Source organism: Elaeis guineensis, chromosome 4, assembly GCF_000442705.2.
Source record: "Elaeis guineensis isolate ETL-2024a chromosome 4, EG11, whole genome shotgun sequence".
In the NCBI taxonomy this organism is placed as follows: Eukaryota; Viridiplantae; Streptophyta; class Magnoliopsida; order Arecales; family Arecaceae; genus Elaeis; species Elaeis guineensis.
The window spans coordinates 117,547,666-117,619,754 of NC_025996.2; the positions used below are offsets into that span (position 1 = coordinate 117,547,666).

Below are 72,089 nucleotides of genomic sequence, written 5' to 3' on the forward strand. Positions count from 1 at the left end.
TTTTCTTTGAATACATTTTCTCTTTTTCTTTCTTTTGATGGAAATAATTTCACTGATATTACTTTTGTTTACTCCCCCTGAATACAACAAACATAAAAGATATACCATTGGATATCATAGATAGCATATATAAGCATGCACATAATTGAAAGCAACTAAATTTGAAGGTCATACATTAAAAGTCAAAGAGTAGATATGTAATCAAAAAGTGACTGATACCACATAGTGGTTCCAATACATATACCAAAACATAAAAGTCATCAGTCAACATCATTACATGGCCCAAAAGATAGATCCTAGAAAGAGACAAAAGACAAGACAAACTACAAGGATCTAGTAGAGCTCATGACTGGATGGATCGGAGTTAGATGTATCTGAGATGGGGTGGGGAGATGAAGGATCACGACCAAGAACTCGTCCTCAACCCCGTCTGCCTCTGCCACGAGTGGAGGTGCTGCACGAGTAGGTGAGCGAGATGATCCTGAAGGCTGAGAAGCAATAGACTGAAGTGCAAGAGAGAGCCTGATGGTGTCAAGAAGGTTCAGAGCTCTCGAAACAGACTGAAGCAGTGCAGTGAACTGTGTGGATGCATGCTCACTAGAGCCTCTGATCTCTCTCCTCAGGAAATCAAATCCACTCTCCAATACTTCTCTAAGTCTGGCTGCCTCCATAGATAGGCCTGAGACCTCAGTAGTGCACTCCTGTGGTTGTGGATGGGCTAGAGCTAACACTTGCCCCTGTAGGTCAAGTACCCTCCCAGTCAGTCTCAAAATATAACCCTCGAGCTGCTGAATCCGAACTAACTGATCTGAGATCATCTGAAATACAGTGGAGATGTGGGGGATCAAAATCTGATCAGATGCATCTAATGATGTGGATCCCGATGTAAAAGCTGAAGTGCTCCACTGTCGAGAAAGTAAGGAAGCCACACGCTGAGAAATCATCTCAATCTGATCATCAGCCAGTCTGATCTCTGAGGGAGGTGCTCTGCTGTCTGGCTGCTGAACTGGGGTGTGCCTCCTAGTGGATGTCTGGAGATGCTGCCCTGATGTCATGGAGAGGTGATGAAGGACCTTCATCCTCAGCTCTGTCCTCAGCTCTTCCTCAACTCTCTCTTCTGCACCCTTAATCCAACCACCATCAGTCCTAGTGAATCCTATGCGGTGCAAAGTATGTTGGTTGATGGTGTCAGAGTGAGAGAGCCTAGCTGATGCCTCTCCTTCAAAACTAACTCCAAACCTCCTGAATACCAGTGTGAGGGCCATACCAAAAGGCAGATTGCCTTGGATCTATTCAGGGTTTCCCTCATGGCTTCTATCATTAAAGCAGGGAGGTTTAAGGGGGTTTGGGTGATCACATGAAACATGATGCATATGTCTCATCCTGAAAGGAGGTCATGTCTACCACTTCTTGGAAGAAAAGCTTTGTAACCAATTGATGTAGAATTCTCATTTCAATGGACAGATCTTGGCTTCTAATTTATTTAGGCTTCCCAAGTAGGTTCCTCCTAAAATCACATTAATCCCTTCTTCCTTCACTGGGAGTTTCATGTTTGAATATCCCTCACAGGGCAAATGAAGAATCTCTCCCAAAATAATAGGATCTAAGCAGACATCAATTCCCTTAACAGTAGATGTTACTGTTCCATTGCCATAGTGCAGATTCAGATAAAACTCTCTAACCAAATCTACATATGTAACTTCTTTAAGTGAACAGTAAAATCCCCAACTTTGATTTTTGATCTTTGAACCAATGGAGAAACCCTCTTTTTCAAAAAATCTGAAGTCAACATTTTTCCCGGATTCTACTTTTCTGACAGAGAGAGAAATTTTACTAGGGCTAAGAGGAGACTGAGAGGAACCTGGAGCAGATGCCGAAGCAGGAATGGAAGCAGAAGAGGTCTGAGAAGCTTGTCTTTTCCTGCGCACGCCCTCTTCCAACTCACGGACTGATTTTCTTCTTTGAGGAAGTTTCATTTTTGGAGCCATACTCACCACCAGAACAAGCAAGGAGACTTGGAAGATCAAATGTGTGAGGAGATAGAGGGTTATTAGGGGATGGAAAGGGATTTTTGGAGGAGAGAAATCTTGATTTGGAGGAGAATGGTGGAAGCTAGGGCACACTCCAACCGCTCCAATCAGGGGAGAAGAATGGGAAAAGCTCCTTTCTCAAGGGGCGATTTGAGGTGGAGAGGTAATGGGAGAAAGATCTTGGGCTTAGACCTTGATTTTGGAGAGAAGGAGGATGAGGACTATGGGTTTTGGAGGGAGGACGACGAAGATGGGGAGGGTCGGCTCATGAACGGGGTTTTAACCAAAAAGAGAGGAATCCGTGGGGTTTTGGCTGAAAATTACAAGTATGCCATTGGGTCGACCCTAGGGGGTCGACTCATGATTCACAAAATTTCAAGAAAAATATAAATAAATTTCGAAAAAATTTAGAGTTCTGGGAGAAGAATTTTTGCTCTATGAAAAGTTGTGAGAATGATAATCTTAAGCTTTTAGGTCCAAGAGAGATGATGGAAATTGAGCTCAAAGAAATTTTGACATTGATTCCTTGAAATTAGAGAGATATTTAAGCAAATGGATCAAGAATTCCTAGATCTCTCCTAATTTCACAGAATCTATCTTCACTTAGGGCCTTTGTAAAGATATCGACTAATTGATTTTCAGTGCAAACATAGTAAGAATTATATCTTTGTTTTGAACATGTTCTCTTATAAAATGATGTCTGATTTCAATATGTTTAGACCTAGAGTGCTAATTAGATTTTTAGTAAGATTTATGGCACTAGTGTTATACATCTTATGGGTGTTTCATTAAGTTTGATATCAAAGTCTTCGAGTTGTTGCTTAATCCACAAGATTTGAGCACAACAACTTTCGGCTGCAATGTATTCGGCCTCAGCCGTAGACAGTGCTATCGAATTTTGTTTCTTGCTAAATCAGGAGATTAGGTTAACTCCAAGAAATTGGCAAGTTCACTAGTGCTTTTTCTATCTAATCTACATCCAGCAAAATCAGCATCTGAATATCCTATTAAATAATTAATGAGTCCTTAGAGTATCGTAATCCTAGAGTTTGAGTACCATTTAAATATCTAAGGATTCTTTTAACAGCATTCAAGTAAGATTCTTTAGGATTAGATTGAAATCTAGCACACAGACAAACACTAAACATGATATCAGGCCTACTTGCAGTCAAATATAATAGAGAGCCAATCATACCTCTATAATATTTTAAGTCTACACATTTACCTTCTTCATCCTTGTCAAGCTTACATGAAGGGCTCATGGGTGTGCCAATTGCTTTGGAGTTCTCCATTCCAAATCTTTTGAGTAATTCCTTGGTGTACTTGCTTTGGATGATGGAGATTCCTTCCTTTGTTTGTTAGATTTGGAGTCCGAGGAAGAATGTAAGTTCTCCCATCATGCTCATCTCGAACTCCCCCTGCATGAGCTTAGCAAAGTCTTGACAAAGAGATTCATTAGTAGACCCAAAAATAATGTCATCAACATATATTTGTATAATTAACATATCATTTTGATTTCTTTTAATGAAGAGGGTTGTGTCTACATTACCTCTTGAAAAATCATTATTTAGTAAAAATTTGCTTAGCCTATCATACCAAGCCCTAGGTGCTTGTTTCAAACCATATAGAGCTTTATTTAATTTAAAAATATGATTAGGAAAAGTATGATTTTCAAAACCTGGGGGTTGTTCTATATAGACTTCTTCAGCAATATATCCATTCAAAAATATATTTTTTACATCCATTTGAAATAATTTAAATTTTATAAAGCAAGCATATGCAAGTAGAAGTCTGATGGCCTCTAATCTAGCAACAGGTGCAAAGGTCTCATCAAAATCAATTTCTTCTTCTTGATTATAGCCTTTAGCAACCAATCTTGCTTTATTTCTTATTACATTTTCATGTTCATCTAATTTGTTCCTAAAGACCCATTTTGTGCCAATTATTGAATAATTTTTAGGTCTTGATACTAAAGTCCATACATTATTTCTTTCAAATTGATTAAGTTCCTCTTGCATTGCATTAATCCAATTATAATCATTTTCAGCTTCTTCAATAGTTTTTGGTTCAAGATGAGAGACAAAAGCACAATGATTAAATACATCTTTAAGTGAAGAACGAGTTTTTACCCCATGCATAGGATCACCAATAATTAGCTCCTTAGGGTGATTGTGAACATACCTCCATTCTTTGGGTAGGTCATTTGTACCTTGAGGTTGTTCTTGATGTTCTTCACCTCCCTCATCCTGTTTGTCTTCATGTTCCTCATCATCTTGAATTGTTGAATCTTTCAGAGTGATCTCCTTCATTCCTTCTATAAGAGGATCTGCATCATCAACACCTTCATTCTTCCTTGAAGGAAGATTATTAGATTCATCAAAGACAACATGTATCGACTCCTCTACTACTAAGGTTCTTTTGTTAAAAACTCTAAAAGCTTTACTAGTGGAGGAGTAACCAAGAAAAATTACTTCATCTGATTTTGCATCAAATTTTCCAAGTCTTTCTTTACCATTATTTAATACAAAACATCGACAATCAAAAATATGAAAATAAACAATATTAGGTTTTCTTTCTTTCCAAAGCTCATAGGGGGTTTTCTTTAAAATTTGTCTAATCAAAGCACGATTTAAAATGTAACATGCTGTGTTAATAGCTTCCGTCCAAAAGTATCTTGGAAGGTTGCTTTCACATAGCATGGTACGGGCTATTTCTTCTAGGGTTCTATTTTTCCTTTCTACTACCCCATTTTGTTGGGGTGTCCTAGGTGCAGAAAAATTATGGCCTATTCCTTTTTCATCACAAAATTTTTCAAAGTCTTGATTTTCAAATTCAGTTCCATGATCACTTCGAATATTTTGAATTGAAAATCCTTTCTCATTAGTGACTTTTCGGTAAAATTTAGTGAAAACTTGAAAAGTTTCATCTTTGTGTGCCAAAAAGAAAACCCAAGTAAAACGAGAGTAATCATCTATAATTACAAAACCATATCATTTTCCTCCTAGACTAGTAGTTCTAGTAGGTCCAAATAAGTCCATATGCAAAAGCTCTAAAGGTCTAGAGGTTGAAACAATATTTTTGGATTTAAATGAAACTCTTGTTTGTTTACCTAGTTGGCATGCATCACAAATTCTATCCTTTTCAAAATTAATTTTGGCAAACCAAGAACTAATTCTTTCTTAATTAATTTTGAAAGTGAATGCATGCTAATATGTGCAAGCCTACGATGCCAAAGCCAACTAGTCTCATTAATTTTAGCATTCAAGGATACTAGGCATTGCATGTTTATTTTGGATAGATCATTTAAATCTACCATATAAACATTACCATGTCTATGTCCAATAAATTTAATGCCATCATTAATAGGACTAGTTACAATGCAAACAGAAGATTCAAAAATAACTTTATATCCTTTATCACAAAATTGACTAATGCTTAGTAAATTATACTTTAAACCATCTGCTAACAAAATATTTTCAATGTATTTGGAGGGAGTGATACCAATGTTATCTATACCGATGATCTTTCCTTTGCCATTGTCTCCAAAGGTGACCATCCCTCCATTCTTAGCATCAAGAGTGATGAATTGGGATTCATCACCAGTCATGTATCTCGAGCATCCACTGTCAAGATACCATTTCCTGTTTCCTCCTTGGGATGCTAGAAACACCTGCAAGCAAAAGTCAAGTTTTTGTTTTAGGTACCCAAGCTTTCTTGGGTCCTTTTTGGTTAGTCATAATGGTTCCTTTTGGAACCCATATTTTCTTTACATTTGAGTTTACAGATTTGTTAGAGAAGCAAGTGTATGACTTGTGTCTTATTCTACCACATTTGAAGCAAGTACTATTAGAGAACTTGTTATTTGAAGAGTTTACATAGATATTTTTTAGATACTTTTGTTTCTTCAAAGGGTTATAGCCAAGTCCAGCCTTATCATACACGGCTTTTTGATTATCAAGAATCATATCAAGTTTATTTGAACTCAAGGTGAATTTTTCTACTATTGATTTTAGCTTGATAATTTATTCTTTAAACTTTGATTTTCTTGAAGCAGGGTGGATTTTTTAATTAAAATACTTTCATTTTATTTCAATAAAGATTGATTTTTTGATTTTAGATCTTTGTTCTTCATCTCTAGTTTCTTTAATTCATCAACTAAATCACAAAATGCTTCATGCAGTTCTTCAAATGTAAAGTCACTAGGAGTTTCGGAAATTACCTCATTTTCATGTGCCATAAGGCACAGGTTGGCTTGTTCAGTCAAGTTTTCCTCTTCAGAGCTTGAGTCATCACTAGCACTCCAAGTGGCCATCATGGTCTTCTTCTTGTACTTCTTGAGACCCTTCTTCAGTTGTGGGCATTCAGATTTGAAGTGTCCCAGTTTCTTGCATTCGTAGCAGATAAGGGGTTGGTCTTTCTCCTTTTCTTTGCTCTGTTCCCCTTTTGTGAATGGCCTCTTCCTCATCCCTTGTTTTCTTTTTTTCAAAAATTTCTTGAATCTTCGGGTAATGAGTGCCATCTCTTCATCCTGTTCTTCATCTTCAGTGTCATCTGTTTCTTCATCTGGTGGAGCTGTGGATTTGAGGACAATTGTTCTCTTCTTTTTGACTTCTTCCTCTTGATGTTGCTTCATGCTTAGCTCATGAGTCATCAATGATCCAAGAAGCTCTTTCAAGGGTAGAATGTTCAAGTCCTTGGCTTCTTGGATGGCGGTCACTTTGGCTTCCCAAGTTCTTGATAAGGATCTGAGAATCTTTCTTACAAGCTCACTGTTAGTATAGGACTTACCAAGACTCTTTAAATCATTTATAATATCAGTAAAGTGAGTAAACATTTTAGTTATGGACTCATCATGCTCCATTTTAAACAATTCATATTTATGCACAAGCATGTTGATTTTGGACTCCTTTACTTGATTGGTTCCTTCATGGGTTACTTCTAACCTATCCCATATTTCTTTCGCAGACGAGCAAGTAGAAATGCGATTAAATTCGTTAGCATCAAGAGCACAGTAAAGAACATTCATAGCTTTAGCATTAAATTGGGCCATTTTCTTATCAACCTCATCCCATTCTTTCTCGGATTTGGTTGATTCCACACCATCTATAATTTTAGTGGGTGTGTGAGGACCGTTCACTATGATACTCCACATATCATAGTCGAGTGTTTGAATGAATATTTTCATCCGAGCTTTCCAATAGGTGTAATTAGACCCATTGAAAAGTGGAGGTCGGTTAGTGGATTACCCCTCGGCTAGAGAAGTGCCGACTTGAGTTGCCATAGATCTTTGGCTCTTTGATTGATTAGATCAAAGTAGGGTTAGAGCACCGGGCTCTGATACCACTTGTTGCCCAGCTATGCAACCCAAGAGGGGGGGTGAATTGGGTTTCTAAAAATTTTAAGCTTAACTTATGACTTATGAAAAATGTTTGACAAAAGCTAAATAAATAAGGAGAGTAAAATTAATTCGAGGCTAATGGCTAAAAGCAAGAATGCAAGAGAATAATGAAGAGTTAAAGAAGAGCAATTAGGCACACCACAAACAAAAGGATTTATAGTGGTTCGGTGCCAACCTTGCACCTACATCCACTCCCCAAGCTCCTACTTGGAAATTTCAATCCACTAATCTTGTATTCAACCCGAATACAAACGTCGGAAACTCTGACTCTAGCTATGCCAAGCTAGTCCACTTATTTTTCGGGTACAAGCCAACCCAATACACTCCGATTCAAGGTTCGGATCAACCTTCCCTTATTTTGGAACCCTTCCAAAACAAAAATAATAACTCAAACAAGGTATAACAATGAATAGCACAAGTAAGTACAAAGAAAGCTCCTTTAATGAGCGAATAAGACTTTAAATATACTTTACTCAAAAAGAAGAAGACCCTTTTTGATTTTCTTAAGATGGTTGGAGACTTGAATGTGCACTTGAGGAGTTGGTGAGCTTGGATTAAAGGCTTCTTGAATGCTTTGAGTGAGCTCTTTCTTAGGGCTGAAAAGTTTGCTTGAAATTCCTTTTTCAAAAAACTCTCTTCTTGATTGTCCTCTTTGATTCCCACCTTTTTGTCTCTTTTATAGCTTTAAGAAATGGTGAAAAATATTTTGGACTAAAATAGAGCCGTTAGACCATATTAAATGAGCATTAAAAGCACTTAAAATGGGTTAAAAACTAGCCATTGCGGAATAATCCCGTCACAGGGGTCGACTCATGGGTTGACTCATGCCTGGGGGTCGACTCATAGGTCGAGCTCTGTGGAAGAACACCAGAAAGCCACCAGAAAATAAGGTTCTGTGATTTTTGGCCTAAAAACAGCAGGGATCGACTCATGGGTCGACTCATGTCTTGGGGGTCGACTCATGGGTCGACTCACAGGTTGTGCCAAGCCAAAAAATCTGCGTGCCATACAGCTCATTGTGCCATGAGTTGACTCATGGGTCGACTCATGATTTTCAAACATGAATATCTTTCAAAATACAAGTCCAAAAATAATAAAATTTTCACCAATGAATCATAAATCTTTTGTTCTATCACTTGATATTTTCAAATCAGAGTTTTGATAAAATTACGATTTTGCCTCTGAAAAGCAATGTCTTTTTCAAGCGAAAATCATTAGTATCCCTTCAAATGCTTTGTAATCATCAAAATCAATCCAAGGAGCAACACCTGAGCAAGTATTTGAATACAGTTTAAACTCAATTTCTTGTAGGATCGACCCGTACTCATCAGACGTGCTACATTGCACACCGTGTGCTTGCGGTAAATGTAAGACACATCAAGTTTTTGACGCTGTTGTCAGAAAATTTGGCATGTTTAAATTGTATTTTAGATTCTTGTTCTTCATGCTTTTAGTTTTAGTTTTAGTATTTTTTTTATTTTTTAGTTATTTTAGTCAAATCAAAATCTGTCCTGACATAAGGTTGCCCTGGCATAACAGAAAGTTACGTTGTATGGTTGTCCTAAGATAGATTTTGATTTGCATAAAAGAAATGCTACCTTTAATTCTTAGATTTCTTTTTTAATTACTACTTTATTTGCTTAGTTAATTTTTTATTTTTAATATAGAGTAGAATTCTCACATTTTATTTAGATTACATATGTTTTCTTTTATTATTAGCTGATTTAATTTTTTTTAGTTAAATCTTTTTATTTTTTTTCATAACTCACTAATCCAAAACTCAATATTTATTTTAGTTTCTGTAATTAGATTAACATAAAAAAATACTAATCGCATAAGATTTAATTAATATAAAAAATAACTAAACTTTAAAAATCTTCTACTTTATTTGGTCACCTTGCTTTCTTTGCATTATATTTTCATAATATATCTTAAGAGCATCACCTATTAATTAGATAAGGTGGAGACTTGATCACCCTTCCTTAGCCCACAAATCACCTCCTTGCATCTACATAACCAAATCCTTAAATAAAATTAATTAGACGCCAGCCTTAGGGATATTCGAGCTCATTAGGATAAGAAAATCCAAGAGTTGAATCAGGTTCAAGTGGGTTAGCCTATCGGTGTCTAGAAAAGTGGTTTAATAACTACGTTCTGAAGAAAGATGGTTATCTAATTAGGTCCATTATGAAAGCACGGAGAACCTCCCACCAATCTTACACTTACTTGGTTGATTCGGTTAGTCGATTTCGAACTTAGAGTGCTCGAAGGCAACCTTGGCAGTTAGGAGCTATCTAGAATTAGAAAAACCTTAGTCAGGACTCCTCTTCTTTTCTTTTCTCTTCTTTTGATTGAAAACTTATTGAAAAAATAAATTAAAATCAAAAAATAAAAAAAAAATAGAAGAAAAAGTACCTTCTTCACTTTTTTCATGGAAAAAGGTGTCGGATTGACTAGTAAGAATTAATTGAATTTCTGTTTCAAACCCAACAACTTCTATAATGGGAGAACCCAATCAACCCCAAACCCTTAAGGATTTATATTATCTAGTCGATTCCGTCCAACCTTCTTGCATCAGGTTGCCCCAACCCACTGCAAACAACTTTGAAATTAAACCTCAGATTATCAACATGCTTCCAAAATTCATGGAAATAGAGGATGCATACATATTTATTAGAGAATTTGAAGAGGTTTGTGCAACATGAGGCTACAATAACTGTCAGAAGACGAGGTTAAGCTAAGACTGATAAATTTTGCCATAAAGGATAATGCTAAAAAGTGGCTCTATAGTCTTCCAAACCAATTTGTCACAACTTGGGAAGGCTTTGTAAGAGTGTTCCTAAAGAAGTTCTTTCCCCATCAAAAAATAGCTAGAATTAAAAATGAGATAAATCAGTTTTACCAACTAGCTGGAGAATCATTCTGAAAATACTTTGATCGCTTTAAGAACCTCTTAACCCAATGCCCACACCATGGAATAGAAACTTGGAGACTTTGCCAGATAATTTATGAAGGGTTAGATTTAAATTCTAAAACCATACTAGAGTCCATGTGCCAGGGTCAATTCATGTACAAGGAACCCACTGAAGCCTGGTAATTTTTAGAAGACCTAGCTGAGAAAAATTTATAATGAAAATAACTAGAGAACCTGAGAGACCAACACCTTCAAGAGGAAGAATACATCAAATTCAAACTTCTCTAGCTGTAGAGGCTAAAATTGCAGCTTTAACACGTAGGTTAGAGGCCTTAGAGCTACAGAGACTAGCCAATGTGAACCAAGTTTCTATACCCATGTGCAATGCATGTAGTGCACCCGATCATGTCCTCGAGGAATGTCCCTTCCTGATGAACCCAACAAAGAATGGATGTGCACAGGTAAACGCCACATATCAGAGACCAGTGAATAACCCCTATGCACCCACATATAACCCAGGATGGAGGAATCATCCAAACTTTTCATGGTTACAAAATCCAAATGTAGTTGGTCCTAGCTTCAACCAGTAAAATCCAAGGCCTAACCCTGTGACAAACAACCCACCAGGCTTCAATAATAATGAGAAGAAACTTAGTTTTTCAGAAAAAAATCTAGAAGTCCTGGCCAAATCCAGTGCTGACACCAATGCGATACTGAGCAATTTTATGCAAACCACGGATCAACTCATAAACACTAACACCCAAGCCATTGCTTGTTTGAAAATGCAAGTGGGTCAGCTAGCCTCTGCTATGAGCGAGCGAGAATGAGGTAAGCTACCAAGCCAACCTGAACCTAATCCGAGAAACCAAAATGGTCCACAACCCCAACAAGAAAATCAAGTCAATCATGTGAATGCTATTCACACCTTAAGACCTAAAAAATAAGTGGACAATAAGGTAGGTACATCCGATGATAGAGAAAACTTATTTGTTGAGTCACCTTATGAACAATCTACCTTACAAACTCAAGCTCCTAATCCTGATAGTATACCAAGCCCAAAATTCATAATTCCTAGAGCTCCTTTTCCAAATAGACTAAGGTCCAATAAAAAATTGAAATATGTGAATAAAATTTTAGAGGTGTTTAAGCAAGTCCAAGTAAATATCCCTCTTCTGGACATGATTAAATAAGTTTCGACCTATGCTAAATTTTTAAAAGATCTTTATACCAAGAAAAGAACCACCAATGTATCCAAGAGAGTACTTTTTGCAGCAAGTGTGAGCTCATACTTATCTAGTCATGTGCCAATAAAATATAAGGATCCAGGATCTTTGATAATTTCATGTGATATTAGAGAAACCCATATTGAGAAGGCCTTGCTAGATTTAGGAGCTAGTGTAAATATTCTTTCATTTTTAGTTTATAAGCAACTAGGGTTAGGAGAACTTCTACCGACAAAAATTACATTATAATTAGCAGATAGATCTCCTAGGATCCCTAAAGGAATGGTAGAAGATGTTTTAATCAAGATTGATAATTTATTTTTTTTGTAAACTTTATCATTTTAGAGATCGAACCAGTTGCGAACCCCAAGGGTCATATCCTAGTTATTTTAGGAAGACCATTCTTAGCTACTACAAATACTGAAATTAATTATCGGAATAGACTTATGAAGCTATCTTTCGAGAACATGACCATTGAGCTGAATATATTCAATCTAGAATAGAAATCTACCCAGCATGCTGATGTAAATATAATTCAAGAGGAAATTTATGAATCTATTGACATTAGCGATGAGGAAGTCGATTTCGAGTCTACTTTTTGGCCAATCAATGAATCTGAAGAAATCAAAAAAAATTTTATAGTTAATAGGAATAGACAGAGACAAGAGCCTCCCATTGAACCAATCATAAAAATGATTAATCCATCATCCAAACCATCACTAGAGGGGGCACCCAAATTAGAATTGAAACCCCTCCCCGAGCATCTTAAGTATGCATATTTAGGTTCAGAGAAAATCTTGCCTATAATTATTGCATCTAACCTAAATCTTAAACAAGAGGAGTTGTTAGCAATTCTGAAAAAGAATCGTGAAGCAATAGGCTGGACCAGGGCTGATATTAAGAGAATAAATTCTTCCATAGTTCAACACAGGATACACCTAGAGGAAGAGACCAAACCAACTAGAGATGCTCAAAGAAGACTTAATCCAGCCATGAAGGATGTAGTCAAAAAAGTAAGAAATGATCACTTTTTATTGTCGTTTATTGATTAAATGGTAGAAAAATTAGTCGGACAAGAGTTCTACTATTTTCTCGATGGATATTTTGACTATAATCAAATCTGTATAGCCCCTGAAGATCAGGAAAAGACTACATTCACTTGTCCATTTGGAACCTTTGCATATAGGCATATGTCCTTTGAATTATGTAATGCGTCAGCAATTTTTCAGAGATACATGATCAGCATTTTTTCAGATATGGTTGAATGATTTTTGAAAATTTTCATAGATGACTTTTCTGTCTTTGGTCCGACCTTCTCTGAATGCTTAGATCATCTGAGATTAGTTCTAGAAAGATGTAAAAAGAAGCACTTAGTTCTTAACTGAGAAAAGTGCCAATTCATGGTTAGAGAAGGGATAGTTCTTGACCATGTAGTTTCAAAAAAAAGAATTGAAGTGGACAAAGCCAAAGTAGATCTTATTGCAAGTCTTCCACCACCCAAATCTGTCAAAGAAATCTGTTCATTTCTAGAACATATTGAATTTTATAGAAGATTCATTGTCAATTTTAGCAAAGTGGCTCGCCCATTAACAAATCTCTTAGCAAAAGAAATCAAATTTGATTTCACTCTTGAATGCCTAGAGTCTTTTGAATTTCTTAAAAAGACACTCATTTTAGCTCCCATCATTCACCCTCCTGTCTAGTCTGAACCTTTTGAACTGATGTGTGATGCATCTGATCATACTGTGGGCACAGTTTTAGATCAAAGAATTAATAAGCTGTCTAGAGTTATTTACTATGTGAACAAAATCTTAAATGATGCGCAGCTTAATTACACTACCATTGAAAAGGAGTTCATGACTATTGTCTTTGCCCTAAAAAAATTTAGATCCTATTTGATTGGGTCACACACCATTGTCTATACTGATTACTCAGCTATTAGACATCTCTTAGCAAAGAAAGACACCAAGGCGTGCTTGATACGATGGATCTTACTCCTTCAATAATTTGACCTAGAAATCAGGGACAAAAAAAGAACAGAGAATGCAGTAGTGGATCACTTGTCCCGAATCATAGTCGCATCATCTAGTGAACCACCCATCAATAATTTTTTTTCTGATGAGCAGCTCATGTCTGTGTCCACTGAACCATGGTATGCCGATATTGTCAACTATTTAGCTATTGATAAAGTTCCTTCTCACTGGACCATTCAAGATAGATACAAATTTTTTGTCCAAGTGAAGTATTTCATTTGGGATGAACCGTACCTCTTTAAGCAGTATCCTGACCAAATCACTAGAAGGTGTGTCCCGGACAATGAAGTTAGAAGTATTTTATCTTTCTGTCATGATCAAACATGTGGTGGTTACTTTGCATCCAAGAAAATAGCTGCCAAAGTCCTCCAATGTGGATTTTAATGGCCCAATCTATTTAAGGATGCATACGAATACTGTAGAAGTTGTACTCGATGCCAACAAATGGGGCAAATCACCAAGAGAAACATGATGCCTCTCAACCCAATCTTGGTGGTTGAAATTTTTGATGTACAGGGGATTGATTTTATGGGTCCATTTTCAAACTCATTTGGCAATGAATACATCTTAGTAGCTGTCGACTATGTCTCAAAGTGGGTGAAAGCTATTCTCTATAGATCTACTGATAGCAAAGTGGTCATAAAATTTTTGAAAAAAATATTTTCTCCCATTTCGGCACTCTTAGAGCAATTAGTAGTGATCGGAGGACACATTTTTGCATCTGACCTTTCGCCACATTAATGAAGAAATATAATGTCACCCACAAGTTGGCTACATCTTATCACCCTCAGACTAATAGATAAGTAGAAGTGTCCAACAAACAGATCAAATAAATTCTAGAGAAAATTGTTAATGCTAATAGAAAGGATTGGTCTTTGAAATTAGTTGATGCACTATGGGCATATCAAACTGCTTTCAAGACTAACCTAGGAATGTCTCCCTATAGGATTGTATTTGAAAAACCTTGTCACTTGCCTGTTGAGCTAGAGCACAAAGACATATGGGCCATTAAAAATTTAAATATGGACTTGAACGTAGTCGAAAATCATAAGAAGCTTTAAATTAATGAATTAGAATAAACTCCAATAGCCTATCGGTGTTGCACTTTCAACACAAACCGAGCAACTTCAAGAGACCAAACAGGCCCTTAGTTCAAAATACTTGAGGTCCCCGGAATCATACGTGGTTTTGCTTCAATGGTAGATTAGATGCTGATAATTTGTAAAGAGAAACCGGCAGTTCCCCGAAAACATGTACTTCATGCTAAGGGTAGTGTCTCTATCATCATTCTAGGGCTCACGGAGGACTAAAAGAACAAAAAGAAATAAAAAGCAGGTTGAGGCATGCTTATGACTGCTATTTAGTGAAAGATTAGGAAAGGGAGATGCAGGAATGTTCATACGTGCTGCCTAGTCTCATTGTTTGAGAGAGCGGGTCTAAGATATCTACTTTCATTTGTCAACATTTGTTTATACTGAAATTAGAGCTGAATAAAAATCACTTTTTTAGTGATTATTCCTGAGAACGCGTCCCTGTTGTCAAGATTTCGTGATGTTGAAGGGCCTTAAGATTTTTTTTCTCAAAAAACAAGTCTCCAAAATCCATCTATAAAACTAGGCTCACTGAACCCAGCGCAGAGGAAAAGTATATATGAAATGAGAATGTGTAAAACATCCAGAGAATCTCCTAGGTTCTCAGCATGTTAAAAAGCAAAGAGGATCCCCACAAACAATGTAAAAATACGACTCTATCTACAACTCTTTCATGGCAATCTAGATGACTGATCATTCTGAGAGTCCCTGGGAACAAAAACAGGAAGTTGGCGAGACCCCCTTGACCTGTCAATCCAACCCTGCCTCGGATTCGAAGCACCAATGTTTCTGAAGCTCCTTGATGTGGTTTCATTTATGAGAGGACCACCAAAGAATATAGACTGCTCAGTACACAGAAGCTCAGTGCGAGCATCCTGAGAAGCCAACCCTGGAGTACCCTGAGAGGACACAAAACGACCAGCTTCAGGATCCCAGTAAATTGAACTTCCCACTAAGGTACTTGTGCTGCTTTTCCTGGGAGGCCCTTGCTCTGAAATATTACCAGCCACATTTTCATTCCCATCATTGGATTTCAGTGATAAAGGAGATCGATTTGCTGATGACTGGTATATCGGGTTGAAGTGTTTTGTGTTGGAAGGTTGCTGCTCCAATGATGGAGTAAGACACAATGAGTTGGTGTGGTGAGGACTGCTGAAGCTACTTGGAGTTTGAGGATAGATTTCAGGGTCCTCCCTGCTTGCCCTGCTCGGTGGGTAAGACGTCTTCAGAGGTGAAGACTTCACAGTACCCAACCGGTTTTCTCTATGAAAGCCAACATCAGCACTTACAGTGCTGCTTCTGCTGCTTACATTCCCGCTTGAGCATCGATCAGCATCATTTTGGATGCGGGAACTGATGGGCTTCAAAACTGATGACGAGGCTCTGGCTTTGGCTGCAGCTCGCATGGCCTCATTAGAATCCAACTTTGCAAGCTTCCAAGCACTTATCCGAACTGGACGTTTAGTTGGTCTTTTTCCTATTTCTGATGAATCAATGGCATCAGGATCAACAGTCGATGGAACTCGGCCCGGTTCTAAATGTGGGATTATCTCATCCTGTCATTAGAGAGATAAAATCAGTAGGGGACAGAGAAAAGAGTCGCACATCAAAAGATTAATTTCATGATTTATGAAAGAAATACCTGCTGATCCACAAAGATTCGTGGAGGCGTACACCATGCACCTCTGTACTGCAAGCCAAGAGAGCTTCCACTTATTGCCGTGGCAGCTGAACTCATTGGTGAAGATGGTAGGCTTTGCTGATCCTCATGTACAGATGGCCCAGGAGGCTCACTCTGTGTTCTCATTGCGACTACATACTCATATGTCGTGATACCCTATACAAGGATTAAAATACCTAAGGGATCATGTTGTCTTTAGAATAAATTACAAGAATAACAGCAATAAGAGAAAAATAGCAGTGATCCGTAAAATAAATACAAAGCTTAACAAGAAACAGAGGGAAATAGAAGTTATTCAAGTACCAACCTTCCTGATCAATATCATGTGGAAAAAGAAAAGTTCCCCCAAAGGCACAGAAGCTAGCAACGAAAGAGCTGTACATAAGGCCTGAAACAAAACAACGAAATTGTCAGTAGATTGCGCACCAACCATTATCCAAGCTAAAAAACTGTGTAAGATTTGCATGATTATGTGTAACTCCCTATAGTGGATTCTAAGATTCTTATCATTGAGTAGTATGGCATTATCATTTTGCTTGATGTTAGTGATGAGAAACACTAATGCTGAGACTACAGTGAGTATAGTTGATATTCCAACCATGCGATCAAGTTAAGCTTGAAGCATTTGGCAAAGATTCTTCAATATTATCTGAAGTGACTCCAGAGTTCAACATCTTTGATACCCTTAACTTCCGACTTCTCAATCATTTCTCTTGGATCTTCAGTATTACAATGTGAAATGATGGTTCTATTTTACCAAGATTTTCCTTGATGATTCCCACAATAACAACAGGACACTTCATCAAAATTCCTGCTACACAAAGAAGCCCACTGCTCTCTACAATATTAATTCCTCCCTTGAAAGGATGATAAACATTTACACACTGCTCTCATTACCATTCTTGTGGAGCTCATATTTTGAATAACGATCATCACCATACGCCAAAAATCTTAGATCATCAAACCTCTCATCAGTAGGTTCAATTAAAAGTCATCTCCAACACAAGTCATATATTTCTTCTCTAAAACAGTAGCAGGTTTGAAATCTTTAGCAAATATAAGCAAGCAAAAACTCCACAAGACACTTAGTTCAGCATTTGGTCTACCTATTCCACCCAGATATTTCTAACTTTTCCGAATAACAACCATCTCTACCACAAAAGTCTTACCACTGAAAATTGTTCCTTACTTGAACACAACGGTTATTACCAAACAACGTGAGAATCCTAACTCTGACCAGGCATCATCATAAGGAGTTGCTACATTCATCTAACCTTCAATTGTTATTCGACAACCAAAATCCCTCTCAGCCCTTTCCATTTATCAAAAGAAGAAACAACTCTGCAGCATCTGGCAAGAATAAAAGTAAGCAATCCCAAGTATCTTGGTTCCCTGAAATGAATCAAAGGCATCTCTTCGACATGCTACATTTTGCTCTCTCCTTTCATGTATTGTAGTCTACTCAGTAAAAAAAAATAGTATGTCAAAATACTAATATCACTACCACATTGTGATATCACCTTGTTTCCTATCATTGCAATATTACTCAAACATCCCAAGGGATAAATGTTCCAATTTCTATTGCAACATGAACAGAAGCTATGCTGCCAAAGTAACTATAAAGCAAGCTCCAAAGTATGGGTGTTGTGAAAGCTTGTCGAACAACCTACCGAAAGAAATAAATAGAGTCCCATATACTTTACAAGAAGTGCATCAAATAACACAATATTGATCAACCATATGGTCCATCAGCTACATAGGATATGCAATAATGAAATCTTTAATTTAAGCACTTAAATTAAAGCTTCTTAGATACATGACACCTTCAAGCATCAATTAGTATCTAAGGAACACGTTACAAATGGGCTCAACTTCTTTCTCTTGAAGTGAATACTTTTTGTTTCAAGAGAGAATTAGTTTAAATTTAATGCCTCAAACAAATCAAGGGAAAAGACACCAGCCACAACTAAGGCAGCCCCTGTGATGCAAGGTGCCAACCTAGGCACTTGGGCAGCCGCCTCGCACAAAGCCCTAGAAAGTGAGAGAAGTGTATGATGTCTGCTTGTCTATGCACCTAGGCAGGAAGCCTTAGGGGGTTAGGCAGCTGCCTGTAACAACCTTATGTCCTGCATGTCACAAACATTAACAACTTAACGTGCCAAAAGTTCAATATGTAACATACGTCTCATCCTATAATGGAACCTAAACTTTTCCAAATCCATGAATGAAATCAAATTCTTCCACATAATCACATTTAGTGAATAATTGATTTCATTTGTGACACAGGCAATCACAAAAATAAGCAATTATTCGAGGTACCAGTATTCAAGAGGAATTATATGAAGAAATACTAATCCTAGTAATAACAAAATATATTATGATCTTTTAGACTTAAAAAAAAGATGCAACTTTTGTTATAATATGTTGCTAGAATTTTATTAAGCGTGTACAGAAAGCAACAGTGTCCTATATTATCCCAACATACTTGAAAAATTGCATAAGATGCAACTTTTTCACATGGAACTGATCCTAGAGAGATCTGAGCTTTTATAAACTTTTCTTTTTAGTCACATGGAAAGGAACATTTAAAAGTTCACAGCATACAATATAAATACCACTAAAAAATCATTGTTTTAAGGACAATACAAAGTTATGTTAAAAGATGTCATTACCATATTCTCCAAAAATTCCTAGTTCTAACTTTATAAAATGGAATTGTTCATTTAAGCATCCACATACAATCATCGGAGTGCAATTTGGTAGAAAAAAGGATCAAATATTCTAGATGCATACCACGATTGTAGCAAAAGGAGCACGGGAGAAACTCTCTCCTAGCCTATCAGCTATCTGAAGTTCAGTCGCTCTTTTATCAGTGAAGCACCGGACAAGGACAGCAATACCAACCCCACATTCAACCGCAAGCTTATATAAAACAGCAAAAGAAATTACCATCATTAATGACGACCTATCATGGGAAAACTCAAGTCCCAAGAATGCAGATTTCACATGTAGAAATAAGAACTATTATTGGACACTCCACCACCTACCCATGCAAGGCTTGTGGCCATGAGAAACAAAAAGTAATATAGTTCTTCCTTCCAACACAATTGTTCAACCACTACACCAAAAGGACAAGAATCTTGAAGCATCAAAATTGATTTAGTAAATAGAGAGACAAAAAGGAAAGCAAGATGAACTCTGGAAATATACCCGGCAATGATGATCAAATCCATCTACACATTTATCACAACTTCTGCAATGTTTGCTCAATTTACGCACCTAAGAACCATCATAAATGTAAAATTGGGCATACATATCAAACTTTACCAAAATTGATTGAGTATTAGCAGACCTCAATAGCTCATCCAGCTGAAAATGTGTGTGTGAACAATAAATGTCAACAATTACTATGCACATTATATCCCAATCCAAACAATTAAAAAATATCTTCCAGAAAATAAAAAACAAGTTGACATTTCTGTAGGATATAAGATGAAGCTAACTGAAATGAATTCACGAAGCACAGAAGTAAAATTATGGTTATTGTTGTTGTTACTGTTCCTAGTAGGAGCAGCAGCAGCATTAGTATAAAAGCCTGACACGTGCATATCTTTCTCTGACAAGTAAAGTCAACTGCAAACTTGATCACTCTTTGCTTAGATAATCGGGCGCATGCGGAGTGTGGAGTTGATATAAATATCATGTAGATGGCACAAAGATACTACCTGACATTTATTCTCCTGTCATCCAAACCATGTTTTTCTATGCATGGGATTGACTTAATGGGCTATGACGTAGGATTTTGCACCGCCCCACCCCCTCCCCCCCAAGTTGGCTGTTCTCTAGTCTCAATAAGCAGAACAAAAGTTTGTGGATGATTTTGTCAATTTAAGGAAAGAGGAAGGTTTCTAGGTCTGCTCTACAACTTAAAGAATGAGCGTGGATACTAGGGAAAGAGATTTGATGCATTTTAGGTGCTCTGAGAGGCCCTAGTCTTGTCATGAAGTTTAATTCAGGCAACAGATGGAACTCTGCCCACTCTGAAATTATAAGTGAAGGCTTTTATAAATATGAGCAAATAAATAATACTGGACTGCAAGACTAAAAAAAGATAATAAATAATAGATATTTTTTCACATATTAAAAGCGAAATTAGATGAAAAAAGGAAAAGGATTTAAAGAAAAAAAAGGAGGGTCAACAAAGAGGGAGAGAGCACCAGAGAGAGTGATAAGAGGCCAAATATGGCCAATGAAACTACTTACTTCTTCCTAAAACATGCAGCATGAGCAGCCCTTTCAACTGGCCTTTGCAGACTATTTATAGATTCGAGCAACCTTCTAAACTTTCTTAAGTTGAACCAAATAATTATGACTAACCCCCCCCCCCCCAAGTTGGCTGTTCTCTAGTCTCAATAAGCAGAACAAAAGTTTGTGGATGATTTTGTCAATTTAAGGAAAGAGGAAGGTTTCTAGGTCTGCTCTACAACTTAAAGAATGAGTGTGGATACTAGGGAAAGAGATTTGATGCATTTTAGGTGCTCTGAGAGGCCCTAGTCTTGTCATGAAGTTTAATTCAGGCAACAGATGGAACTCTTCCCACTCTGAAATTATAAGTGAAGGCTTTTATAAATATGAGCAAATAAATAATACTGGACTGCAAGACTAAAAAAGGATAATAAATAATAGATATTTTTTCACATATTAAAAGCGAAATTAGATGAAAAAAGGAAAAGGATTTAAAGAAAAAAAAGGAGGGTCAACAAAGAGGGAGAGAGCACCAGAGAGAGTGATAAGAGGCCAAATATGGCCAATGAAACTACTTACTTCTTCCTAAAACATGCAGCATGAGCAGCCCTTTCAACTGGCCTTTGCAGACTATTTATAGATTCAAGCAACCTTCTAAACTTTCTTAAGTTGAACCAAATAATTATGACTAAGCATTTTCTCTCCAATCCAAAACCTGTCTGAAATTATAAAACTAAGATTTGCACAATCTCACAGAGGAAAATCTAAAACTGTGCCAAATTAAATATTAAATAACTTTAGGAATTATCTAATCCAACATATAGCCATGTAGGACCTCTAAAATTCAATCTTAATTGAAAGAGGAATATAGGACAACCGAGCCAGCATTAAAATATTACCAAATCAAAAAAACCTGAAAATTCAATAAAAATTTGAAGTAAAAAATAAAAAATAAAAAGTCTCCATTTGCTTCCACCGTGTAGATGTCATTCCCAAGATCTTCATGACTTCTATCATCTTGTTTCTATTAGATCTTCAAATGTTATTAAGAAAGACCAATGAAGGACCTCGACATGATCGAATGATCACATGGTTGATTGCTTTCTTATTCAATAATTAGGGGCCACTCAATTAACTATTGGACAAAGTCAATTGCAGATTCCTCAAATAAAACCAAACTATGCTACCAGGGAGGATTGCTCAGTAAACTCATGCATGTTGCTGGAAATTCCTACATGCTATGAGGTAGCATCACCTAGCATCCTATTTAGTGCCATAAGTGATACTTCCTTGGGGCTTGGAGAACCAGCTGGGAGAACTCCAACAGGTAAGGCATTTCCACAGTGGCTTTCATCCAATAAAGAAAAAAAATTAAGGAAACATACCTACTCCTTGCATCCATGTGTTACTTCATTTTTCTTGTATTATGATTTTTTGTGGCCAACGGATTATTTTCCTCCGTAGAAACACTTTGACAATGCCCTTTGAGGAACATTTGCTTTTAATAAAATATTTTTATGCTCTTTTTTCCTTAAAAGTAAAATGATGAACAAGCCCATCAACTTACTTTTATTCCTTATCGAAGCACAAGATAATGGCTTCAGAAAAGACCATTCTAGTAACATATGATTATATAAAAATAAAAATAACTATTATCAAGCTTTTATTTTAATATAATGACTGTTACAATGTAAAATACAAGGCATTTACATTGTTTAAGTGGATAAAATAACTATTCTAAATTCTTCTTTTCACCAGATGAATACATTTTTTTAAATAGGTGAAGAAAAATTGGGGCTAGTAATATCATTACTTTTATTAATCATTATTCATCATTATAACAGTAAATAACAACTGTTACAACCATTATTATTTTGTTTAAAATAATCCTAGTATAAGCAGATCTATGCATATAATGATCATTATACTTGATAACAGTCTAATGGTTTAAGAGGGGGCCATTATAATGGATTATAGCGATAATAAAAAACTTACTCCTTACACCAATGCCTTGTATCTCTCATATCCCAAGTTAATGGACCCTTTTAAGCTATTATTTTATGTTATAACTATAATAACAGTCATTGAAAGCCTAGATCAACCAAGGAACAGGTTTATTTAGAATAAAATAATAATACTGATGCAATTGTATATGATTAGGATTTGTGTAATTAGTGATCTAAAACAGAGTGCATGCTGTCCCTTAACCGCAACAACATTGCTTATATGAAATTATTATGTAGTAAATATTACATATGGGCCAACGGGGTGGTCCTCTTAGCACTATGTTGTAGCATATGCACTACATTTATAGCCCACCTAGCAATGTAGGGCCACAATATGCAACTCACTCTTATCTGAGATCCTATGTATGAGGTAGGTTCATGCTAATAATTAGATTTAATGATGGTTTAAGGTGGGCCGGGTAAAGACATTACTAATGTAAATATGTCTATTATGTCATAACTATTGTTATTAGATACTAAGCACTTAGTTGTCAGTTGTTAATGTTATTAATATTATTATGTATCCAAAATAATATTATTCTGTTTTTTATTTTATTTAATGCATCTTACTTACTTTTAAGTAGTTTCTATATATGCACAACATGCATACTATATATGCCCTATGCGGTCCCTTGACCACTTGCACACCATGATGCTTTTTAAACTAGATCTTGACACATGCAATGCACATGAGACGAATGATGGAAGGTTATGATGAGTGTATTTGATGTATAAGGGAGATTTTAGTTGCCAAGCATCTCACATCCTGATTTTTTAAACATGTAGTTTTATTCATTTTCCAACAAAATTATCTTATTCAATTGGGATTTACGAGTTCGAGCTTTTCAAGAGAGAAAAAAAATTAGTGACCATGATCTTAATAGAATAGTCAAGATGCCTTTCTTAACTAGAGTATTTTTCTAGAGATTCATATATATTTTTCTTTCTGCATGCTGTTCTGTTTGAGACTTGGAATACCAGAATTTCCAAGATATGTACTCTTACTCATTTTTCTTTCTCCATGCTTCACACACATTGCTTTTTTTTTTTTTTCATGAGACCATATGTGAGTGGGATGATTGGGCATCCACATTATTTTAAAAATCAGCTATAGTGGCCACTATATCAGATACTACAGCAATTTTGAACCAAAACAGCCATGCTATGTGCCATGGCAGCCTGATAGAGCCTGGGTGTATAGCATCCAATATAGTAGGTGAAGAGCCACTATAACAGCTTATAACGGGTGCTATGTTCCCAAGTAGGCTGGACTGGTTCTAACCGGATAGATTCAGCACTTAAGCAATAATTTTACCTGTGCAGATGTTTATTATAAAAAGCCAGTTCACTTATTTGGGAGCCTTAAACGAATGGAGACTGGGAAAGAACGGATGCTTCCCTCCCAGTATTGTGCCACTAAAGCTCCAATGCTGAAGCTGCTTCACTGGTGCTATACAACGAATGTACCACCTAGCTCACCTGTCATCTTTGTTTTATAGTTGATGTTATGCATCTGTGGACATCTTTATCTTATAAGTGATGTCATTATATTTGGTGAATAATGATACTTGTTAGCTTCTTGAGCTTTATATGAATTGGAATCATGATGCCAGGTTGATAATATTTTAACACTTTGTCTGTCTTTGACCTTTTCTGCATGAAGTTAATGTAAAGTATTGATTTTTTATGCTTAGTAAGAAAAAATATTGATATGTTTTAATAACCTGCTTTGTGTTCATATTGGATGCTGTAGTGACTATAATCTACCATCCGCTATTGAACCCCCTTGCCACTATGTGCTCGCTATCTGCTTTTTAATATGCTGAACATCCAATTGATATACCGAGGAGTTCCATTACATATAGCAGGAGATCATGAAAATAATAGTGCCATTTACTCAATAACAATTCGCCATTTTCTTAGTTAAAATAAATTCATATTTGAACTTAAAAAGTTTGTTATTTAGATGAGCTAGAAAACTATCAAATATAATTATTTATCTTGTTGTGGAAGTTATAAACAATATGATGACTCCAAAGAGAAAAAAATTCGGTTGGTGAAAATGCTTGTCTTGAAAAGAAAACTTTATTATTTTATCAAATAACACCAACATCAAATAATGATTGTCTGTCATTCTTGTCATATAACAACCATTATATTCAAATAATTTCTTGATAATAATCATTTTAAATTTATACTCTTATATATTAATCTAATGGAATCTCTTAGAATCACTCCAGTGACCAATAAAAAGTAAAATTTATTTATCATATACACATAGAAGGGCACTTTTCGAAACTTATTGCTGAGTAAAACAAGCTATCAGTTATGAAAAATCAAGAAGATGGAGAAGAAGAAGAAACGTGTGGATGCTTGGAATATATAGCCTTGCTTGAAGTTAGTGCTTCATACAAAAGACAATTACACTATTTGCAATTCTTTTAGCTAATTCACCAAGCACTTTAGCAGGTATCAATTATGGTCATCAATAAGAAGCTAGGCGCTACCTTAGTGCGTGTAGGCCTTTTCTGCCTTATGCATGAGTACCCCTAGCATCCCCCAATACCTAGATGCTCCATTTTTAAGGTTGCTTGAAATGTGGACACTCTTGGATTCTTGGACATGACAAGACTATACATAGTGGACACTCTACTTTGAACCATCCTTCTGACATTGACAAAAAGTGCTGACGAATGGCACTTTCTTTGTGGTGTCAAGCAAGGGACTCCAAATTTCAAGTAATGGGCACGTTATACAGACTATAAATTACATTTTCCATTTAAAGTTATGAGTTATACAAACTATAAATTATATTTTCCATAAAAAGTTATGAGTTATGGCAGTGATCAATCAACTACATATCTGACCCTTTATACATACAGTGGACTAGAATTGTGTCAACCGGATATCCGATCATATTTGGTCAATCCTAATCAAACAATGGGGGCCTAGAAGTTATGATCAAGTCGTTGGATGTGACCTACTATCTCTAAATTGCGTAGCCATCAAAAGTTGTGTGATTTGGAGACTCCTACACTATTCAGAGGAGAGATGGAGGACGAGGAGCCTTTTCTTAATTTTTCAATCATCAAAACTAAATTACAAAGAACCCAAAGACCGTTACTTATAACAAAGAAATTTTGAATCCCTGAGATACCCCTTACACCTGATTACTTAATGGTACTACTAGTCAATCCTAAAGTTCACCAAGCCCTAAAATAATTTTGAGATCTTTTAATCTCAGCTTTTCATTCACTAAATCACTAGAAATTACAATAGACACCCAGAAATAATTAAGACCCAGTTTTGCACAGGAATAGTTTTATCCAGAATAGGGGGGATGACAAATAAGTTGAGATAAAAATGGAGGCACAAACTAAGGTAAATACGAACATATTTAGCAAGCTTAAGAGGACAAAGTCAAAAGCTTTCCAAGATCTCTATTTTCCCCTCCAGTATTTCCTTCATTTTGAAATGGCAAAGGGCGTGTGGTAAGATAAAGTGGAATAAACTAGAAAAAGCTTGCTTTTCTTTTTCGTTTATTCCACTTTATCTATGAACCAAGCAGAGCTAAGTCCTAAGAAAATAAAAGAAACAACAAAATAATGTTTATCCAAATGTATTGGCAATATCAATGATCCATAGCCCTCCAACATGTCACAATATATAACTGAAGGAGTATCTCTTAAAAACTCAAAAATCATACTCGACATAGAACTCCTAAACCAATTCAAAAATACAATAAAATTAACAGGTAAAACAAACTTCTCAATCTCCAAGTTTACCTCTATCTTTCTCATGAGTGTACTCAAAATGAATTTCAAGATGTAAATTGAGCAAATCAAAGCATTGAAGGATGCCGAGTGATTAGAAAGATGACAGAAGGTTCATCTATCTATCTCGTGGTATCCGCAGCTACCAAATGATTGCAGCATCAATGTCCCTTCATAATAACTTACAAGAACCAGCATCTTCAAAAAGGTTGTTTCTGTATCAAGTGACCTAAGGATTATCATGTTTAGGCCAAAGGGGCAGGCTTCCTTGGAAGTTAGTTGCCAGATTCTCATATTCCTAGGATCATCAACAATTAAAGGCCTCTCTTGTTGAAGTGGGTATGGGAAGAGTTGAACTCAATATGACTCATTCCTCGAAACTTTTTGTTATTTTGCACCTTCCAGCTCCAAGATTCTTTTCCACCAATTGCCAAAATAAATTATGCTCTATGATGTGATCTCATAGGTGGGAAGAGAACAATTGAGAACAAAGATTTAAAGGTACATGGATTTGCCCAGCTTCAGTAGACTTTGGACATCTGATGATTTCACATAGTTTAATAGGTCATGGCATAGTTTGGGCATTTGCTACAGCAAGATCACATACCCCAGATCAATCCCTAAGAAATAAATAAAAACAAAACAAAAATATCCAAACGCACACTTGCAATAGCAATCAAAATATAATGGACAAAACATCAATTGCCAACGTAAGCTTAGACAAGAGCCAGCATGAATGACATTGTTGCTAAATTATTGTATTAATTGTTGGGTTTCGGGTTGCACAGCAGAATTGATTTTTTTTTTTTTTTTTTTTTGCATGCTAACATCTTATGAAAACATGTGCAGAGCGAAACCCAATCCCAATGATCCCTTCTACATTAGCAATCAAACAATATAAAGCACAAAATAGGTTAGACAATTACCTTGAATCAAAACATTATCTGATTCGATTCGGACTCCACAAGGCACCCAAGTGTGTATCCTTCAACGGTGATCCACACCGGAGCTCGATCAAGAACCTTCCAATCTGAATTTTGCTGAACCCTTCTGAAGAATATCAACCCTTGGATTTCCTTTTTGGATCAAATCCAGTTGCCTCTCTTTTCTCAAAAGCTATGGCTTACAACTCTTCCTAATCTAGAACTCAACCCTTGAAGACCAGCCTTCTTAAGAAGAGGCAGATTTGTCTTTTTCTTCCTCCCCACTCTAGCTGTCTAACTATTTAGGCTCTCTCTAAACTTCTCACCCCACAAGTGGATTTTCTTCCTATCTAGGCTTACTTGCCTTGGTTGGATTGCTTGGAAAACTAGATGGAGCACCTCCCTTATATAGAGGCCAAGGCATGGAATACGGTACCGCCCCTTACCATCCGTATCGTACCGTACCGGTCTCGTACCCGTATGCCATACCGAAACATACCGACATTACCGTATCGTACCGAACCGCATCCCGACATTAAACAAAATTTTACCAGAACAGGATCCGGTATCGGTACGGCAAATCTTGGGCCAAGGCGTTCTCAACGCACGAGCAAAAATAAATGATAGAATGAATGGCACGTAACCTAAGGAATTAATACCATAAAAAAGCATGATTAATTGAGACGTTCAACCTCTCAAATCCCACATGAAAAATCCTTTTAAACGTTGGCTAATTAAGGCATTAAATCATGAACGTTAAGGAAAAGAAGAGTATTACCAAGAAAAGGACTCTTCCTTCTTGTGTGCCTAACTAGAATACATGCGTGACTCTCCCTCTTTCTCGTGGAACTCTTCCACATTAGGAAGGTTTGGATGCATGGACTCTAGGAGGCGTGAGCCCTCTTTGATCTAGTCAAAGATTGAATTCCACCCAAACATCTTTGGGCGCCAGAAATTCTTTTTTTTGGCGCAACATCTTGACGGAAGGAAAGGATGGCGTGCATTATCTCTTGACTTGGTCAATGGTTGGGCTATATTAAGAAACCAAATGGCACCCCATAATTTCTCTCCCCTTTACGTGAGATCATTATCTTTTTGACATGAGAAAAACATGCGCCCCATCTTAATCTAGCGCATAACTCTTTGGCAACTTAAGTTTGACCATTCCAAGGAGATTTGATCAAATTCAATTGGAAACTTGGGTTAACCCATGTGCTAGCATGTTGATTAAACCCATTAGAATTTCAAATAAACCCAAATTGATTAGTCTAAGATCTAATCCCTTAAATGTGTGACACATTAGGTTCCACACCTAGCTAACAGTAGACTTGAGCTAATCCAATCGAATTACGTCAAGCCCAATTACATCAATCAATAAGAACTCCTAATTGATTGCTGAATTAATTTTTTTTAATTCATGTGCGTCCACAAATCAAGATTGACGTCTAGCAACATGTCATAACCATTCAGAAGATGTGAAATTTTCAAAATATCCTTTGATGGCAAGTTATCATATAATTCAAACCTTCGACCATACAACATCCTGGATAAATCATGGGCATGGAATCACATCAAACCCAAACACCTATCTATATGTATCTCGATCTAATGATAATGGCTCGGATGATGAAATATTAAAAATTTTTTCTAATTTTTATCCTATTTTGGCCAAAGATTTTTTGAGTTATCATCTTATGAGATCACATAGAATGTACTCTCCTCTTACAAAAAATGATCGATTTCTTATCGATCACTCACAACCTCCATACAGACTTTACCATGCCCAAAACATCCCACACGTCTCAGAAAGTCATGCTACAGTATGAACCAAAACATAGATCCACATGCACAAGGTACCATGGTGATCTCAGATCTAAGGATCACTTCACCACTTCCACTAGAGAGTCATCTGCTGACATACTTGTAAGGCTCCATTAGATGTTCTCTCTGTAAGTTAATTCAGTGAACTCATTCTCCAATGAGCACTCACATCCTTGTATTGGTGTCACCACACGAGTAATTGTAAGATTAATCATCCTCTCCATCAAGCATACATAGGATGTGCCAGTCTTATTGAAATCATTAATCTCCAACTCAATGATCCTATGACTGAAAATATTTTAGATTGGAGCTATCATAGTTTCAGATCTCACTGACATGATCTCATCATGGTCCTAAAATATTGTCCTAATCTATGGGGTTCATCACAATCTTAGTCAAGTAATAAGATGCAACACATGATGAAACAAAAATAGCTATTTTATTAATAATTGATTAATGTCATGTACATGAGTAGGAAGATAAAAATACAAAATAATCCTATTGCATCAACTATATGATTGACTTGCAAGGCACTATTCTATTAATCTCCCACTTGCACTAAAGCCAATCACCCCGTACTTGATGCTCATGCTATCAAGATGATAGTCAAACGGCTGCTGTGATAAGACTTTAGTGAATGGATCCGCTATATTGTTCTTTATGTCTACTCGCTCTATAATCACATCTTATCTTTCAATAATTTTCCGAACGAGATGGAATCACCTCAGGATATACTTGAATTTCTGATGAGATCTTGATTCCTCTGCTTGAGCAACGATCCTGGTATTATCACAATAAAGTGGCACAGAGTGTTGAATCTCAAAAACAACGTCCAACTTAAAGATGAACTTCTTCATTTAAACGACTTCATTTGGAGCCTCATTTGCAGCAATGTTCTCTGCCTCAGTAACTGAATCAGCCACAGTCTACTGTTTGAAACTTTTCCAACTCACTACTCCATTTAAAATAAATACATATCCCAAGATGAATTTACTATTATCTGGATCAGATTGAAAGTTAGAATTTGTATAATATTCTAGTTTCAAATCCGAACCATCATAAATGAGAACAAAGATTCAGATCCTAATGAGATGTCCCATGGGCTACTGAGATGGGGTACCATCCCATATATCGGGATAGGACATCCCGCTAGCATCCCAGTAGTCCGATCGGAATGTCTTGAGACATCCTCTATCCCAAGTGTCGGGATGGGACGAAATAGCAGCGCGTTCCGTTCCACGAGAAAATCGAGACAAGCCCATCCCACAGGATTTAGAATCTTGAATGAGAAAAGCATCTCTAGTCCTTCCCAAATACTTGAGAATGCTCTTCACTGCTTTCCAATGATTCTTTCCTGAATCTACTTGAAATCTGCTTGCAATGTCCAAGACATAAGCAACATCAAGCCTGCTACATAGCATAGGATACATTATCGATCCTACAGTCAAAGCATAAAGAATAGAACTCATTTTATTTCTCTCTTTAGGTGTCTTAGGAAATATCTTCTTAGAGAGATGTATGTTATGATTCATGGATAAATAACCTCTTTACATCCATCCATGTTGAACCTCTTCAACATGAGATTTATGTACCTAAATTGGGACAAGCCTAGCATCCTTTAGACCCATCTCTATAGATTCTTATACCAAGTATATAAGCTGCTTCATCCAAGTCTTTCACGAAAAACTTCTATAATAGCCAGATTTTGATTGATTGCAGCATCGGGATGTCATTCCCAATGATTAATATATCATCTATAAACAAAATTAAGACAACGGCACTCCCACTTGTCTTCTTGTATACACATGGTTCATCTATATTTTTGATAAAATCAAACGATTTGACTATCCCATCAAAACAGATGTTTCAATTTCTTGATGCCTGCTTTAATCCATAAATGGATTTCTTTAGCTTGCATACTTGATATGTCCTTCCACTAGAGACAAATCCCTCTGGCTGAGACATGTAGACTTCTTCCTCAAAATATGCATTGAGGAAAGCAGTCTTCACATCCATCTGCCAGATCTTATAATCATAATATGCAACTATAGCAAGCAAAATCCGAATAGATTTGAGCATGGCTACAGACGAAAAAATTTTATCATAGTCAACACCTTGTCTTTGTCTGAAACCTTTTGCCACTAATCTGACCTTGTAAGACTCTACTTGGCTATCAGCTCTAATCTTCTTCTTGAAGACTCATTTGCAATATTTTTCTTGGAACCCTTCTTGCCTGTCGTCTTCTTGTTGATCTTATCCACAAGAAGAACAGAAGCCTTTTCTCCCTTGAAATGATTTTCGGCTATCTTCAACATGTTGAACAGCTCTGACAGATTCAGTTTGTTTATATGGTAGTTGATAACAAACTAATAGGAGTCGGAGCATGATTGTAGGATTAGATCCTGACTCAGCTCACTATCCATCACAAAGCCCAATTGACCCAATCGAGTGATTAAGTCAATCATCTTCAAAATATAGACTTGTACGGAAGAGCCCTCACTCATCCTTGTACAGAATAACTGCTTAGATATCTCGTATCTAGAAGTCCTACTCTGTTCTCCATACAACTCTTTCAGATTGAGAAGTATGGATTGAGGATCCACACTCTCATGTTGCCTATGCAACTCATTACTCATAGAGGCTAATATGATATATTTGACAATCATACTATCAGCCTGCCACTTCTCATAAGTGGCCCTTTTCTCCTCTGTAGCATTGTCTCTGATCGAATCAAGACTAGAAGTATCTCATAACATAGAAAACTTTCTCCTGGATGAGAATGATTCTTAAGTCCCTCAACCAGTCCACATAATTGGATCCGATCAGTTTATTGACATCAACTATGCCATACAATGAAAGTGAAGATGCCATAAGTATAGTAAAATCTACAAATAATAAGAACATAATATAAGCAGACTACTTGTGATGACATGCACAATTAAATTACATCTTTTGTCTAATTGCACCTCCCAATAATTTAGCGAATTTCATAGCCCTTACTCATAGAAATGAAAAACCCTTACTCTTAGGTTTCTTAATAGGGTTGAGATCCCAATTTTTCATAAAGACCTTGCGGATAGCACAACAAGTATCTATGAGTTCAAAGGTAGACAATTCTTACCAATTCCATCTCATACAATTTTCAGTATCTTTTTTGCTTGTAAGACACTTATAGCCTTGTGGGTAGCACAACAAGCTACAGTATTTTAGTTAAGTTTCATCCTTCATTCCTATATAGTCATATCTGAACAATGCTTCCCTTATAGATAGCACAACAAGACAACACCATTTAGATATGCCATAAACATCTATATACACCAAGACAATATCATATCAATCCCCATAGCAAACCTTGTAGATAGTACAACAAGCTAGCTACAGATCTCGATATACTCTATTGACTTAGTATAAAAGAAAGCATGGGTAGTGTTCTTAACACTTTGCCATATAACTTAATATAATTTTGATGAAGGATTTCTGGTCTCAAGCACACCCTTAACATATATACAGTGTGAATCTACCATTATGCTACATAAAACATGCTATTCTAATTGTAATATCATTCATAAGTCATGATGTTAATGTTTGACCTAATGGTCCAATTCATGAGCCAATTGACATTGGACTGTATATTGGACTCAACACAACTCTTGTTCCAATCCAATCGCATGACTTGATTCAGACTTAATTCGAACTCTAATCCAGTAAGGATTTCAAGAATCAAACCTTAATCCAATTAGGTTTGACCAGAGTCGACTCAAACCCTAATCCAATTAGGTTTGATCTTAACATCTATCTATCATGATTCAAGTTATAGCTACAAAATTTTGAAAAATTGAAATTTAATTAATCAGAAAATTCATGCATAAGTTTCAACTATTGAATAGTGCAGCAATCAGTAAATTCTGAAATCAGAAATTTCAATAACCAAAATTTCAGCCATGACATGTCGAACATGTTATTAACATTGACCATGGCCAAAACAATTTTGGTTTTTATAGAAAGATGCTATTGGCCAATCAACCATCATGACATAAATGAATTAGATCTAATTTATATTACAATAATAACATACATGTTTGATTGGAATGGTCAAACCCAAAGTGCCAAAGAATTGTGCGTCAGACTAAGATGGAGCGCCTATTTTTCTCATGCCCAAAAAATAATGATCTCACGTAAAGGGGAGAGAAATTATGGGACACCATCTAGTTTCCTAACATAACCCAACCATTGACCAAGTTAAAAAATGTTGCACGCCATCCTTTCCTTGCACCAAGATGTTGTTGTGTCAAGAAAGAGGATATCTGGCATCGAAAGATGTTTGGGTGGAATTCAATCTTTGACTAGGTCAAAGGAGGCTCACACCCCCTAGAGTCCATATGCCCAAACCTTCCTAACATGGAAGGGTTCCACGAGAAAAAGGGAGAGTCACGCGTTTATTTTGATTTGGCGCAAGAGAAGAAAGAGTCCTCTTGGTAAAACTCTTCTTTTCCCTGACGCCAATGATTTAATGCCTTAATTAGCCAACATTTAAAAAGATTTTTCATATGAAATTTGAGATGCTGAACGCCTCAATTAATTATGTTTTTTTATGGTATTAATTCTTTGGGTTACGTGCCATTCATTCTCTCATTTATTTCTGCTCGTGCATTGAGAACACCTTGGCCTCTATATAAGGGAGGTGCTCCATCTAATTTTCCAAGCAATCCAACCAAGGCAAACAAGCCTAGATAAAAAGAAAATCCACTTGTGGGGTAAAAAATTTAGAGAGAGTCTGAGTAGTTAGACAGCTAGAGTGGGGAGGAAGAAAAAGACAAATCTGCCTCTTCTTAAGAAGGCTAGTCTTCAAGGGTTGAGCTCCAGATTAGGAAGAGTTGTAAGCCATGGCTTTTGAGAAAAGAGAGGCAACTGGATTTGATCCAAGAAGAAAATCCAAGGACTGATATTCTTCAGAAGGGTTTAGCAAAATTCAAATTGGAAAGATCCCTGATCGAGCTCCCGTGTGGATCACCATTGAAGGGTACACACTTAGGTGCCTCATGGAGTCCGAATCGAATCAGATAACGTTCTGATTCAAGATAATTGACTAACCTATTTTATGCTTTATATTATTTAATTGCTAATCTATAAGGGATCATTGGGATTGGGTTTCGGTCTGCACATATTTTCATAAGATATTAGCATGCAAAAAAAAAAAGAAAATTGAAATTCAATTCTACTGCGCAACCCAAAACCCAACAAAGAGCCAACATTAATGTCATCTAATGAATATGCCAAATGTTTGACATCATTGTTGAGCTGAAATGTAAAACTAAACTAAATTTAAATATTTGACCATAAGTCACTTTGAAAGAAAAAATCCAGATGCCAATACTGTTGCATCAGAAAAGTTCCCCTTCCAAGATCTACTAAAACTCATGAAAATAAGGGTTGAAACAAGAAATGTGAACTCATCCTTTGGTAGCATCTCTACTCCAGCTCCATAAGAGTAAATCAGTAGGCCTTCACAGGCAATAAAGGACATAACAAAAATGAAGATAAGAAATATCATGGAGGAGATGATATAAGCATAATGAGTTTTTCTAGCCCGAATGCAAGCGACACAGAAAAATCTTAACAGCCAAAGAAAATGAAAACTCTGACGAGTATTCCAAAGGAAAAAAAAGGCACTTGATTATCTGGCCAATGGCAACATGACAACTAGATGAGTATGAATTTTTCACCTCTGCATTGCATAACGTGCAAAATAGTGCCTCTGCCTCATCATTGCTAGCTTGTTGCTCGGTGATATCCTCATCTTTGCGGCAATCTTCTTTAAGCAAAAGAGCACAAAAGAAACAGCCAATGCTAGAGCAGGTCCTTGAATTATGCTTCCCAGTTTTTTCCTCAGTTTTCAAGCCTATCTTGCTAGGCTGTTCTAGAGAACCTTCATCCCCTATTTCCCACGCAAGAAAATCCAAATGTATTTAAAAGTTATACGTGATAAATTCCTAAAGAAAACAAGCAACAAACAACTTGATCTTACTCTGTGTCTTATAAATTGATGCCCCTTCAAAATTGATTAGAATCCCAGGATCAGCAGGATCAATAGCCGTACATCTGACATAGAGAATAAATACAGATAGAGCCTGAAACAACAGTAATATGATATGGATGTCAGATGATACAAGAGATTATCAATTTTGAATATAGGTATCATTAATCAGAAACAAAAATACTCACCAAACAACTATAAACAGCAATAGCTACATACTCATATAAGTCCTTTCCAAGAAATGGTGCGAAAAAGGCATAGAATGCAATAGATAGCAAGAAGAATACTGTTATTGCAACCACCTGTCAACCAATAAACAACATCACTGAATAAAAGTAGTAAAACATTCATATGTGAAGGAGTGCCACTCCAGAAAGATAAAGTTCACAGACAAACAACAAGCCACAATGAAATGAATTATATGAAAAGCAGTTTTTGAGAAAATAAAAATGAAAAATAAAAAGCAATTCTATCCACACAATGCATCCTTCCAATTTTCAACTGAGCACACATGTTTTCATTTTCATTATACTTACGTTTGATCCATCTAGTCATATTACATCACACTATCAAAATTAATACTACTCATCATCTCTTTCTTGTAAAAATCAAATGAGAAACAGAAAATATTTAAACATGGAAAAGAGCAGCTAAGGAGATGAAATTATCAAAAAACAAACTGTTAATGCTGGGGAATAGGATCAAGAAGTATGCACAAGAACAAGTGAATTTGAGTGTCGTGATGGAGAAGACTTATAAAACAAGTCATTGCCATTAGGAGAAACTGATCACAACTGGGACACTCCATCACTATCCATCCACATAGAGGTGCATTATTTGTCAAGGTAATCCGAGTGATGTTGAAAGTATGCATGAGGCACAATGCATAGATGGCCACAATCTTTTCTAGGGGTCAAGTCAGGTTCAGGGTCAGCTCGGGTTTGGGTTTGGGTTCGGCTTGGGTCCATATATCAAGGGCTTGTAGGCCTGACCAGTCTCAATCCAACCACAGCAAGTAAAGAATGCCTGACCCAAACCAAACCTATAGCCATCCTGCTTGATCGGCATCCAACCGCTAACCCATTTAATTGGTTTAGGTATATTTACTTTTGGGCTTTCTATTGCATAGGCAGCTTATTATTTATAGTTCTTAGATTGTTTGTACTACAAGTTATCTTAGAATCTTCTACTTGCAAGTTGTATCAAATAATCAGAACCTGTTTTGCAATTAACAACTAAATGCATTAACAATACCAACATTTGCAATCTTTCTCCACATTTTTTTTCTTAAATTTTGAGCTATCAGATGAAAAATCCGAATGGCTCGTGTCACTCACAACATATAATGACAATATATGTGTGTGTGTGTGTACATATATCACTGCACATATAGCCCTCATGACCCGATGGGCCCTATGGGTCAAAGGGGCCTTAACTCAAGCCAAACCTGACCTGCTGGCGGGGTGGGATCAGATCTATGAACCCAGCAGGTTCAATTAGGTGGCTGGATCTATTTTATGGCTAGTCAGATAAAAGGATCCCAGTCAAGATTGCCGCTCCTAATCTTTGAGCCTCATATAACTCAAGGCCAAAATATTTTAAAAAAATAATGCCCCAAATTCACCTCACTTAGATGCAAATGCACTAGAAAGCATGCCTATATGATTCTACGTGTGCATGAAGCTATGAATAGCTGCAAGGTGTGCTATGAGTTCATGTTGCGTGATGTTATAACTGTATATGCTCGTGTGCCTATGATGCAAGTGTGCTCATGCCTTAAATGCTCACAGAGATGCCAATGCACTAAAAAGCATGCCTACATGACTCTACATGTGCATGCACTATGAATGGTTGCAAGGTGTGTTATGAGTTTGCATTGCATGATGTTATAACTGCATTTGTGTGCTCATGTGTGCCTATGATGCATGTGTTTCATGTGTGTGTGTATGCGCACGCGCATGTGTGTGTGTGCGTGCTTGTTCTACAATGCGTGTATGTTCACACAATTATCTGCAGATTTGGTTAAAATCATCTAGGTGCCATTATGTGCTTTCACAGTGCACTTGTGTTATTTTTACTGTCGGTATGCTTAGCATTACAAGATCATTACATGTGCCTGGGTACATATATGCACATATGGGTGTTTATATATGCCTATCTATATGTGATTGTATAAATATATGTACTTTTCTGCAAGTTTATACATGTAAGGAGACATAGGCATGCATGCATGCATGCGCTCTCCCATGCACACCTGCAAGCCCACAAACCCACACCGACCTGCCCGCCTGCTCGCAATGGAGACTAATGCCCACATACAACTTTTAATACCTTAGGGTAAACCCTATATTAAAAGCTCCAGAGAATAACCAAAATATGCAAATCTGCACGCGAGATATTCAAAATAATGAAAACTTTTCTTTGTACCATGTTTTTGTAATGGACTTAGAAATTTGTTTCCTCCTGGATCAGTTCATCAGACCACCCATGACAGGCCCAAGAGTACAGAACATGCCTCTTAAGAGTGCAGATCATTATTCTTGCTTTCCTAATGGAAGGCAATATAGACAGAAATGCTATATTAGCTCTAAAAATTTTCATCACCCTATACCTATGGAACATCATTCGGGTGTTAGACCATACTTGCCTGTCTGTTATTTGGAAATCTGAATTTGTCAAATTGTCAATCATTTAATACACATTACATAAGATATGACACAAGATAACTTAAAACACAATAAAATAATATAAAGTACCTTTCCTTGATTTTTTTTATAAAATTTTTCTTTTTTTTATCTTTTTTCATCAAAACTCTGAAACTCAACAAGAAACCGCCAAATCACTAAAACTGTTAAAATCAAAACTATACTTGGGGACCAAAACCGAAACCAAGTTTAAGCCCTTGATGTATCATAGAAATGATATATTACATATATTGTTGGTCAGTCACACAAAAATAAGCAACCAACTCATTATTTCTAAGGGGTAACGTTACCAGGTAAATTGAAGGGTTCCCGAACCAATTGTAACGTTAGACAACCTGGGAGAGTGATTGCACTTGTAGTTGTCAATGCAATGCACTCAAACAAAAAAGAATTTCCCATGACTGTAACTGCAAGGAAAGCAAACAAACACCTGAAAATAGGATTCAAGCTTTTCTACTTGCAGTTAGAGTTGTACTGCAGGCAAGTGGAAGTGCAAGCAACTAAACAACCTCTCAGTGGAAGCATTTGACTAACACAGCATAGAGTCAGTAACGTGGAGTTCTATTAGTCCTTAAATTTGAAGCATAATTTTGGTATTTTTTCGTTTCTTTAATTTAACTACACCTATAAAATTTTTCAAAGCCATGACATGAGATCCAAGCTTCCTTCCTCATCAAAAATATGTGATTTTGTGCACCTCAATACACCATAGCTTTTGGACAAGCTTACTCTGACCATGTTATCATGGCCCTTAAGTTCAAAGATAAGATTAAGCAATGTTATTTCTTTAAGTTCTTTATTTATAGGATTGGTTTAAGATTAAGTATTATTTTGGATAAATCTAAAGTATGCTTCTTATGTTAGATGCAGAGACGTATAAACTTTATATTCAACCTACGACATGGGATCACTCTCACAAAATTTTCTGTGGAGATAGTTGTTGTGGAAATTGGTCGAGTCTATCTCCTCTCCACCAGCACTTTTGTCTCAGTTGATTCTATTAGAAGTCATCGAAGTAAAGAAAGTCCGAAGTCAAGATGTGACTACAGAAGTTATAACAACATTAGCATTAGATTTAATATGGGGTTATATGTTTTGCATATGAACATATCTAATGTGATAAGAAAAAAAAATTAGGATGTTAATGACTTTTACTATTTTTCTTTCCTTTTTGATTTGTCAAGGATTGAGCATAAATTTCTTCTTCCCCTCTAACCTATTTCTCAGTTTACATCTTTTTTCATGTATTCATTCTAGTTACCTGGGATCCAATTCTGTGCCAGGTTAAGTTGCAAATCTAACTGGAAACTCTTAAAAACACTATAACCATATATTGATTGAAATTATAACACCATTACCTTATTTTCATCTAATCATCACGAATCGGAACACTTGTTTAATGAGCTAATATGTGATAAAACAACTGATTAGAAGAAACGTAGAGGAAGATTATCTTTTTGTTTTCTTGATGATTGATAGAAATGTGACAAAGGAAAACCAAATCTTGCGAAGGAACTGAAGTGTTGAAAAAACAGATCATATAAACAAGCAAAGATACATTATTTTATTAATCAATTGGCTCTAGCAGAACTTTAAGCACATGAATTCACTCAGATATTCAACGATGTACCAATCTAGATTGTCAGAAGTGCAGCTTCATGCAACATCAATAAAATAAAAATTTACAAAGACATGGCAATCATTAAAAACAGCAATTGGCTTTGCGATTGACAAAAGAAGCCACCAGGAAAAAGAACTTCTAAACAATTTGCAACAAATAAAGTATTTTAACCCCCACCCCCCCCCCCCAAACCACACACACACGCACGCTAAGAACAAACAATATAAATTATGAAATAATGTTGCCTAGAATGTTATAATTTAAATACATCAAAATCGCATGCCATAAAGTTAACACAACCAACATTGCAAGAACTGCCGACAGCTTCCGTTAGATCCCACTCAGAAAAATAAACAGCACAAGTTCAGCAAATTCATACCATCAAAACAGAACGAAACGAACTAAACAACAATACATACATCAGCAATAAGAAATCAAAAAAAAAAAAAAGGAATTTTGGAGTCAAATAGAAACGTATAATCGCTTCTACCTGAAAAGTGTGGGCTGGGAGTTGCCATCCGTGACGCCTTGCCATCACCAGACTACCAAAATCTGCGCCAGACCAACAGCATTACCTCCAAAAATCCATGTCGGAGATCGACCGAAATGCCACGAGATCTACGAAATCTACTGCTCGAACTCAGTACTGGAACCAAATCCCAACCGGATTTCCCTACTCCTGTCCCTGATCTCGATCCAAATGCTCGCAAATACGAAGTCCGTCTCGAGTTTGGAACCACCCCCAAGGGTTTTACGGGCGTTTGAACGTATCGGCCACGACGGACGCCGCGGAAATGGAAAGCGAAGCGAAGGGGTTTTAACCTTTACCGAGGTCCGTTTCCCCTCTCGTTTTCTCACTGGCCCCGTTCGTTCCCATGCGATTCCCGTTCCCAAATTTCGCCGACTTCCCACCCGCAGCCGGCCTCTTTTCCAAATCACGGACGGCTCCCTATTTTCTTAACCGTCCGATCTTAACTTGTCCACTCACTGCCCGTTATACCGCGCTGATCATGGCCGTCCAATGAGTGGAGCTCCAATTAATATAACCGACCCAACGGTTTTAAAGGCCGAGCTGTGTGACGGCTGCCATGGCAGAGGTCTTGGTAACCATGAAGCATTTTTAACTCGTTAAAAATATATTTCACTCTTTTCCCGGCCATGGGATTTCTTTAACCGCCGCTTGTCTCACATAAAGTAGTACTTTTTAATTGCCCATGGCTCTTGTTAAATGGGATTTGGTGGTAATGGTCAAGAGCAACTCTTTTGTTTAACAAAGAATTGGTAGCTCAAGAGATGGAATCTTGCATTAAATATATCCTCTTAGGTGTAGGCATAGATTGCTACTGAGGATGGGAATAGTTGCAATATTCTGCTGCAGGTCAAACAAAGACATGTGAATGGTTCGATACTTCTTTATAAGTTGACATTTGGAGGATACTTGGAAAGCTGCATAAGAAGCATGCGGCGAATTGTTTATGTTGTATTTTGTTGAGTTGCCAAAAGTTTTGGAATAAATTGTGACCTATTTTAGCATATTTATATGATAATATTAATATTTTAAAAATAATATCAATATTGAAGAATAATATTATATATTATGCATCATGCATTGTTAATAATATTATGATACTATCTTATGATATTAATATTGAAGGATTACTATCATGACATGAATATTAATATCGTCACTAAGTATAAATATATCACAGTAATATCTTTATACTAATAAAATATTATGTATTGATATAATTTTATAACATAATTTAATAAAATGAACCTATATACTGTAATTTTTATAATAACATTGTGCGTATGTGTATTAACATATTAATATTGACTTTATTATAACAAGAAACACTATTTTCTTATATTTTACAATATAGTAATATTGTGAATATTGTAGCATGCAAAGATACATTAAATTATTATGTATCACAATGTAATCTAACAAACTAATGATATTTATTATATTACAAACATTATTTTATACATGCAAAAATATATAATTTATTATATTATATTTATAGTATTTATTATTTTATTATAATATTTTTAATATAACTAATAATAAAAATTAAATTCAGAAATATAACCTAAAATGGTGAAATATGCATAAGATAATGATAGGATGAACAAAGAATCATGGGTCCAAAATATAGGTGTAAGATGATTTGATCCAACATCCAGTCTACAAATAGTATTTAGCTACTCTAATATCATATTTCGAATCTTATGTTTCTACTAAACATCACCTAAGAAAAAACAGGGGGCAAAGAAAAGATAGAGTCCAGCATGCACTATCTATTGTGACCGCTAAATTTAGTATAGAAAAAACTATAAAAAATCATGTATATCAAAATCTACCAAGTAAGACCACAAAAAATATAGTTGTACCACATGCATAGCACATCTAAACACTAATTCCTATTATAGTAAAATATGAGTTTTGATATCTAGTTATATTTGTTGTAGAGTTTGTAAGTCTTTTTTTTCCATATTGAAAATATGCTTCCACTATTCTAGATTACTTACACAATCCTGGCTTATACAAATAAGAAAATAGAACTCAAATAGATATTTTAGATATAAAAAGATTTTACTTAATTATAAGCATACCAATAAACAATTAAAAATAAAATCATGTCTTTCAATAAAATAGAAATAAAGAAAATTGGTAACAAATATGTAATAGAAGGGCACAAAATATTGTGATAGAAAACAAGAAAAAAATACTAGCTACAATCAAACAAGAAAGTATAATAAACTATACATTTTTATGAGATTATTAAAAAATAATTTTCTTTGTTATTTTCTCACTGCCATTTTTCAGAATAAATAAATAAATAAAACAAAATCAAAATCTTGGTGCAAATGAATAAAAAAATATAATAAAAATTATCAAAGTATAAAAACCAGAAATACCAACATGATGGCGAAGAACAGTTATGATTTATTTTATTTTTCTTCGTTTTTATATTTGGTATTTGTTTTTCTTCATTTTCTATCATAGGTTTTTGTTATATGCCCTTTCTTTACATATTTGTTCCCAATTTTAGTATTTTATTTATTTGTTTTATGATTGTAATTTCTTTACTTCTCTAAATCAAAATCTTATAGATAATCTAAAAAGTGTGGAATTCTATATTTCTAGGAAAAAAATAGATAGAATCTAAAAAGAATATTTGTAGATTTAAAAGCTCATTTTCTTGGTAGAGGCTAAAAAACAGGCACAGGCACATGCAATGCACATTAGAGTATAATGAATTAATTATTTATTTTATAATTCATTAAAATGAATATCAAAATAATCATAAAAGATAGAATGAAAATACAAAAGCAAACATATAATCAGAACAAAAAATATAACATAAAAATAAAAAGATATAAGCATGAGTATTAAAAATGGATTATTTATAAAATATAATGAAAGGAATAAAATTAAAATGTAAGATAATAAATTAAACTAATATAAAAATAATATATCTTAAAATAAAAGAAACCTTCAATATCAAAATCATTAGATTCAACTATTCATCTAAATCTTGTCCAATTAGTATATTGTTGTTAACATGCATGCTTCAATTTTTTCTAAGATTTTATTTTTATTTTTAATTAATACTTTACCATGTGATGGGTGTTATTCTACCAGTTGATGAATAGAAATATCATATTTATAAGATAAAAAAAATTATATCATGATACTAGTAAAATAGATATGTAAAAATAGGAGTGTCATATACATTAAACTATTTTTCTCCATCCCTAGAGCTCGATTTGCATTTTAGATTTTTTTTTTTTTTTGGTACTTGTGGAATGAAAAGAAACCAAAAATAGCAAAAATCAAGAAAACAAAAAAAAAACTAGAAACCCTTGGAAAAAGAATGTCCTGAGCATCATGTTACAAAAGAGGAAAGTGTTGCCCAGCTATGCAACCCAAGAGGGGGGGTGAATTGGATTTCTAAAAATTTTAAGCCCAACTGATTACTTATGAAGAACAAAACAAAGACTTTAATTCAATATTAATTACCTAAAGCAGGAATGCAAGATTATAATAAAGAAATAAAGTGAAGCGATAAAGCACACCACAAACACAAGGATTTATAGTGGTTCGGTGCTAACCTTGCACCTACATCCACTCCCCAAGCTCCTACTTGGGAATTTCAATCCACTATACTTTGTATTCAACCCGAATACAAAACGTCGGAAACTCCGACACTAGCTATCCCAAGCTAGATCACTTGTTTCTCGGGTACAAGTAAACCCAAAACACTCCGATTTCAGGTTCGGATCAACCTTTCCTTGTTTTGAAAATCCTCCAAAAACAAGAACAAAAAAACTCATAAAGAGTTAGAAAATTTTGAGCACAGATTAATACAATAACAGCTCCTTTAAATGAGCGAATATAATAATAAAAACTTTACTCAAATAAAGAACCCTTTTCGAATTTTCTCAAGGTGGATGAACGCTTGAACGAATGCTTGAGAAGAGGTTGATTGTTGATTGAAGATCTCTTGAAAGCTTTGGAAGATCTCTAGATCAAGGTTGAACAATAGGCTTGAAAGATCCTCTCTTTGAAAGCTCTTGAATCTCTTTCACAATCTCTCGTATGGATTTTGGATCCTCTTTTCTTTTTCTCTCAAATTATCTCGTGGATCCTCTCAATGAATTTTATCTCTCTTTTGATCTGCCGATTGATCTTCTATTTTCTCTCCAATTTGATCTGCTATTTAATCTGCAATTTCTTTCACCATTTAAAGCATTTTATGACATTAGAAGCAAGAGAAAACAATTTAGGCAGATAAAGAGCCGTTAGAGCAATTTTAGGAAGCATAAAAGGCAATTAAAACGGGCAAAAAAATAGCCGTTGCTGACATTTCTCGTCGCAGGGGTCGACTCATGAGTCGACTCATGCTTCAGGGGTCGACTCATGAGTCGACCTCTGTTGCAAAAATCAGAGAATGCGTTTCTGGAAATTCTTGGCTCAAATTAGCAGGGGTCGACTCATGCCTTGTGGGTCGACTCATGAGTCGACTCACAGGTCGTGCCAAGCCAGAAAACTAGCGTGCCAAGGAGAATTTTTGCGTGCCAATCAGCTCACAGTGCCATGAGTTGACTCATGAGTCGACTCATGCACTTCAAACCTTCATAACTTCAAAAATATAAGTCCAAACACAATGAAATTTTCACCAATAGATTTCAAATCATTTGTTCTACCAAATGGTACTATCAAATTAGGATTTTAGTGAAATTATGATTTTGCCCTTGAAGAGCATAAGGACTTTTTCATTTTAAAGTTATTTGTATCCCTTCAATCTGCTTTGTAATCATCAAAATCAATCTAGGAGCAACAATCTCCCCCTTTTTGATGATGACAAAATACTTGAACAAAAGCATTTATGTGAATGCATTAATTTCAAAAAAAAATGCACTATAGGTATATATGTTTGAAAAATATGATTCTTTTGGCATGTGATATAAATGGTCATATGCAAAAATAGTTTGTCCATTTTCATAAATATTTGAAAAGAGTATTGGATCATTTTGAGTTTAAGATATATCAGAGCAAGAGAGAAAAATAAATTTTTTAATATATCAGAGCAAGAAAAAATAATTTTTACAATGTTATCCGAAAAGATTTTACAATGTATCAGAGTAAATGTTATAATATAACAGAGAAAATTTCACACTGTATCAGAGCAAATTTTATAATGTATCAGAGAAAATTTTACACTGTATCAGAGCAAATTTTGTAATGTATCAGAGAAAATTTCACACTGTATCAGAGCAAATAATGTAATGTATCAGAGAAAATTTCACAATTTATCAGAGCAAGTTAAAAGAAATTTTAGGGAGTATCAGAGTAAGTTAAATTTCTTAAGATGTATCAAGGTAAATTTCAAAAGATATATCAGAGCAAGTTTGAATTTTGAAATATATCAGAGCATATTTAAATTTTTAAGGTAAATCAGAGCATATGTAAAGAAGTAATTTAAAAGTTACATAATTGCATTGTACTTAGCATTGTACTTTTGGTATTGTTCTTTAAATTCTTCAATTAATTTCTCATAATTTGTAATTTTGCTTTTGATGGGTTGCTTTTTGTTTAATTTCTCAATAATTGAATTGCTTTTTGTTTAATTTCTGTTTGATGCCAAATTTCTCATAATTTGTAATTTTGCTTTTGGGGTTTTGCCTTTGATGAGTTGCTTTTTGTTTAATTTCTCCCCCTTTTTTCTTTCATAATTTGGGGTTTTGCTTTTAATGAGTTGCTTGCTTTTTGTTTAATTGTTTACTTTCTCCCCCTTTTTGACATCATCAGACATGGTTAACTATCCCCTTTTTTTTTTTTTTCTTAGAAATATTCTTTAATTTCTCCCCTTTTAGAGTATATCACAGATGTTTGCTCCCCCTTAATATAGCAATTATCAACAGCAAACAACAACAAAGAGAAGACAATATTTCAACAAGAAGAATATATATAACCAAAATATGATCAATATCATATAGGTAAAAGATGATTCCATTAATATCATAATTGTTTCAATAAAATTCAACCAGCTAATTGTCAATACATGGCCCCAAGGTATAGATCCTAGAACAAGATAAGTCAATGATCGGAGTCATCAGAGATAGGGTGAGGAGATGATGGATCAGAAGTGCGTCCTCTACCCCGTCTGCCTCTGCCACGAGTGGGAGAGCGAGATGAACTGGGTGGCTGAGAACGCTGAGATGCTAAGGACTGAACAGAAAGGGTGAGTCTGATAGAATCAAGTACGTTCAGTGCTCTGGAAACAGATTGAAGTAGAGCAGTGAACTGAGTGGTAGCATGCTCACTCGATCCTCGGATCTCTTTCCTCAGTAATTCATATCCACCTTCTAGTGCTCCTCTGAGCCTGCCAGCCTCTGCAGTGAGGTCTGTGACCTCAATAGTAGACTCCTGTGGCTGGGGATGGGCCAAAGCAAGGACTTGCCCCTGCAAGTCAAGAACTCTGCAGTAAGTCTCCAGACTGTGTCCTCAAGCTGCTGGATCCTGATGGACTGATCTGATATCATCTGAAATACAGTGGAGATGTGGGGAGTAATGGTCTGATCAGAAGAGGTGGCTCTAGGTGCAAAAGAAGTACTACCCCACTAACTAGACAGCAAAGAAGCCACACGCTGAGATATATGCTCGATCTGATCGTCAGCCAGTCTGAACTCTGAATGAGGTGCTCTGCTCTCTGGCTGATACACTGGTGTGGGCATCCTAGTAAACTCTGAAGGGCCAGTCTCAGTATCAGGAATGAACTGGGTATCTGGTGAAGCTGCCCTGAAGTCATGTACAGGAGAAGATGGACCTTCTTCTATTCTGCCTTCAGTTCTGTCTTCAGCTCTTGTTTCAGCTCTATCCTCAGTTCTTTCTTCAGAGCCCTTGATCCAACCACCAACAGTCTTTGTAATTCCCATTCGGTGCAGGCTGTGTTGGTTGAAAGTGTCCACATGTGAGAGTTTGGTAGGTGCCTCCCCCTCACAACTAACTCCAAACCTCCTAAATACTCTAGTAAGGGCCATACCATAAGGCAAGTGTGCCTTGGATCTGTTCAAATTTCTCTCATGGCCTCTATCATAAGTGCAGGGAGGTTCAGGGGGGTCTGAGTGATGACATGAAACATGACACATACATCTCTGCTGGAAAGTAAATCATGTCTACCACTCCTAGGAAGGAAGAGCTTTGAAACTATCTGATGCAGCACCCTCATCTCAATGGACAAAATCTTTGCTTCTAACTTGTTTAAACTTCCTGAATAAGTTTCTCCTAAGATCATTCTGATCCCCTCTTCTTTAATTGGGAGTTCCATATATGAATATCCTTCACTAGGCAACTGAAGTATTTCTCCCAATATCCTAGAATCCAAGCAGATATCAATTCCCTTTACAGTTGAAGTCACTGACCCGTTTCCATAATGTAGATTCTGGTAGAATTCTCTTACTAGGTCAACATAGGTGACTTCCTTAAGAGAGCAATAGAGTTCCCATCCTTGATTTTTAATTTTACTTGCAAAAGTAAAGCCTTCTCTCTCAAAGAACCGAAAATCTATATTTTTCCCGGTTTCTACTTTTCTATCAGAAAGAAAATTTACACTGGGGCTTATGGAGGATTGAGAGGGACCTTGAGTAGGTACTGAAACTGGAGTGGGAGCAGTTGAAGACTGAGCATGCCTTTTCTTTCGGACAACTTCTTCAGGCTCACAGATTGATTTTCTTCTTTGGGGAAGCTTCATCTTTGGAGCCATATCCACTAAAGTAGCAGACAAGAAGACTTGAATTGAGTGGAGGAGGGATCACAAGAGAGTGACGAAGGATTTTGGTGGAGAAAAGAAGTGAATTTTGGGAGTTCGGTAAAGTGCCAGGGCACGTTCCAACCGTGCCAAGCAAAGCGAGAAAGCACAGAAAATCCTTTTGAAGGAGGCGATTTTTGATGGAGAGGAGGAGGGAGAATTGCCTCAAAATTAATCCTTGGATTTGGAGCAAGAAGAGTTGGAGAAGACGGCTTTTGGAAGAAGAACGATGGGAAGATGAGTCGTCTCACAAACAGTAACCCTTATAAAAACAATGAACCCGTTGAAAGTTGGTGAGATTTACAAGTTTGCCATTGAGTCGACTCATGAAGTTCAGAAAATCAGAAAAAATGTGAATAAATTTCAGAAAAATTTGAAATTTTGAGTGAAGGAATTTTGCTCAATGATAATTTTTAGAATGATAAATTTGAGCTTTTGTGACCAGAATAGATGTTGAAACTTGAGCTCTAATCAATTCTTTGGAAATTGAGAAATTTTAGGCAAATGGATCTAGAATTCCTAGATTTCTCCTAATTTCACAGAATCTATCCTCACTAAGGGTCTTTGTAAAGATATCAGCTAATTGATTCTCAGTACAAACATATTCAAGAATTATATTTTTATTTTGAACATGTTCTCTTATGAAATGATGTCTTATTTCAATATGTTTGGATCTTGAATGTTGAATTGGATTTTTAGATAGATTTATGGCACTTGTGTTGTCACATCTTATTGGTGTTTCATTAAGTTTGATTCCAAAGTCTTCGAGTTGTTGCTTAATCCACAAGATTTGAGCACAACAACTTCTGGCTGCAATGTATTCGGCCTCAGCCGTAGACAGTGCCACCGAATTTTGTTTCTTGCTAAACCATGAGATTAGGTTAACTCCAAGAAATTGGCAAGTTCCACTTGTGCTTTTTCTATCTAATTTACATCCAGCAAAATCAGCATCTGAATATCCTAATAAATTAATTTGTGAGTCCTTAGAGTACCATAACCCTAGAGTTTGAGTACCATTTAAGTATCTAAGGATTCTTTTAACAGCATTCAAATGAGATTCTTTAGGATTAGATTGATATCTAGCACATAAGCAAACACTAAACATTATATCAGGCCTACTTGCAGTTAAATATAATAATGAGCCAATCATACCTCTATAGTATTTTAAGTCTATGCTTTTACCTTCATCATCCTTGTCAAGCTTACATGAGGGACTCATTGGTGTGCCAATTGGTTTGCAGTTCTCCATTCCAAATTTTTTAAGTAGTTCCTTGGTGTACTTGCTTTGGGTGATGGAGATTCCCTCTTTTGATTGTTTGATTTGGAGTCCGAGGAAGAAGGTGAGTTCTCCCATCATGCTCATCTCGAACTCCCCCTGCATAAGCTTAGCGAAGTCTTGACAAAGGGATTCATTAGTAGACCCAAAAATTATGTCATCAACATAAATTTGTATAATTAGCATATCATTTTGATTTCTTTTAATAAATAGGGTTGTATCTACATTGCCTCTTGAAAAACCATTATATTGTAAAATTTGCTTAGCCTTTCATACCATGCTCTAGGTGCTTGTTTTAATCCATATAAAGCTTTATTTAATCTAAAGACATGATTAGGAAAAGCATGATTTTCAAATCCAGGGGGTTGTTCTACATATACTTCTTCAGAGATATATCCATTTAAAAATGCACTTTTAACATCCATTTGAAATAACTTGAAATTCATAAAGCAAGCATATGCAAGTAGAAGTCTAATAGCTTCTAATCTAGCAACAGGTGCAAAGGTTTCATCAAAATCAATTCCTTCTTCTTGATTATATCCCTTAGCAACCAGTCTTGCTTTATTTCTAATTACATTTCCATGCTCATCTAATTTGTTTCTAAAGACCCATTTTGTGCCAATTATTGAATAATCTTTAGGTCTTGATACTAAGGTCCAAACATTATTTCTTTCAAATTGATTAAGTTCCTCTTGCATAGCATTAATCCAGTTATGATCATTTTCAGCTTCTTCAAAAGTTTTAGGTTCAAGTTGAGATACAAAAGCATAATGATTAAGTACATCTCTAAGTGAAGAACGTGTTTTTACCCCATGCATAGGATCATCGATAATTAACTCCTTAGGATGGTTGTGAACATACCTCCATTCCTTGGGTAGGTCATTTGTACCTTGAGGTTATTCTTGAATTTCTTCACTTCTCTCATCTTGTTTATCTTCTTGATCCTTGTCTTCTGGAGTTGCTGAGTCTTTCAGAGTGATCTCCTTCATACCTTCTATTAGTGGCTCTGCATCATCAACACCCTCATTCTTCCTTGAAGGAAGATCGTTAGATTCATCAAAAACAACATGTATGGACTCCTCAACTACTAAAGTTCTTTTGTTGAAAACTCTAAATGCTTTACTAGTGGAGGAGTAACCTAAAAAGATTGCTTCATCTGATTTTGCATCAAATTTATCAAGTTTTTCTTTTCCATTATTTAATACAAAACATCGGCAACCAAAGACATGAAAATATGCAATATTTGGTTTTCTTCCTTTCCAAAGTTCATAGGGGGTTTTCTTTAAAAATTGTCTAGTTAAAGCACGATTTAAAATGTAACATGCTGTGTTAATAGCTTCCGCCCAAAAATATCTTGGAAGGTTGCTTTCACAAAGCATGGTACGGGCCATTTCTTCTAAGGTTCTGTTTTTCCTTTCAACTACCCCATTTTGTTGGGGTGTCCTAGGAGCAGAGAAGTTATGGCCAATTCCATTTTCATCACAAAAATTTTCAAAATCTTGATTTTCAAATTCAGTTCCATGATCACTTCTAATATTTTGAATTGAAAATCCTTTTTCATTAGAGACTTTTCGATGAAATTTAGTGAAAATATGAAAAGTTTCATTTTTGTGAGCCAAAAAGAAAACCCAAGTAAAACGAGAGTAATCATCTATAATTACAAAGCCATATCTTTTTCCTCCTAGACTGGTGGTACTTGTTGGTCCAAATAAGTCCATATGTAAGAGCTCTAATGGTCTAGAAGTTGAAACAGTATTTTTGGATTTAAAAGATACTCTAGTTTGTTTACCTAATTGGCATGCATCACAGATTTTATCCTTTTCAAAATTCAGTTTTGGCAAACCGAGAACTAAATCTTTCTTAATTAATTTTGAAAGAGAATGCATGCTGATATGTGCAAGTCTACGATGCCACAGCCAACTAGTCTCATTGATTTTAGCATTCAAGGATACTAGGCATTGCATGTCTAATTTGGCTAAGTCATTCAAATCTATCATATAAACATTGCCATGCCTATGTCCTATAAATTTAATGCCATCGTTAATAGGACTAGTCACAATGCAAACAGATGATTCAAAAACTACTTTATACCCTTTATCACAGAATTGACTAATGCTAAGTAAGTTATGCTTTAAACTTTTAACTAGTAAAATATTCTTAATGTATTTGGAGGGAGTGATACCAATGTTACCTATCCCGATGATCTTTCCTTTGCCATTATCTCCAAAGGTGACCATCCCTCCATCCTTAGCATCAAGCGTGATGAATTGTGATTCATCACCAGTCATGTGTCTCGAGCATCCACTGTCAAGATACCATTTCCTGTTTCCTTCTTGGGATGCTAGACACACCTGCAAGTAAAGGTCAAGTCTCTGTCTTAGGTACCCAAGCTTTCTTGGGTCCTTTTGGGTTAGTCAGAATGGTTCCTTTTGGAACCCATATTTTCTTTATAATTGTATTGGTAGATTTAAGGCATGTGTATGATTTATGTCCTATTCTACCACATTTGAAACAAGTAATATTTGTAGACTTGTTACCTGAATAATTTACATAAATATCCTTCAGAAACTTTTATTTCTTCAGAGGTTTATAGCCAAGTCCAGCCTTATCATATATAGCTTTCTGATTTTCAAGGATCATATTTAGTTTGTTTGAACTTAATGTGAACTTATCTATTATAGATTTCAGCTTGTTAATTTCATCCTTTAAGTTTTGATTTTCTTGACTCAAGGTGAGTTTTTCAATTGAAAGAATTTCAGCTTGTTTCACTAAGGACTGATTTTCCAATTTCAGTTCTTTGTTTTTCTTCCCTAGTTTCTTTAATTCATCAATTGAGTCATAGAAAGCTTCATGCAATTCTTCAAATGTGAATTCACTAGTGGATTCAGAAGTTACCTCATTTTCATGTGCCATCAGACACAGATTGGCTTGTTCTGTTGAGGTTTCCTCGTCGGAGCTTGAGTCATCACTCGCACTCCAAGTCGCCATCATTGCCTTCTTTTTGAACTTTTTGGGACCTTTTTTCAGTTGTGGACATTCGGATCTGAAATGTCCCGACTTCTTGCACTCGTAGCATGTAAGGGGTTGATCTTTCTCTTTTTCTTTGCTTTGTTCCCCTTTTGTGAATTTCTTTCTCATCCCCTGTTTCCTTTTTCTTAGAAACTTCTTAAATTTTTGGGTGATGAGTGCCATCTCTTCATCCTGTTCTTCATCTTCAGATTCATCCTTTCATAATCAGGCGAAGTTGTGGATTTGAGGGCAATGGTTCTTTTCTTTTTGACTTCATCCTCTTGATGTTGCTTCATGCTCAGTTCATGAGTCATCAAGGATCCAAGAAGCTCTTCTAGAGGTAGTGTGTTCAAGTCCTTTGCTTCTTGGATGGCAGTCACTTTGGCTTCCCAAGTTCTTGGCAGTGACCTGAGAATCTTCCTTACAAGTTCACTGTTAGTATAAGATTTGCCAAGACTCTTCAAACCATTAATTATATCAGTAAAACGAGTAAACATGGCAGTTATGGACTCATCATGCTCTATTTTGAACAATTCATATTTATGTACAAGCATGTTTATTTTAGACTCTTTTACTTGATTTGTTCTCTCATGGGTTACTTCTAACATATCCCATATTTCTTTAGCAGATGCACAAGTAGAAATGCGATTGAATTCACTAGCATCTAGTGCACAATAAAGAACATTCATGGCTTTGGCATTTAATTATGCCAATTTCTTGTCAACCTCATCCCATTCTTTCTCGGGTTTGGTTGACTCCTCACCATCTATAATCTTGGTGGGTGTGTGAGGACCATTCACTATGATACTCCACATATCATAGTCGAGTGCTTGTATGAAAATCTTCATCCGAGCTTTCCAATAGGTGTAATTAGACCCATTGAAAAGTGGAGGTCGGTTTGTTGATTGCCCCTCGGCTAGAGAAGTACCAACATGGGTTGCCATAGATCTTTGACTCTTTGATTGTTAGATCAAAGAAGGGCTAGAGCACCGGCTCTGATACCACTTGTTGCCCAGCTATGCAACCCAAGAGGGGGGGTGAATTGGGTTTCTAAAAATTTTAAGCCCAACTGATTACTTATGAAGAACAAAACAAAGACTTTAATTCAATATTAATTACCTAAAGTAGGAATGCAAGATTATAATAAAGAAATAAAGTGAAGCGATAAAGCACACCACAAACACAAAGATTTATAGTGGTTCGGTGCTAACCTTGCACCTACATCCACTCCCCAAGCTCCTACTTGAGAATTTCAATCCACTATACTTTGTATTCAACCCGAATACAAAATGTCGAAAACTCCGACACTAGCTATCCAAGCTAGATCACTTGTTTCCGGGTACAAGTAAACTCAAAACACTCCGATTTCAGGTTCGGATCAACCTTTTCTTGTTTTGAAAATCCTCCAAAAACAAGAACAAAAAAACTCACAAAGAGTTAGAAAATTTTGAGCACAGATTAATACAATAACAGCTCCTTTAAATGAGCGAATATAACAATAAAAACTTTACTCAAATAAAGAACCCTTTTCAAATTTTCTCAAGGTGGATGAACGCTTGAACGAATGCTTGAGAAGAGGTTGATTGTTGATTGAAGATCTCTTGAAAGCTTTGGAAGATCTCTAGATCAAGGTTGAACAATAGGCTTGAAAGATCCTCTCTTTGAAAGCTCTTGAATCTCTTTCACAATCTCTCGTATGGATTTTGGATCCTCTTTTCTTTTTCTCTCAAATTATCTCGTGGATCCTCTCAATGAATTTTATCTCTCTTTTGATCTGTCGATTGATCTTCTATTTTCTCTCCAATTTGATCTGCTATTTAATCTGCAATTTCTTTCACCATTTAAAGCATTTTATGACATTAGAAGCAAGAGAAAAAATTTAGGCAGATAAAGAGCCGTTAGAGCAATTTTAGGAAGCATAAAAGGCAATTAAAATGGGCAAAAAAATAGCCGTTGCTGATATTTCTCGTCGCAGGGGTCGACTCATGAGTCGACTCATGCTTCAGGGGTCGACTCATGAGTCGACCTCTGTTGCAAAAACCAGAGAATGCGTTTCTGAAAATTCTTGGCTCAAATTAGCAGGGGTCGACTCATGAGTCGACTCATGCCTTGTGGGTCGACTCATGAGTCGACTCACAGGTTGTGCCAAGCCAAAAACTAGCGTGCCAAGGAGAATTTTTGCGTGCCAATCAGCTCACAGTGCCATGAGTTGACTCATGAGTCGACTCATGCACTTCAAACCTTCATAACTTCAAAAATACAAGTCCAAACATAATGAAATTTTCATCAATAGATTTCAAATCATTTGTTCTACCAAATGGTACTATCAAATCAGAATTTTAGTAAAATTACGATTTTACCCTTGAAGAGCATAAGGACTTTTTCATTTTAAAGTTATTTGTATCCCTTCAATCTGCTTTGTAATCATCAAAATCAATCTAGGAGCAACAGAAAGGAAAAATGGAGGGACGCTGGGATGAAGCACTTAAAAATTGGAAAAATTGCCAACCAACCAATTAGCCATAAGGTTATCCTTATGTAAGGGCATATATACTTAGATCTAAAGAAATCTAATAAATTGCCAATGAGTTGGATATTAGTGAGCACAGGAAGCATGTTTGCAATAGGAGTAGGATTGTGAATCCAACTAACTACTGTAGTGGAATTGTCTTTCAGAATAATCTTCGTGTATTGTCGAAGATGTAGTATTGCTTGCGAGCTGCTCTCAACCCTACCATCAGGACCGAAGGAGAAGCAAAAGTTTTTGTACCTACTTTAAGAATCTGACCATAATGATCTCTAATAACATACCCAACACAAGCATAGCCAACCTTAAAAAAAGCACCAAAGTTGATTTTAAATAGTCCAAGTGGAGGGGGCACCTATAGCACCTATTGAGCTATTGTAGGATAGGAGCTCATGGAGCTACTGATGTCCAATGCCACAAACCATCTAAAAACATCATTGGTGCCTCATGAAACTACATAGACAGATTGATAACTTAAGTCACAATGATTGTACCTGGTTCTTGGTGTTGATTAAATAGTCTATTAATAGAATTTCAAGAGAAATAAATGACTTGTAGCACAACATAAATAAGAAACAACATTGACACTTAGATAGTTTGAAGCTAAGCATGATACATGACTTGTATCACAACCAGTACCAGAGCAAAAGGAACATAGTATCAGACCAATACATGCAATTGTTAGAACCATTTATGGAATAGTATAAAATTTTGTAAGGTCCTATATCATGGCATGATAGATAAAACAATAATCATCATACGTAGTTTGTATCGAGGGAAAGATAATTTCATGGATCCTATATCAAAGCATCATGCATTTTTCATAGATAATCATGACAGTGAGAGCAACATAAAGTAAGAAAGATAGTTTTATTGATAGTAAACTGAGATTTTATACAATTCATAGATAGCCAAAGTTCAATATGACTAAAGGAACATACAGACATCAAGGATAAGATGGACTCAGGCCTAGATAAGATCCTAGAATCTTAGTCAGAAGCAAATGGATTATTTATGAACTTGATGGGAAGGCTCCTCTTAAAGCTATGACAGCAAGCTTGATGCCGAGCAAAGATGGAGGGTCTAGTCTAGACTGGAGGATATATCAATATAGTTGCTTCAGATTACTTCGCTCTCTACTTCAAAATGCGTTGGATGGCTCGAGTCTCAATCTCCAAATCTACAATCTGCTATATTTGGTGAGTCACAAGGAGGCAAACATTTATGATGTCATACCATAGCTCTACAATCATTTGGTGAAGAGTAGACATATGTGGCTCGAGTTCCTTATCAATATGCTTATTATCTCTGGCCGCTATGGAGAATGACTGATATGCTAATTGGCCTCTCTCCTCCAATCTTAGTACTCCAAAGACAAGTAGTTTTGCTATCACCTACTTGACAACCACTCTCAACTAGTTGTCATCCAGTCTAACTGTCCTCTTGTTGCTGCTATATGAATGCTCCTACTAGGATATCTATACTATGAATCCAGACTGAGGCTGTTCATCTCTATCCTCAGCCTATGCAGAATCTCAGGATGGTTTGACAAATGCAAGTGGTACAGAACTTTACTATACTAATATTGCTGGCTCTAAAGCTCCTGCCTCTTTTTTATCTTCTGTCTTTCTACTCCTCTCTATTTGTTGCTCTTTTATGAGTCTAATGACCATCTATCTTTTGATAACCCATAGGTGTAGAGATTGGTCGTTGTAAGTATCAATGTAGAGAAGGACTCTAAAAGTCTCGTCCTATAAGTCCATGCCTTGCTTCTTGAATATGAGCATCAAGACCATATTGTAAGGTAGTGATGCCTTCAACCAAGTTATTGCTGAAGGAAAGCGTGGCGGTTTTATACATGTATTTTTAAAATTTTACAGTGAAACATACATAGATTAAATAATTTAATTTACAATGCATACATAGATCAAAACTAAAACTACCATATATGATCTATGTGAAGGGAAGGGAACAGTTTCCCTCCAGAATGCCCAGGTTGCATCTAAAAAATTTTTCTACTATTCTACTTGATTAAGGATCAAATCTTTGCCTGTTTTGTAATAAAATCAGAGATCAAATCTCAATTTATCTGATATAAACCTTTACGGAGGTCTGGATGTCAGACTCTCTACTTCGCATGTACGTCAAATGCCACAGAAAAGCGGGATGAACTCCAATCCAATTGCCTTTGCAACACAATCAATCGAGGGATGAGATGTGTCGGTGGGACTCCTCACACCAATCGATGGGATGCCCAAAGAGACCCCACGTTCAAAGGAAGAGGGGTAGCAACAAGGAGAGAGGCCAAAGGGAAGAAGGGACCTCTCTCTCTTCTCACACATCTCTCTCTTTCTCTCTTCTCTTAATCTGATTTGTTTGCTATTTGCTATGCATCCATTGGTAGAGACCCTCTCTATTTATAGATGATTCTCTTGACCCAATGAGAGTAGGACTCTTAACTCAAATCTGATTTGAATTGATCCAATACTCATGAAAGAAGGATTCCTATATGAGATAGAATTGCCATCACTTATAACATCCACTTTGCACCCACTCCCACACCCAGTTGGGACACCCCAAATAAACACCAAATCAGGTTTTGGTCATCCTTAATGAGAGGGTATTCCCAGTGCAAGTAGGAATACTCATATCTCATCCAAAACAGATCCAATTCGAATCTGATTCGAAACTGGTTCGAAATAATTTCGAAAGACTGTCAATCCCAAACTCTTTAGGACTTTTGTACCAAGTCTAACTTAGATTTTGGATCCATTTAAGTCAAATTAATTCAGATCTAATCTGAAATTAATCAACACTTAAATTCAGTCTTTCATATGCTCCATGAATTATAGATCAAAAACAGTTCATCCCCGAGATTGAACCTGAACTTCATGTATAGTGCTAGCTAGATATAGTCAACTCTTTAGTCCCGTTTGACCTATAACTTAATTCTCAATCAAATTAGCTTATATGTTCAATCAAGTCAAATATTTTAAAATTAGACATATAAACATAGACAAATTCTTTCCTACTTTGTCTGACTTGTGGTGTGACTTCATAGGTTCAAACACTAAGCTGGTAGCACGGGAACCAATTCCTACATTAATCGAGATACTATCTAGCAATGATTCTTGACATCCAGATAGATCGAATTATCACAAAAGAATATTTCAGAACCCATACACATGGTTACCGTATAATTCATCTTTTTGATCCTGAATGCTCTAGGATAGTCTTAGATTAACTGTCAACCGAGATTGCTTCATCTGCATTGTATTTCAACCTTTGAAATTCATCTCATGGATTATCCTGATCAAAATTTTGCTAAATTAAAATACAGCGATACATCAACTTCAATAATCTGGAGGGATCAATCCCATCTTGATCCACATACAGACTTCACAAGTACTTGACTGTATCTAGTAGCCTTCCATCACTAGATTAGAAATTCAGATAGTCCGACACCAAAGCACAGTAAGTTGCTTGCAAGTCACTATGGTGATCTCAGGTCTGAAAGATACTTATACCCATGTGCTTCGTGAGCAGCTCTTGACAGTAGAACGCTCAGCAGGTGAGTCACTTGTTCAGTGATGATGTACCCCTATATCTCACTTGTATGCCATACCAATTCACCACACTCTTTGGTTAAGAGGACAACCAATCCATATAGCACACAACGATTTTCACTTGATAAACGTCATCATCCTATAATGACGTATCATTTGGTTACGAATAAGTTTAAAAACTATACAATAAATCTTCTCTTTATCGCACACTAGCATAGTTCTAAGGACTTCATCACAACACAAAAGTTCAAAGAAGATGTTATTTTGTGATAAAAAATATCAGAATAATTTTTATTCATTAAACAATAATTTATATACAAGGATGAACTCAATCGTCACATGATTGATTTTAGGACATATCCAACAACTTCCATTGGGACTAAAGCCAATCAGGACAGTATCTTATACCCATCTTTCATTTGAAATCATCGAACTCTTTAATCTCGAGAGCTTTAGTGAAGAGATCGGCTAGGTTCTCCTTTCTGTCGATCTTCTGAAGTTCGACGTTACCACAGTTCACGATCTCTCGCACTAGGTGATAGCGGCACAAAACATACAGCATCCGATGTAGCAATGTATTTTGCTTCGCATATAGAATCGGTCACAGTATGTTGCTTGAAACTCTTCCAGTAAATAGCTTCTCTATTCAGAGTAAATACGTAGCGTGACACGCTTCTACTGTCATCACAATCTGACTGAAAACTGAAATTAGTATATCCCACAAGTTTCAGATCAGTGTCTCTATAGATAAGCCATTGATCTTTAGTATTTCTCAAATACCTAAGAATTACTTTCACAATCTTCCATTGCTTCTCACTCGGATCAAACTGGTACCTACTCACTATCTTTAGTGAATAGACCACATCCGACCTCGTACATGTCACAGCGTACATGATAGATCCTACTATCGAAGCATATGGTATTCTACTCATGCGCTCTCTCTCCTAAGGAGTTGTCAGACCATCTTTCTTGGAAAAAATAATTTCATGGCCTATCGGAAGATAGCCCTTTTAGAATTATCCATATTGAACCACTTCAACAAGGTGTCAATGTTCGTAGATTGGGATAGTCCTAGCATCCTTTTAGATCTATCCCTATAGATTTTTATCTCAAGGATATAGGATACTTCTCCCATATCTTTCATGAAGAACTGTGATGATAGCAATAGCTTCACACTCTGCAAAGTCAGAATATCATTTTCTAGTAACAGTATGTCATCCACATATAGTACAAAAAAAATGACTATAGAATCAGAAGCCCACTTGTAGACGCAAGGCTCTTCTCCATTTCTAATGAAGCCATACATTTTGATCATCTTATCAAAATGCATGTTCCAACTCTTAGATACCTGCTTAAGTCCATAAATAGACTTTTTCAGCTTGCACACTTTCGACTCATCTGTGGATGTAAATCCTTCAGGTTATATCATATACACCTCTTCTTCCAGCTCTCTATTAAGGAAAGTAATTTTGATATCCATCTGTCAGATCTCATAATCTAAGTGTGCAGTGATAACAAGCATAATCCGGATGGACTTGAGCATTGCCACAGGAGAGAACATCTCATCATAGTCAATACCATAATACTGACGGTAATCTTTGGCAACTAGACGGACTTTATAGGTCTCTACCTTTCCGTCCGCTCCTCTTTTTGTCTTAAAAATTTATTTACACCCTATGAGTTTTATCCCTTCGGATGGATCAACCAGTGTCCATACACCATTGATCTCCACGGACTCCATCTCGGACTTCATGGCCTCAAGTCATTTTTGAGAGTCACACCTTTGCATGGCCTCCATATAGGTGATCGAATCTCCATCATTCTCATCAAGTTTGATGAGGTCACCATCTCGGATCAAAAAATCATAGTATCTGTCTGACTGATGCAGTACTCTATCAGATCTCCTTAATGGCACCTCTACTGACTCTGAATTTGATTCACCAATTAAATCTAATTTTATGTGTGTCAGTCCTCCTACCTCATGAACTTCATCAAGTTCAATTTTACGGGTATTAGTTCCTTCACCAAGGAACTCCTTTTCCAAAAAGATTGTCCGACTGCTGACAAACACCTTTTGCTCTGCAGCGAGGTAGAAGTAATACTCTTTAATTTTTTTTGGATATCCTACGAACAAGTATTTATCGAACTTCGGTCCAAGCTTATCTATCTTTAAATACTTGACATAAGCTGGATACCCCCAGATCCTAAGATGTGAGAGTACCGACTTATGCCTAATCCATATCTCATATGGAGTTTTATCGACAGACTTGTTGGGCACCTTATTGAAAATATAGTTGGCAGTTTGTAGAGCATATCTCCAAAAGGAGATTGACACTCACAAAGTCCATCATAGATCAGACCATATGTAACAAAATTCAATTCCGCCTCTCGGACACATCATTATGCTGTGATGTTCCAGGAGGAGTCCACTATGAGAGAATCTCATTCTCTTCTAGATATGTCCGAAACTCATTGGTGAGATATTCACCTCCTCAATCTGATCAAAAAATCTTAATACTCTTTCTAGTTTATTTCTCTACTTCAGCATGAAATCGTTTGAACATTTCAAATGATTCTGACTTATGCTTCATAAGATAGACATACCCATACCTTGATAGGTCGTCTGTAAACGTAATAAAGTAGTAGCATCCTCCTCTAGCACTTATGTTCATAGGCCTGCATACATCAGTATGTATTAGACCTAGAACATTGCTGGCTCTTTCATCTTTTTTCTTAAAAGGTGACTTAGTCATCTTATCAAGTAGACAAGACTCACAGGTAGGCAATGATTTACAATCATCTATCTCAAGGACACGTTCCTTGATCAACCTGTCAATCCTATTCTTGTTCACATGACCAAACCTACAATGCCAAAGGTAGAATTCACTGTCATTATCTAATTTAAGATGTTTACTGACTGTGTACATTACACTAACATGCTGTGATATTATATATATACCATATATCAATTATCCACGCATAATTATAGTATTATTCATAATGATTTCATAAAAATTATCTTTTATTATAAACTTGTAATCAAGTTTGGCCAAAAGGTCTACAGAGATGACATTCATCATAAAGGAGAGACAATAATAACAATCATCTAACATGACACTACTAGATTTGAAGACAAGCTGCAAGTTTTCAAGATCAGAATTGGAATAAAACTTCCATCTCCAACAATAAGGAACCGCTCGCCCTCTCGAAATTTTTTACTTACCTGCAGTCCATGCAACGAATTGCATATATTAATAGGACTTCTGGTATCCAATACCCAAGTAGTAATATCACAAATAGAGAAATTACAAGGTATTATCATATAAGTATTTTGTGAAGCAACCGCTTGCTTCTTTCTCTTGTTCTTAGGCCTGTTTGGATTAAGGTTGGCTATATAAGCAGAATAATTTCTTTTCTAATGATCCAGCTTCTTACAGAAGAAGTACTCTGCCTGACTCTTGTCAATTCAATATCCTGCAGATGAACCTTCCACTAAATTCATTGGCTCTTTCTAGAGCTAGTGATCTTTCTCAAGAGTCTGTAATAATCCTAGAAACTATGGTAGTTTACTACAGACTTCGTCATTCTATAATAACTGAGAAAGGATAGGTAGGATTTCGGTAGTGAATTGATGATAGCATCCTTGTCTAACTGTTCATGCAATGGAAAGCCAAATTTGCTAAGGCGTTCAATCTACTCAATCATGTATAATGCATGATCAGTGACTGAAGCCCCCTCTCGCATACAAGCATTAAACACTGCGTAGAAGATTTTGTGTCTCTCCACATCTTCAAAGGTGTCGAAGGACTCATTCAACATTTGAATGATCTCCTCTGGTTGCGTATCCTCGAACTTACTACTAAGTTTGTCATTTATGGCTGTTCTCATCACGCAATGCATGGTCGTGTGGTCATTGAGCATTTCATGTAAGTGTCTCTCATGACATGAGGAGCATTAGCTGCAGGTTCTTCAGGTGCCTGATCCGTAAGGATATATAAAATCTTCTCGTGCTCCAACACGATTTTCAACTTTCGATACTAGCTATCGAAGTTGGGTCCGGTGAGCTTGTCGCTGTCCAACAGCGTAAGAAGGGATAATATATTGGCCATAACTTAAAGAAAAAAAATATTAGCCTATTAGTATATGAATTATTTTTAATCCTGAAAATATGGGCTTTAGTTTAAAGATTCTTCTACTATTTTTTACAAATTGGTAGCCTCTACCTCCAACTCAAAAAATTATACTAATTTTTTAGTGGGTACTAGAATCCACACAGACTGTATTTGGGTCCAAGTGTGGCTCGACCAACTCTAGTGCATCCATGGATAGGTTCATAACCAATTATTTCTCTAAACAACTTCTAGCAATAAGTTTTGCCTCAAGCATCCCTTCAACAGTCGTGTGGTGCCTCCACTGAAAATTTTGGTTAGATCCAACCATTAACATGGCACACTAAGTGCATCTAATAAATAGATGTCTAAGCTCGAGTCTAGCTCGGCCAACCTGAGCATTGATTTGAAGGTACATCATGATGGTCATATGATGAATGACAATTCTAATATGTAATAGACACCAGGCTTGTGGTGCCTCTAATGCCTATTTGGAATATTGGACTCATTATCACGCACTTTAATGGGAGGCAATGATCAAGTTATCTCATAACTTTATCACTTTATGGATCTAATAATTTAGAAGATTTGATTTCATTGATCTAAAAATAATAGAAGAAGTTGACCTGTAAGCTGCAAATCCTCCCATTGACTTCACCAAGTCATGTAAAGGATTAGGCACCAGCTGGTCTAAAGATACCTAAATTAGTCACACTGATTCACCTTAATAGCATGGGTCTACACGAATCAACTAGTGATCTAATCAAAACATAATTTACCATGTTGGTCAGGTAAGTGAGATCAGTGGGAGAGATATGCCTTTAACTCATCGTAAACGCATCTAGATAAATAGCTCTCAATTAAAAGCTATTTGATCGAATCTGCCAAACTTACCTTAGACACTAACTGATTAATTAGTTTCGATTTGGCACACCAGAAGGTTCGGACTCAACCACGGAGCCATGATTATAGTCCATTTATTAGGGTCAAACATATGGACTTGATCAAACTACAACTATTGAGATAGATTTAGAGAAATACTAACTTAATTTAATTCAACACTTGATTAGATTTAATCAATTTCTCTATATGGTCCATATATGTTTCTAACCCTAGGTATAACCCATTAGAAGGATCTGATTCATGCTAATCCTTTGCCATCATTCTATGTGGTGTCTTAATGATCTTCAATTCTCAAATCTAGATCATTCAAACTTAATTCATAATTAAGTGTGTAAAACGTATGTTTCAATCTATAGAACAATTCTACAAGGGTTTCAGATGAAGCATACCATATGTTTCAATATATGAAAATAAATTTTTATATTATATTTAATAATTAAACATATGTAAGTATGATCTAAACTTCATACATACATCTCATGTATCAGGATAACCTTTAGATTTATACCATTTACATCATATGTAACATGCAATTCAGATCTAAAATAATTTTATATCTAAATTTTATCCTATTATAATGAATCATAAATCACTTTAGATCTAATCTAAATATATTTATAATCAAAATAATATATAAAAATTTATTTATTTTTTTTCTTCATGAAATCGGATCACAATGATACCCATACACGTAATAAGAGAACCCATCGAATAGGTAAAAGAGAAATTAATCTCTTCAATCTCTTATGACTGGATGGTCTGGTGATCTCATCAATTCGAGTGCTAGACTACTAAGATCTAAAATCTAATTTCATACATAATTACATCAATATATAATTATTGACAAAACTATTTTATGTCATGAACATATCTTTGATCTTATCAATTATGTTCTTCATCTAATCTAATTAGATTTAATGTATCATATACATCATATCAGATCTAAAACATATCTTATACTGATTATAGAATATCAATTTTAAATTTGATATCATATAAAAAATTAATTAGATACAAATATGAATGCATAATGTTGGTGCAAAAATCCGCCTGCATCGGAGAAGCTGGAGTCGAGGGAGTCGCGGTCGCCATCGGGACCTGCAAAAGAAGTTTAAACCGGAGGTGGGGTTGCTCCGGCAAAACTCTCCGATGCTCAAGTCAGTTCTCTGTCTCAACAAGAATGGAGTGCTTGAACGAAAATTTTAGCAGAGTTTCTAGGTAAAATATGAGAGCTTGGAGAATAACGTATCTGGGGTCCCCCTTTTATAGGCGGAGGGAGCAACAGACTGATAGCGATGTTTGTAACCGTCCGACAGTGGATTGCCCACGGTCAGGAGGAGTTTGTTGCGAAGAGTAATAGAGTGGAATCGTGGCTATCACCGGGATATGTCACGTGGAGTCTGTCGCAGGGAGTGGAGCGGCGTCCGTTGTTGCGACTTGCCAGAGGATGGAGGAATCACGCGGTATCCATCGCAGGAAGTGGAGCAGGATCGTGGCCATTATTACGGTCTGCCAGGGAGTGATGGAGCCATGCAAAATCCATCGTAGGAAGTGGAGCAGAGTCGTGGCCATTGCTGTGGCCTGCTAGAGGATCCAGGCATGTCGGCCAAAGTCCGGACAGTGTCTGACGGAGAGGGGTGGCTAGTTGCCCATTTGAGAGGAGCTCGGAGTTCGGCTCTCGTGGGAGTTCGGACGAAGTCTTTTTTTAGTTGAAGTCGGAGACGAGGTCCGGGTCCCTTGGGAGTCCGGACGGAATCTTCCCGCAGCTGGAGTCGGAGACGAGATCTGGCTCCCGTAGGAGCCCGGGCGAAGTCTACCTGCAATCAAAGTCAGGGGCGAAGTCCGGCTCCCTTAGGAGTCCGGGCGGAGTTTACTAGCAGTCGGGGTCGAGGATGGAGTCCGGCTCCCGTAGGAGTCCGGGTGAAGCCTTCCAGCAGTCGAGATCGGGGACGAAGTCCGGATGGAGTCTTCCTTCAATCGGAGTCGGAGACGAGATCTGACTCCCGTAGGAGTCCGGGCTGAGTCTTCCTGCAATTGGAGTTGTGGGTGAAGTTTGGCTCCTATAGGAGTTCGGACGAAGTTTACCTGTAAGTGAAGTCGTGGGCGGAGCCCGGCTTCTGTAGGAGTCCGGGCGAAGTCCGCCTGCAGCCAAAGTCGAGAACGAGGTCCGGCTCCCGTTGGAGTCCGGGCGGAGTCTTCCCGCAGCTGGAGTCGGAGACGAGATCTGGCTCCCGTAGGAGCCCAGGCGAAGTTCGCCTGCAATCAAGTCCGAGGCGAAGTCCGGCTCCCTTAAGAGTCCGGACGGAGTCTTCCCGTAGCTGGAGTCGAAGACGAGATCTGGCTCCCATAGGAGCCCGGACGAAGTCCACCTGCAATCAAAGTCAGGGGCGAAGTCCGGCTCCCTTAGAAGTTCGGACGAAGTTTATCAACAGTCGGGGTCGAGGATGGAGCCCGGCTCCCGTAGGAGTCCGGGCGAAGCCTTCCAGCTGTCGAGATCGGGGATGAAGTCCGGACGGAGTCTTTCTTCGGTCGGAGTCAGAGACGAGATCCGGCTCCCGTAGGAGTCCGGGCTGAGTCTTCCTACAATTGGAGTTGCGGGTGAAGTCCGGCTCCCGTAGGAGTCTGGACGAAGTTTACCTGTAAGTGAAGTCGTGGGCGAAGCCCGGCTCCCGTAGGAGTCCGGGCGAAGTCCGCCTGCAGCCGTAGTCGGGAACGAGATCCGGCTCCCGTAGGAGTCCGAGCGGAGTCTTCCCGCAACTGGAGTCGGAGACGAGATCTGGCTCCCGTAGGAGCCCGAGTGAAGTCCACCTGCAATCAAAGTCAGGGGCGAAGTCCGGCTCCCTTAGGAGTCCGGACGAAGTTTACCAGCAGTTGGTGTCGGGGACGGGGCCCGGCTCCCGTAGGAGTCCGGACGAAGTTCACCTGCAGTAGGAGTCGGGGATGAAGTCCGACTCCCGTAGGAGTCCGGATGAAATCTGGTAGTTGTAGGAATCTACCATTGGAGAAGTTCAGCCGTTGACGAAGTCCGGGGTAGTTCGGATTGGAGTTGAACCTGGCTGGAAGAAGTCTGGAAGAGATTCGGGGAACAGCTGATAGTCGCAGAAGGTCGGCTGGCGGCGGAGCTCAGTGAGCACTTGGGGCGGCTCAATAGATGACTGGGGGAACTCATGTTGAAGGAGCTCGGGTGGTGCAGTGGGAGTTCGTCCGTCGGGGAAATTCAGTCAGCATTGTGAAAATCCGACTGTTGGAGAAGTCCGGAGAGATACCATCTGCAGTCGAAAGCCAGAGGAGTCCTGGGAGGATCAATCTTGTCAAGAACTTCGGCTGAGGGTATTTTATACCCAACACATAAGAAATAAATTTTTGGTAAAATCTGTTTTCACATAGTGCTGAATTTCGATAGGATTCAAATCTAAATATCCTTCAAAATAGATTTAATTCAAATCTAAAATAAATCCTACTTTATAAAAAAATAACAATATTAAAATTCTATTAAAATAAATTTAAAATAGATTTTAATTCACGTTGTTATTCCATCAGAAATTCAGTAACAGCAGAATTCTGTTATAATAAACTTATAACAACCTCAATCAACCATTAATTAGGCACCTCTAATTTGATCAAAATTAGATCAAAAGTTTTATATAAATAGATTTAAATTAGATTTAATATTTTACAAAAAATTTTAATTATATCTTATATAATTTTATTCAAAAAATTTTATTATGCATGTATATATTTCAAGCCTGCTCTGATACCAGTTGAAGGAAAGGGAACAGTTTCCCTCTGGAATGCTCAAGTTGCATCTAAAAAATTTTTCTACTATTCTACATAATTATGAAGTGAAAATTCAGTGCAGGGGCAAAATGATAATTTTAAAACTTTTTTAAAATTATTATTTTATAGTAGAATTATTAATTCATCTCATTAATTAATACTAATTAACCCTACACTAGGATCTAAATATGATATAACAGCATGCATTTAAATTTGAAATTCAAATTTGAAACAGTAAACTTTTTAGTATACTGTGTTCAGAACACATCACCTTTTGTGGGTAGTCGATCACCGCAATCTGATCACCGTCGGAGGGACTCTAATCGTCATGTCACAGCCACACTAGTGTCCGACCTCCGCGGATCATCCACACGAAGCTCCCGTCTGATCGGTTCCTCACGAATGCTAGTTCGTGATTTCACCTTTTTGATGGCTGATGTTGATCGAACTCCTTCGATCGATGTGTGCCGACTCCTCGGATATTCTGGATCGTCTGCATGATTGGTTGAGAGGCTGATGGATCTCTCCTGAAATTTGGTGGACTCACGACACTCATGGCACACCAATCTCACTTCTCAAACCCTAGGTAGAAACCCTAGGATACACACCAAAAACCCTGCACCCAATTTTCTTTCTTTTCTTTCTTTTTCTCTCGGAAGGTTTTGGACCTTCACCTCACACACAAGGTTTCCTCATGCCCCACTTTCTTTCTCAGAATTTTTCTACGCCCCACCTCCCTATCTCTTTTAAAACAGTTCAAAACGTGTCTTATCCGCGTGAGAGGATAAAGACAAGTGGTTACACATTTGAATTCAAATCAAATTTGAATTCAAACTAAAACCAACTCATCCCTATCCACTTAGGGTGTGAGAAGAGAAGGGCATGGACTCTTTGTGCGTAGAAAGATTTCATGAGAAACTCTTTCTTGTGTGAATTATGTGGCGCACAAGATGGATAAGCTTGAAGACAAAAGAGATAAGTTATCCATTCAAATTCAAACACTCTTTGAATTTGAATGGTTAACTAATCAGCTTTATCCATCCATATGGTGCACAAAAGTGGGCATGAGAAGGGCTTTGCATGAGAAAAAATTCATGAGAAGTTTCTTCTCGTGAATTCAAATGGGCGCAGAGATTTAAGGTGGTGCAGGGATTCAAATTCAAATGGTGGTTTGATCTTAATTGAACCAACCTAATCAAAATAGGTTAAGCATAATTAGACTAAATTAAACCCAACTTAATTAGGCTTAATTAAGCTCAATAAAATTCTAATCAAATCAGAAATTGACTAAGCCCAATCCCTGATCAAATCAGGGACCAAACCATCTCGATGATTAGGTCAACTCTTAACCTAATCGGGTCAGATCCAACTGAATCCAATTCAATTGGACTTGATCCAAAAATAATTACTCAATCAAATTGAGTTAATTGGCGATCAAATCACTAATAAAATCTCTCATAATTATTGAGTCCAAATTCGATGGGCAATCAGGTATCAAAGTCCATCAATATGAAACCCTGATCAAAGAGTTCAAATTTCAAATTAAAATTTGAAATTCAAAATTTTGACCCCGGTACCCAAAATATGTGGAACTCATGATCAGAGAATCCTAATTCTCAATCATAGAGTCTCAAACACATAAGACTCATAATCAGCCATCAGATTAGAAAGAAACCTCTAATGTGTGTGACCCCGCAGGTTCGAACCTAAGCCGGTAGCACAGGAACCAATTCCTGTACTAATCGAAGTGACCATCTAGCAATGGTATCCGATAACCACATAGGTCGAATAGTCACAATCGCAACATTCAGAACTTACGTGAATATGGTTACCGTATAATTCATCCCTTTTGATCCCTGTGTTTAGGACGACTCAGGGTTAAACTGTCAACCCTGATGAGATCATCCGAGTCGTGTTCAACTCAATCAGTCCTGTGACTCCTCACTAGGACTACCCTGGCCAAGGTTTTGCTAAATTGAAACACGACTGTACACAGCTCCTAAACTGAAGTGGTCAATCCCATCTTGACACACGCACCGACAAGTCAAGTACTTGACTACACCCAGCAGCCTTCCGTCACTGAATTAGAAATTCAGATAGTCCAGTGCCTAAGTGCAGTGAGTTGCTTGCAAGTCACCGTGGCGGTCTCAGGTCGGAGGGACATTTATACCCATATCCCATAGGAGCAAATCTTGACAGCAGAAATAGCTCCGGAGTCGGTCACGTTCAGTGCAAATGTACCATTATATCTCACCTGTATGCCATACCAGTGTCTCCACACTCCTTGGTTATGAGGACAACCAATCCATATGGCACACAACGACCTATGCTCGATAAACGTTGTCATCCTTGGTAACAACGTATCATTTGGTCGCGAACAGATTTAAGGACTAAGCGACAAATCCTCCTTTGTCGAGTCTAAATAGTCCTAAGGACTTCACCACAACACAGGAGTTCATTAGAAGATGAAACATTTGTAATGAAAAAAATATCAAAATAACTTTTATTTATTTATAATTCATGTACTAATACAAAAGGAGCACAATCGTCAACAGGCTGACGATTGGCTTTAGGACACTATTCCCAATAAATTAAAGATCAAATTTTTACTTAATTTATAATAAAATTAGAGATCAAATCTCAATTTATCTGATATAAACCCTCATGAAGGTCTGGATGTGCAGACCCTTTACTTTGCATATACGTCAGACGCCGTAGGAAAGCGGGATGAACTCCAATCCAATTGCTTTCGCAATAGAATCAATCGAGATATAAGATATGCTGGTGTGACTCCTTATACTACTAGGTGGGATGCCCAAAGAGACCCCAGATCCAAAGGAAGAGGGGCGGCAACAAGGGGAGAGGCCAAAGGGAAGAAGGGACCTCTCTCTCTTCTCACACCTCTCTCTCTCTTTCTCTCTTCTCTCAATCTGATTTATTTGCTATTTGCTATGCATCCATAGATAGAGACCCTCTCTATTTATAGATGATTCTTATGATCCAATGAGAGTATGACCTCTAACTCAAATCTGATTTGTATTGGTCCAATACTCATGAAAGAAGGATTCCTACATGAGATAGAATCGTCATCACTTATGACATCCACTTTGCACCCACTCCCACACCCAGTTGAGACATCCCAAATAAGCACCAAACTAGGTTTTGGTCATCCTTCACGAGAGGGTATTCTCAATGCAAGTAGGAATACTCATATCTCATCCAAAATATGTCCAATTCGAATCCGATTCGAAATTGGTTCGAAACAATTTCGAAAGGCTATCAATCTCAAACTCTTTAGGACTTTTGTATCAAGTCTTACTTGAATTTTGGACTCATTTAAGTCTAATTAATTCAGATCTAATCTAAAATTAATCAGTACTTAAATCTAATCTTTCATATGCTTCATGGATCATAGATAAAAAATTATTCATCCTCGAGATTGAACTTGAACATCATATGTAGTGCTAGCTAAACATAGTCAACTCTTTAATCCCGTTTGACCCATAGCTTAATTCTCAATCAAGTTAGCTTATATGTTCAATCAAATCGAGTACTTCCAAATTAGACATATAAACATAGACCAATTTCTTACTACTTTGTCTGACTTATGTACGTGACTCTATAGATTCAAACACTGAGCCGGTAGCACAGGAACCAATTTTTGCACTAATCAAAATACCATCTAGCAATGGTTTTCGACATCCAGATAGGTCAAATTATCATAAAAAAATATTTTAAAATTCATACACATGGTTATCGCATAATTCATCCTTTTGATCCTGAATGCTCTAGGATGATCTCAGGTTAACTATCAACCGAGATTGCTTCATCCGCATTATATTTCAATCTTTTAAATCCATCTCATGGATTACCTTGGTCAAGACTTTGCTAAATATAAATACAGCGATACATCAACTCCAGTAATCTGGAAGAGTCAATCCCATCTTGATCCACACACAGACTTCGCAAGTACTTGACTATACCCAATAGTCTTCCATCACTGGATTAGAAGTCTAGATAGTCCAGCACCAAAGCACAGTGACTTACTTGCAAGTCACTATGGTGATATCAAGTCTGAAGGACACTTATACCCATATATTTTATGAGCAGCTCTTCACAGCAGAATGCTCAGCAGGTAAGTCACTTGTTTAGTGACGATGTACCACTACATCTCACCTGTATGCCATACCAGTGTCACCATACTCCTTGATTAAGAGGACATCCAACCCATATAGCATACAACGACCTCCACTAAATAAACATCATTATCTTGTAATGATGATCATTTGGTCGCGAACATGTTTAAGAACTATACGATAAATCTTCTCTTTATCATACACTAGCATAGTTCTAAGGACTTCATCACAATATAAGAGTTCAAGAAAGATGTTACTTTGTAATAAAAAATATCATAATAATTTTTATTTTTTAAATAACAATTTATATACAAGGATGAACTCAATCATCACACGATTGATTTTAGGACATAATTTCCAACATTATGACATAAACTAATATGCATGTATGTAAATCTGAAATCTAAAATTCAGCAAATATAGATCTTATCTATATTATATTTAAATCATATCTAAATATAAATTGAGTTCAAAACTCCATACTTGAGTATGGATAGCAGATCATCGTATCCAAAATCTATGATAGTTGGTTCTTCATGATGCTCAGCAACCGCATCGCATCCGGCCTCTATGGGATCGATACGAAACTTTTATGCTGATCGATCTCCCCAGGAGTGCTAGCTTACGAAGACACCATGCTGTTAGCTGATCTCAGAGGAACATAACGAGGATGAAAAATAAGAAGATTCTTTTTTTTTTTTTTTTTTTGGATCCACGCATCAAATCTCTACGATAGAGATCAAGAGAAGAACTCTTTCTTTTCAATTCTCCCACGCACAAGAGAGAATCTTTCTCTCTTCCTTTCACTCTTTAAAAAAAAATTTCTTCTCTAATTTTTTATGATAAAAATTAGATCTATCTAATTTTTTATATAGAAAGTAACATAGATTTTCATACTCCAAAAAAATCAAAAAGAAAGACCCAAGAGAAGAACCGTTCTTCTCTTTTCTTCTCTCTTTTTCTCCTTGAT

General features: G+C 36.7%; 1 protein-coding gene across 1 annotated transcript; it reads right to left on the reverse strand.

Annotated features, from left to right (window-relative positions):
• Positions 1-15,189: 15,189 nt before the first annotated feature.
• On the reverse strand, positions 15,190-40,300 carry LOC105042740 (protein S-acyltransferase 21). Its single transcript, XM_010920039.4, is given in 11 exon segments — positions 15,190-16,245; positions 16,332-16,526; positions 16,678-16,758; positions 19,164-19,292; positions 19,418-19,446; positions 19,449-19,488; positions 19,581-19,649; positions 34,862-35,073; positions 35,164-35,266; positions 35,361-35,474; positions 39,989-40,300. Coding segments are annotated over 11 exon segments (1,902 nt in total). The 5' UTR covers positions 40,034-40,300; the 3' UTR covers positions 15,190-15,360.
• Between the last annotated feature and the right edge of the window lie 31,789 nt (positions 40,301-72,089).